The sequence below is a fragment of the Diadema antillarum genome, unplaced genomic scaffold (genome assembly GCF_040938485.1).
Source record: "Diadema antillarum isolate AM-2024a unplaced genomic scaffold, OU_Dant_1.0 scf00000032, whole genome shotgun sequence".
Classification (NCBI taxonomy): domain Eukaryota; kingdom Metazoa; phylum Echinodermata; class Echinoidea; order Diadematoida; family Diadematidae; genus Diadema; species Diadema antillarum.
The window spans coordinates 1,484,329-1,556,417 of record NW_027270921.1 but is presented as its reverse complement, the minus strand read 5'-3'; the positions used below and the strand labels follow the sequence as shown (position 1 = coordinate 1,556,417).

The following is a 72,089-nucleotide window of genomic DNA, read 5'->3' as shown; positions in this document are numbered from 1 at the left end:
TTGATTCGCGCTTTTTGAAGTCAGGCACCTAAACAAAAAAAAAAAGGGGAATACGTTGAGTACAATGAATACGATAAGCGACAATAGGGTAATAAACTGCCGTATGCGCTTAATGTAATGCGTTTCCGCGTTATGCTACTAATAGATACACATATTTTCTATGATAATTTGTCACCATAGGTACATTTCATGCAAATTTAACTTTGCGTCATTATCAAACTCAACGTCGAATGAAAATCAAATAGACAACTCGTGAACATGATATCTTTTAGTGTGGAACAAAGTGAAATGGAATCATACTTTTGTGCCGACAGATTAACGTCGAAATAATGTATTTTGGCCCACTGACCCAAACTTGAGTGTTCCAATAAGTAGAACGATATAAAAACACTGATCTTGGAAGATGAAAACACAATGGCAAATAGAAGCAAAACAAGCAAACAAACTCACCAAGCAATAGCCAAGCAATATACTACAACCCATGAACACATGCAGTATTTCATCTAAATAAGCATTCTCTTAAAGGAATGAGGCATACCATATTGATGATGATTATTTACCTTTGCCTTTGCCGATGAAAGATACATTGACCGACAATCGTGAGAGCGAGGACTAAGCATATGGCTGTCAAAATGGCGGTCGCATTTTCCTCAAAGAAGCCCTGATGTTCTGCTCCTGGTTTGGTTAAATCTTTACGAAAAAAGATAACGATAAAGCAAATTACATATAGTCACTCAGTGACAGTATATCTGAAATCAATTTGTCTGTATCATATCACAGTGAGCATTGTTTAAGTGGTTTACACCATTGAAAAAACCCATAAAAACCACCAGCCAAACAATAATTACAACTGACTGTAAAAGAAATGAATTGTTCTGAGAACGGAACCGGAAAGGAACCATATCAAACGTGTGGAATCTACCCTTGTCGGTGTTGTAAGTTTAAAGCATTAATGTTGAATGCAGCAGTTTCTGGTGTTTTTTTTTTTAAATCTACGTGTGTGTGTATGCGTGTGTGTGTGTGTGTGTGTGTGTTTGATTCAATCGTCTTCGAAGTTTTCGAAATCCTTGGCAATGCCATTTAAAGGCATAATTCACCATTTGCAGATGAAACAAAAACCCAGTATTAGTGCTTCAAAATAGTTCTAAAATGTGATTTAGGGATAGAAACAATGCAAAAATTTGAACCAGTATAATCGATGTTAAGTATCGTTAAATATACAAAATGTGAACAATAGTTGTAATAAAAATGCTTCCAGACTAAACCGTCAACAGTTATGGTTTAATGAGAAAAACGCTGATATCTCCTTATCATTCTTAGGATTTATTGCAGAAATTTTATATGGTAGGATGTTTTGTGATACAACTGATCTACACATATGCATCAAAAGTGATATCTTGGACATTTTTAAATCACTGCTCCAAAAGGTAAACAGGACCTTTAAGTATGAAATATAGTCCGCACATAAGTACATAGCTAGTGTGTCAACAACTGCTTTGTAAGCATGCAGTGAAATAGTTCATACTCGATAAGATACCCTTTCAAGCTTAGACAAAACAAATTCCGATGAAATATAAAATTACACAAACCTGACGAAAAAAAAGAAGTGTCACAAGGGTAAGGATAAAATCATCGAACTATTGTTTTCAGAACAATGTCCAGACAGCCATATTATGTTGAAAGTGCGGTGTGAACTATATTTCAGTATCAATGTACACTTGGTTTGCCTAAAGCTAAGTGCTTAAGTTACATGTTTAATATTTCCGATTGAGAACCGCTTTCAATGCCTACAAAAGTACAATTAAGCTTTTATCGCATATCACTTTTCACAGTGACTTAGAAGTCGCACTGAAACCCATGACTTAATGTAACACGACCGAATCAGGTATAAAGGCATGTATAGGGGCCTATATGCATTTGTTCAACGGGCCTGACCGAAAAAAAAAACAATATCAAAAAAGTTCAAATAGACAAACGCAGTTTCCTCGTGTATAATAGTTTTGTCAAAAGCGAACATTTTTTTTTTTTCAAATCAATGATTTCTGTGTTGAGATGTTTAATTGCATTATAATAAATATTCTGGTTGGGATTCTAGTGGATATGATACCTAGCAATCGTGGGTTGGAATTCCACTTGAGTATGTATGCCCATGATTTTTATCATGACTCAAACTCAAAACACTGGGTAATAGATGCTACCATGGGGCCGAGTACTATCACAGGCTATCGCGCGGAAGCACGGAAGTCGCGTGGATATGACGCCTATATCTACTAAGCAGGAAGTTATAGGTTCGAATCCCTCCTGTATATTTTTATGCCAATAATTTTCACTGCTATAGCTAAAAAATATGAATTACCGGTGTTTGATTAGTTGCAATAAAAAGCATTTTCTTGTCATATGAAAACAATAAGAAACGAGAAGCTCATTTTCACCACGAACGAGGTATGGGGTGTGTGTGTGTGTGTGTGTGTGTGTGTGTGTGTGTGTGTGTGTGTGTGTTTGTTTGATTGTTGGTGGTGGTGGTGGTTGGTTTTTGTTTTTTGTTTTTGTCTATTAATTGCGACTGAGCACCACAGTCCCGTAGCATCAATTCTTACTCAATTCGCAGTTGGTGCCCGCAAAGCCAGGTTGGCAAGTACATGTATAGTAATCTGTTTTGTCACTACATGTTCCACCGTTCCTACACGGATTGGATGAGCACTCGTTAATATCTGTTGGCAACAAGAAAAACAAATTTGATTATTCACGATAATAGCTCTAAATTTCTATACTGAGATACACCCTACACCAGTACTCAATTGTTGATATGATGATAATGGTCGCAGTAACGGCAGTATTAATGGCTACAGATTGTTATTCCGAAGGTTCGTAATACCGAAAATGAAATAAGGTTCGTTATTCCGAAGGTTCGTAATACCGAAAATGAAATAAGGTTCGCTATTCCATATAACGGTTAAAGCTGATCCGAATATGGAATAAGGTTTCTTTATCCGAAGGTTCGTCAAAGCGAAAACGCAACAAGCTGCATAATTACGAAAGTTCGTTAATGCGCAGCATCTGCTTTTTTCATTTTTGGATTAACGAATTTTATTTCATTTTTCATTTCCTCTATTTCTAAATTCTCATTACAATGCAAAAAAAAAATCAGACTTACGAACTTTCGGAATAATGAATCTTCGGAAAAACGTCACAAAATTAATGTTAAGATTAATGAACCCTATTTCACATATCGGATAAACGATCATGAGTATACGTAATTTGTGCGTTCGGAATAACGTACCTTTAATAGGAATAAAGAAAGTTATTTCATTTTCAGATTACCTACATTTTGGATTACAACGAACTTAATTTCTTTTTCAGATTAACGAACCTTCGGAATAACGTACATCATCCGTATGAATAAAACAGGAAATGATTACGAAATCATAACAATTATATCGTAAATGTACTATAGCAATGCAATTCTTGTACAGTTTTTTAAATCATTAGCATAACCATCAACCTTTTTTATCATCGCTATCAGAGGTGAAATTATGAAAATTGCTATAACGACTGCTGAATGATTCGGAACTTACTCGTTTCACAGTGTGTTCCCTGGAAGCCTGGTAGACACGTACAGTTATAATGATCAAACCCAGACCGACACCATCCGTTCTCACCACAAGGCGAACTTAAGCATTCGTCAATGTCTGTGAAAACAATTCAGAAGTTTTTATGAACTAATCGTCAACAAACATCGTAAAGATGGTCTCTCATCCGTATAATAAAAAAAAGAATAGAAATTACTGATCACAATATTTTGATTTTGATTTAGGCAGTGACGGTCTGACTTGGAAATTGGAGAACAAGGCGATAGATAGATTTTACATAGTGGTTAAGTAATAGAGCTATTTAGATTTTGTAGATTACATTGAATGACAGCTGTAAATTTGCATAACAACAATATAAAAAATTCTCTCATGTGGTATTTTGAACGAAATATTGGACAATTACCAGAAAAAAAACAACACTATCCGCTTTGACTATCACTCCCGCCACCTAACAATAACAATAGTAGGGCTTAATGAAATAATAGCAATGATAATAATGATAATAATGAAAATTAATATCATATAAACATATATACATATATATACCATAACCACCCCCCCCCCCAAAAAAAAAGAAGAATATATATATATATATATATATATATATATATATATACGGTACCCTTCGCAACAATAGCTTTAAAAATTGTGAATCAATCCAAATACAAATTCAGGGTATGAAACTATAACTCATTGCCCACATCTTACAGAAAACCCCATTCGATTTGCGTCAGTAGTCAAAGAGAAATTAAGAATTTTCCGGAGCATGTCAGAAATCTCTTCCCTCCAAGTTCTGTCTATTGTGTTCACACATTAATATGCATTTCCAAGAGCATCCAGTGCTATGAAACTTGGAAGAATCAGACTCATGACATGCTTTACAACAATCCACATTTCTCTTTGACTGCTTAACCAAATTGAATAAGGTTTTCTTCAAAATAGAGCTGAGATGTTATATTTTAAGACCCTGAAGTAGCATTTACAAGGTTTAATCATATTGGGTTTTATCAATGCGAAAAGTGGATTGTGATTTTTGGAGGGACATACTATATATATTTATATATATATATATATATATATATATATATATATATATATATATATGTATGATTCATATACATATATATATATATATTCAGTTGAACACAAAGAGTATAAAGAGAGCAAAAGTTTTACTTCAAGACATTGCATATTTCACATTTTAGATGTCTCATGTCTTCTATAGGTGATGATAGACATTGCGTCTGAATGACTACTTTACAAAAGTTGAAGAATGCCAATAACAAACAAATTTACTGCCTACCTTCATAGCAGGACGCTCTGAATGTAATATTTCCGGTGATTACGAGTTTTCTACCAGTCATGAAAAGTTTCAAGTTATTTCCCCGCGTTAGGAAAGAGAAGTCCGTAGAATTCCTCAGTCTCACATAGTGGCTCGTACTTATAACGGTGTCAGTGCTTTCCACCAGTTCAATGTTCAAATCGTCTCTGTTAATAGAACGAACAGATAAACGTATCCGCCAGCGGTAGGGTACAAAGATTTTAAAACTAATTTCGCTGACACGTCTTCCTTCACCCGCCATAACCTCACGGGAGAACGATCCAAACGGACAGTGCAGTGTATGGTCTGAAATAATGAACAAAAACATTGCAAAGTCTGAACAAAAACAGCCCAGCATTGGTTCTAAGATATAATGAGAAGACAACCGGGTATAGAATCGATAAAGTTAGATATCTTCTTTTTTTTCCACTGAAGTCAACATTTTTGCCTTTCAAGCAAAGCAAAAGTCATTAACATCCTATAAGGCAGAGCCCTCTGGAAGAACAGTGAGTACACCGGACAGACGTAAGCAAAATATTATTGATAGCATTATCATCATTTAATTCAATTCAAACTTTATTTAATTTTTTCGAAAAGAACATAAAAATTTTCACTTTCATTTTTACTATCATTTTGAACATTATAATAATCCATATTGCTTTTCATTGTTTTGGTTAAGTTATTACCATTATTAGCATTAGTAGTGTTAACATTATGCACAGTAGTTATCAGTCTTTCTGCAGTTATTGTTATTGCATAATTATCATTGTCATTATCGTCATTATTATTGTCATTATCATCACAACCGCAACAATATTGTCATTCTACAGACTGTACTCTAAGGGAATGTATTCATGTAAATTTCAAACGAAAAAAAAAGAAAAAAGAACTGCGCAATTCCATGCGCAAAATATGCAGATAAAATCAACCCCACGCAATTAGAACCGTTACAGTTCGTTATTCCGAAGGATCTTTATTCCGAAGGTTCGTTATTTCAAAGGTTCAGTAATACGAAAATGAAATGAGGTGTGTTGTTCCGAAGGTTCATTGATCCGAAAATGAAATAAGGTTCATTATTCCGAAGGTTCCTTAATCCGAAATGAAATAAGGCTGCTTATTCCGAAGGTTCGTTACGGACCCTATTTCATTTTCGCATCAACGAACCTCGGAATAACGCACCCTATTTTATTTTCTTATTAACGAACCTTCTTAATAGCGCCACAAATGTTCGGATTAACGAACCCTTTTTCATTTTCGGATTAACGAACCTCTAGGTATAGGGAATTTGTGTTTCGGATTAACGAACCTTCAGAATAACAAACCTTCGAAATAACGAACAGCATCCATTAGGACAACTAGATTTGAGTTGTTCAAAGTGATGAATTCTTGCGTCGAATTGTTTCTGTCGCAGCTGATTGACAAATTGCCTTTCATTGAGGTAAATAAGCAAAGAATATAACAGTGCTGTAGTAATAACCATGATAACAAAATTATCATGGGCATGGCATACATACGCAGGCTGGATTCGAATCAACCAACGATTCCTGATCACCGAGAGGTGCTGTATCCATTATAGACTATCGAGCTTCCTCCCAACAGTCATTGCTGGTTCTATTCCTTATAACATTCAGTGAGTTCTGCGTCTTTATTCAGATTAATTATTTCTTGCATCGAGTTGTCGTTGGAACTGTTTGACTTTTTTTTTTTGGTAATCATGACTATCCCACTACATTGAATAATCTATGCCTATATTGCGTGGACGAAGGGCAGTTTGTTAACCATGCAGTTGCAATGATTTGAGTTATCATTGGATGATTGGACAGATAACTTGCTGGTCGTTCATGCAGCCACTATACTTTTGGAAATGAAGAATAGTACTATCTAATTTTCTCCTTTTCTCAAAATTACGTTATCAATTGTAACATTGTTTCACTAAATCAAAATGAACGTGAGATTAATTTTTTTTTTTTTAAATGTTGACTGCTATAACCAAAGTATGAATTTCCATGTAGGCCTATACAGTTTGCTATACAATATACAATACAAAGACACACACACAATAGACAAGATATACTCACTGGTTGTCACGCATGACGTCACAATGAGATGGTGTAAAACGCATGTCAATATCATGTATTTGTTCAAGTTTGTCATGACGATGGAAGTCAAGGACTCAAGAGGCTCTTCCTCACCTTCCGGGCTCACCGCACGAGCTATGCATGAACTCTTATCAGAAGATAACTGTCCTGCGAAAGTAACCGCAATCACCGATCTCTCCGTAGGCGTCCAATCTATTATGAGTCAGTTATGTCTTGTGTCGATACCAACATCGTCAAATTATAGCTCATTTATTATGACACTGTCCTCGGATTGCGTTCGATGCTGCAGTCCCGGGCTTTACAGCAAAGGAGGGGGAGGGGATGTATCTCACCACCCCCGTATTTTGAGATGTATGGTTTATCCTGTATTTATAATACACACGCACGCACACACACACACACACACATACACACACATTCATGTATATTATATATAAGTAGAGGAAAAACTCTCTCGGGCCAATATACATGATATAGGCTGTATAATGTGTGTGTGTATCCGGTATAGGTCCTAGTTGTCGTTTAGATGAATGATTTCTCTTGGATCCTTCGATTCTTGTGCTCAAAAATGACCTTGCTCGAATTTCAAAAGTAATTCTGTGGCCGTTTGCCTCTTTTGTTTGTATTCTTTGGTGGCCGGAAAAGGGCATGTCAGTAACCTGATTCGAGATACTTTATCATTACTTTAGTTTTGATTCAGAGCAATCTTCTTATCATAAATTACTTTCCCTTCGTATGATAGAGAAAATATGAATGAATAAGGAAGAAAAGATGTGTGGTTTATAAGTAGACACATAAAAACTAAGTTCGACATTTCTTTCCTGCTTGTTTTCGACTCGTCACTTGAATGATTTACTTGAATATGGGGTATGGGGTATTGGGGTTTAGATGCCTTTATTAACTATACTCAATGAGGTCGGTTTGTGCTTTTAGAAGGAAGAGAATTATTCAAATCACGACGTGAAGGGGTTCTTCCCTTCAATATCTCTGCTCATTGATCGGATCACCATTTACTCGATTCAGTGCGTGAATTTGCGGCAAGTTAATCACGTCCTGCAGAAATCGAAACCTTAGACATGACAGATGACACGAGTGTTCTTGAATGAAATGCAGTGTGTGATGTGATAATACAGATCCCGTGTGCCAACACCACTCTGAAGTGGGTACAGCAGAAGCGACAGTGGTAAATACCAGGGATGATGACGCCATCGCGCTGTAATCATGTCGGTGAATATTGATAGAGGTGCAGTGATAACAGTGACACTTGTACGATGCATAAACATTTCTCAATTTTTAATCTCTCCCGATCAATCAATTATTCAACTGATCGCCCATTCAATTCATCTTCACGTATCTGTTTGAGTTGAGTTGAGCTTGCTACTTACCAGCTTTAAGCTGTATTTCAGCAAGGCCGTCTGTCTATCTATAGTGTACATCTGAATATATGTGCCCATCTATTCATTTATCTACATGTATACACACACACACACACACACACACACACACACACCTATATATGCTTTTCATCAAAAACAAAACAATTCACTCTTTCTCAAGTGTCGTTATTGCTCTCTCAGTATCACACTTGAGAAACAGCGAATCGCTCGAAAATTTGTGTGCCGAAATATACTGTTGGTGAATACAGCATGAACTTTGTTTTTGATGATATATCACGCCAACATGTGGACAACTTATTCAATAAATATATACATGTATATGTATGTATATATATATAATATATGCCTGAAGAGGACAGTTGAGGTGAGAGAGTATTATGTACAATGTATTAGCAAATAGATGTAGACACACGCATACATAAACACATACATACAAACATACAAACATGCATACACACTTATATGCATACATAAGTACATTCATACATAAAATCATGTTGTTCGTAAATACATGTATTTATGCAGGACTTAAGTTTTTATGTATGTACTCAGTACCCGCTGCTATAAGAGATTAGAACAATCACTGGCTACTGTATCGGGCAGAAGCTGGGCAGTCTAGTGGATATTACTGTAGAAATCAGCAGGTCATTGATTCAAGTCTCAGTGTCCATTACTGTCCGACCCGAGTATGTTTGCCAAAGAGTTTTATCACGGCTATTACTAAAACAATGAAAAATTGGTTTTTATTAACGTTTATGTTGGGCAATTTTTCAGTCAATAAAAAAAAACTCGATGCATTTGATCACTCTTTGAATTATGCATACATAAGTTGCTAACACATTCATTCATAATACACTGTACATGTACATTGATTGCTTCAAGGATATGACTGAATGTTGCCGTATATCGCTTTGAAAACTGACTATGTATCATCTCTTAGATGGAAAAACACATTCAGCACTAGAAGCAAGCAAGCAAGCAAGCAAGCAAACAAACAAACAAACACAAACAGGAGTCAAAAACTAAACAAAGGAAGCATGAAAATTATGTTGGGACAGACCCCCTTTTTTCAACTACAAAATGAGGGAGATCCTTGTTTTATTGTTGCTAGAATCTCTAAACTGTAAATGAAAATTTGAATAATAGCAGTGATGCATGTTTAAAGCCCTACTGTTATCCTGGGGCACTATACCATGAGTCCTCACAGTCAAAATGTCTGACTTTCCGACACGCAAGTGTTGGAGATGAGTTTGTTAAAACATTGTTATTCAGCATAACATAGAAAGGTTCACTCTGGAAGACAAAGTATCGATATGACATTATGTATACAATAGTATTCATACTGCTGATAAGGTGGAACATGACAAATCTTAAAATAAATGATGTGGCATTTAACGCTATTTTTTGTCATTGCTACATTTTAAACCACAACACTGAGTACATTTTTGCATATTTTCTTCTTGCTTGCCACATCTCACAGAGTGAGGAGAAATGAAACATACATTAGTTGGTAACTTGGTGGCTGTTTGGAATTGGAAACAGAAGTATGAGGAACAGTGTCTACGTCGGCAATTGTGAAATAGACCACCTGTACAGATGCGTAATGAGAGTTGTTTATGACAGCCACAGCTCAAGCCAGAGTCTTGTCCAACATAGCAATAAGTACAACATGCAAATTGAATTCAAAATATATGTACTTAAATGTTCAAATAGAGTAAGAGTGAATGAAACGAGTACGTTATTTATCATTTTGAACACAACGCAAAATATATACATATGGAGTACCGAGTTACAAAGAAGCAGTGAACAGACCTATTGATGCATGTACATAAGAAAGATACACAATTTATATTTCTACATACATTATTTATTGATTAAAAAAATGACACGTATGCAAAATGTGCGATATGGCATGCTGGAAAAAATTTCAAGTTCTAAATTCCTAAGAAAGCTTAAAATAAGCTATTTTTTATGCCTAGATATTCTTTATAGTAATACAAATGAATTTACGTGAAAAAAATGAGGAATTGAAATTGTTTTCTTATGTATTTTATTGGTTTGAGAATTTCTTATGTATTTCTTTGTTTGAATTCATTACTTTTTTGTTATTATCGTTTTTCATCGTTTCTATTAATCCCGGGTATTAATCTAGAAAGATTTATAGTAACCCAAATTAATATTATCTGAGAATAAACAGGTAAAAACATTCATCTGACCAAAGAAAATCTTTGGATACTGCCATTTTCGGTGGCATTGGTCACAAAAATGTGTTCAGTAAGTGTAACTCCGATTTTTACGAATAGGGTCTCAAAATGTGCTCAAGATATGTAAGAAAATAGAAAAAAAAAAGAATTAAGCACTTTAAAATTAAGGCGAAAATGTCAAGAGGATCCTTGTTTAGCCACCGCCACCCCAGTTACAATTAAAAGACTTCAAACATTAAGTAATAATAAGAGCTGAATTTTTACTTCACCTAAATTTCGCAATTTGTCACAACTGTCTCATGTTCGTTGTAACGGAACCATCCTTTATCTGATATGAGAACGACATCTCCATAATCTCAAACAAATCGTTAGACAGGGGATCCCCTGTATTACTGGAGTGATATTGTTTATCTATGTTCATATAATTGAGTATGACGCACTACATAATATAATGATTGTATCAAGATTGACCTTTAAGTGCAGTAATAACTGTTATGTGTACTTAATCTTTAGGAAAGAAGTTTTGTCCCTCTCCATTGAAGATGGTCATTGAACAACTTAGTCTGAGTATATTCTCTCGCTAGTACGTGTGCTCCTATCCTTGCCTCTCTACGTTGACAGTGAATGTCTATGTATCCATCCCCTTCAACTTGCCTCTCTGATTGTTTGTAGGCGCTCTCAAAAGAAGGCGTCTAATCTTGTTAGTTCCGCCTACTGAGATGGTTGTGAGAAATCGCTGCAGCGGCTTTTAGGAAATCCACGTGACGCTGATTCATGCTTTCTTTCTCTCTAAAACTCGAGATGATCTAGTCGTTCGATGTCATTTTGGTAGACACAGCTCGAAGCAATGTCGACTTCTTCGTAATTAGATTCGTTCGAAGACCTGATTGGCACAACCTCGAGGCTGGTGGTCGTGTCGTTCGCTGTGACGGGGGTCTCCGGCGAACTCGAGTTCTTCGGGGAGAAGACACCCATGGATGTCATGTATTCATGTTCGCTGGAAGCACTAGAATCTTGTTGATTCTCGCTTCTTGAAGTCGGGCATCAAAACAAGGAAATGGAAAAATACGTTTTGTAGAAAATGCGAGACGAGAAGATCTCAAAATACGCCATAAATTATGAAACGAGTTCCCGCTTTAAAGCAGTCATAAGTCATGGTAGTAAAAAATGAATATATATTTAATGATAAATACATCATTATGGACATCTTTCATACAACTTTAGCTTTGTGTCGTTCTCCAATTCTACATCGAATGAAAATAAGAAAAATCGCGTTAATTATGTGATGTCTTGCTGTGTGGAACGAAGAAAATAAATTAATGCCAACATGATAGGCCTGTTGGGGTCCACGGACCCAAACTTGAGTGTTCCAATAAGTACAACCAAAAAAACATACACGTTGGAAGATGAGAAACACACAAAGAGAAGCAAAATAAACAAACTCAAAATGCAAGACTCATATACTACCACTTATGAATATAAAGTATTTCATCTAAATTAGCATTCTCTTAAAGGAATAAGGCATACCATGTAATGATTATTTACCTTTGCCTGTGCCGATGAAAGATACACTGACCGATAATCGTAAGAGCGAGGACTAAGCATATGGCTGTCAAGATGACTGTCGTATTTTCCACAAAGAATCCCTGACGTTCTGCTCCTGGTACGGCTTAATCAGTGCAGAATAAAATAGACAAATAAATATCGGATGAATATTAACATATAAATCCTCCCCTTGGAAATTTTCAAACCCTCGACAATCATTTGACTCGCATTTCAGATTATCAGATAACTTGATCGGTGAATGAGAAAATCACGCAGTGATTAAAGAAAAATGGATATTTATTTTTGTGTTGTGTTTTTGCTAATTATATTTCTCGTTATCCTTGTGTGGAAAAAACAGAATACTATATTGATATCTGTCACCACTCCATTCACTGTTGTTTATTTTGCCATAGCTCGTGAGCGCCAAACCCCTCCATAACACCTGAATTCTCTCGTGTTGGAGTTGGAGGGGAGTACCCCCTCCTTACATCACCCCTCTCGCTCGCTGCGCGGAGACTCCCTGCGAAATTTTGAATTTCAAAATTTCGCAGGGAGTCGATCGCCACGGATGCAGACTTGATACGCAAGTAACAATTAGTAGCTTCGGGACACAGACCATCCAGGAACATTTTTGAAGGCCCTGTCACACCTTTCCAGGCAAGCTGCAGGAATTTCCAACACGCAGGATAATTTTCTGAGAGGAATTGGGCGAGTTTCTTGCGCGTTTTACCTGCTGGACTTGTGCTACTAACGTTCTACTTACGTTCCAGTAACGGCCGACATACGGGCACTGCGAAGTACGTGCGTAACAACTGTGTGTTACCGGCTTGGAAGTTGCCTGCGAGGTGCTGCCGCTACGGACCTCGTAATGGCGTTCTGCGTGGACCTCTGCGAGCAATCCCCGCGATTCATCTGGAACAGGTTTTGAGCACTCTCAAGGGCCTGGGACATCTTTCGCGGCAAGTCTTGCTTGTGACTTGCGGGGGATAACTTTTACTACCCGGAGGTCCCCCATAAATGGCCCGCACCTGACAGTACCTAGCACGTAGTCGCCCGTAGTTTCCCGGAGGTGCCCAGCCAAGCTTTATGAGCCAGCTCAAAGATTTGTTCCGGGTGAGTCGCGGTGATTGCTAGCAAAGGGTTCACGAAGAACACCAGTAGGAGGCCGTATAGCTTCCGCTTGAAGTATACGTAGTTTGCCTCTGGATCTGTGCCCTTGCGCCGGACACTCGTTTAATCTGCAGGCATTCTACGATTATAATACGGGTGTTTAGTACTGGCAAGGAACGGTGTCAATACTGCCAACATCAGCGTACTTGCTCAGTTTTGCGGGCGTGGAGCGAGATAACTACGAGTAAAACTATTGCTTGCATGCTGAGGGTCTTACTGCATGAACCTCTGCTGGCAATCCCCGCGACTAACCCGGAACAAGTTTTGAACATGCTCAAAACTTGGCTGCGGACATCGGACTTGCGTGCGCACGGGCGACTACGGGCGACTACGGGCGACTACGTGCAAGATAATATCACTGTCTGTGAGGACCGCCGGGTAGCAAATATAATTGTTCCCCGGAAGTCACAAGCAAGGCTTGCCGGGAAGCGTTTTTTTTTTTTAAAGACGGCACAGATTGGGGCATGGCGCGTGTTAAACCTATGGGAAAAACGTCGGGTTAGGGTTTTTGGTTAGGGTTAGGGTTAGGGTTAGGGATTGATGGTTAGGGTTAGGATTAGGATTAGGGTTAGGTTTAGGGATAGGGTCCCCAATAGATTTTTAGGGTCCCCAATCTGCGCCGTCTAAAAAAAAAAAAACACGCTGCCGGGAAAGATATGACGGGCCCTTGAGCATGGCCAAAATTGTTCCCGATGAATCGCTGGGATTGCCCGCAGAGGTCCACGCAGAACACCAGTAGAAGGGCCATAGCGGCAGCACGTAGCAGGCAACTCCCGCTCAACTTGAGTAAATGAAAATAGCACACGTCCGTCAGGTAAGACGCACGCGAAACTCGCCCAAATCCTTATCCGCCAGCAAAAAATTATCCTGCGTGATGGAAAATCCATGCACGCAACAAGCCCTCGATCATACCTTGCCCCGAAAGGTATGACCGGGCTTTTGCACCAGAAAACATCACCAAAATAATTACAACTGACCATGAAAAAAAGTACTACTTTCCTACCGCGGAAGAACCCAGTCAAACGTCTGGAATACCATCGTTGTTTTGAAGCATTTGCGTTCGACTTTTTTAATGCCATTTGTGCAAGTGTATGTATCTGTGCGTACTAATATTCGATTAAGCTTAATATGTCGCTTGTGGTAACCATCTTTATACAGTTTTCGAAAGTGTTGTGCAATGGCTTTTCAACATGGTGCTTATATCTAACAGTTTTGATAAGTAATTCTGAAAGAAGACCGCTTCCATTGCCAATCAAAAGTCACTTCTCACAATGAGTGGTTTAAAAATACGAGTCAAAACTTATAGCTGCAACATTACACGACGCAATCACGGATTCGAAGACAAACACATTTCTCCCACCCCCCCCCCCCAAAAAAAAAAACACTTACAATTAATAACCCCGTCACGGGCAGAGCTAATGACTTGTGTGGAAGAAAATTTGTTCGCATGGCAACGACTGAAGACGTCATTTACCAAAAAAAAAAAAAAGGCAACAGGTGGATTCGTGTTCATCACCCTCCAAAATAGGGGAAAAAAACAACTCAAAAATGCAAAGAAAAATTAGTAACTCGCCGTTGACTAAACCACGAAGAGTTCGGTCTACATAATTTCTACATCGAAACAAAACTTCAATAACTGCAATAAATGTTGTTCGGATTCGTATACAACTCAGCACCACCAACCCGCCCCCCCCCCCCCCTTGAACATTAAAAAAAGAAAAAAAAATCTTCAGAAAATTGAGAAAAAAATTAACTCGCCGTATACACACGCAGGCTATTAAAGCCGAATAGAAACAACGGTCTACATGTGCCTAACGCCAACTAATGTAGAAATTTTCTACATTTGTGGTTGATGTTTGAATTTTGTTCGTGGGCGTTTTCTACAGTAGTGGGCACTGTTCGTTTCTACACTTGTTGGCAATGTTTTCTACATTTATGGGTAATTTCTACATAAGTGGGCGTTTCTACATTATGTTGTGGGCCTTTTTTACATTTGTGCGTTCAACAATCCTACATCAATTTTCAGCTGATGATGATACTAATGGTAATGATGAACGGTTATAATGATAATGATAATAGTAAGTAGTAAATGATAACGATGACAATAGTGATAGTCATGCGATACTTATCAGTTTCGTAATTGTCAATGTTTTCTACATTTATGGGCAATTTCTACATAAGTGGGCGTTTCTACATTATGTTGTGGGCCTTTTTTACATTTGTGCGTTCAACAATCCTACATCAATTTTCAGCTGATGATGATACTAATGGTAATGATGAACGGTTATAATGATAATGATAATAGTAAGTAGTAAATGATAACGATGACAATAGTGATAGTCATGCGATACTTATCAGTTTCGTAATTGTCAATGTTTTCTACATTTATGGGCAATTTCTACATAAGTGGGCGTTTCTACATTATGTTGTGGGCCTTTTTTACATTTGTGCGTTCAACAATCCTACATCAATGTTCAGCTGATGATGATACTAATGATAATGATGAACAGTTATACAGTTATAATGATAATGATAATAGTAAGTAGTAAATGATAACGATGACAATAGTATAAGTACTATAGTCATGCGATACTTATCAGTTTCGTAATTGTCATAATTGTCATAATTTTCATCATTATTTTAGAAGTGGAATTGTGAGAACTGCTACTTCAATTACTGAATGTTTTTGAACTTACTCTTTTCACAGTGAGTTCCTTGGAAGCCTGGTAGACACGTACAGTTATAGTGATCAAACCCAGACCGACACCATCCGTTCTCACCACAAGGCGAACTTAGGCATTCGTCGACGTCTGTGAAAACAATTCAAAAGTTTTTACGAAGTTAGATGTTCTCTCATCCGTATAATGAAAAACACAAGAAACTACTGATTGCAATAATCATTTTGATTTTGATTTAGGCAGTGACGGTCTGACTTGGATATTGGAGAACGAGGCGATAGATAGATTTTTCATAGTGGTTAAGTAATAGAGCTATCTAGATTTTGTAAAATACATTGAATGACAGCTGTAAATTTGCATAACAACAATATAAAAACATTCTATCATGTAGTATTTTAAACGAAGTATTGGGCAATTACCAGGAAAAAAAAACACTATCCACTTTTAACTAACACTCCCGCCAAATAATAACAATAATAGGGCTTAATAAAATAATATTATTAATGATATTGATAATAAAAAATAATATCATATATGCATATATATATATATATATATATATATACCATATCCCCCCCCCCAAAAAAAAATAATAATAATACAGCGATAACCTCCGCAAAAAAAAAAATTGTGAATCAATCCAAATACAATTTCAGGGTGTGAAACTATAACTCATTGCCCACATCTAATACAGAAAACCCCATTCGATTTGCTTCAGTGGTCAAAGAGAAATTTGGAATTTTGTAGAGCATGTCAGAAATCCCTTCCCTCCAAGTTCTGTCTATTGTGTTCACACATTAATATGCATTTCCAAGAGCATCCAAGTGCTAAACTTGGAAGAATCAGACTCATGACATGCTTTACAACAATTTTAAGCGGTCACATTTCTCTGTGACCGCTTAACCAAATTGACTGCTTTACCAAATTGAATGAGGTTTTCTTCAAAATAGAGCTAAGATGTTATATTTTAAGACCCTGACTGTCTGAAGTAGCATTAACACGGTTAAATCATTATTGGGTTTAATCAATGCGAAAAGTGGATTGTAATTTTTGGGGACATACTGTATATATATACAGTGTACATTCAGTAGAATACAAAGAGTAGAGAGCAAAGTTTTACTTCAAGACATTGCATATTTCACATTTCAGATGTCTCATGTCTTCTACAGGTGATGATAGACATTGCGTCTGAATGACTACTTTACAAAAGTTGAAGAATGCCAATAACAAATAAATTTACTACCTACCTTCATAGCAGGACGCTCTGAATGTAATATTTCCGGTGATTACGAGTATTCTACCACTTATGAAAAACTTCAAGTTATTTCCCCGCGTTAGGAAAGAGAAGTCCGTAAAATTCCTCAGTCTCACATAGTGGTTCGTACTTATAACGGTGTCAGTGCTTTCCACCAGTTCAATGTTCAAGTCGTCTCTGTTAATAGAACGAACAGATAAACGTATCCGCCAGCTGTAGGGTACAAATATTTTAAAACTAATTTCGCCCACGCGTCTTCCTTCATCCGCCATAACCTCACGGGAGAACGATCCAAACGGACAGTGCAGTGTATGGTCTGAAATAATGAACAAAAACATTGCAAAGTCTGAACAAAACAGCCCAGCATTTGTTCTAAGATATAATGAGAAGACAACTGAATATAGAATCGATGAAGTTAGATATCTTCTTTTTTTCACTTGAAGTTTTTAAGTAAACATGTTTGCCTTTCAAGCAAAGCAAAAGTCATTAACATTCTATAAGGCAGAACCCTCTGGAAGAACAGTGAGAACACCAGAGAGACGTAAACAAAATATTCAATTCAATTATAGTTTATTTCCAATCAACGAAAATCAGAAACATAGTACAAAGTATACATGTCATGAAATAATATTGTTCAAACGTTTGCAAAAGATTCATGTGGTATACAAGATAAATTTCAGAACAACATATAATATATACAAAATAAACAAAATATCATTATTGACAGCATTATTATCATTTAATTCAATTCAAACTTTATTTCATATTTTCGAAAAGAACATAAAATTTTTCACTTTCATTGTCATTATCATTGTGAACGTTATAGGCCCTAATAATCCATATTGCTTCTCATTATTTTTGTTGAATCATTAGCATAAGTAGTGTTAACATTATGTACAGTAAATATCATTCTTACTGCAGTCATTGTTATTGCATAATTATAATTGTTATTATCGTCATTATCATTGTCATTATCATCACAACCGTAGCAATACACTGTAATGTCATTCTACATATAGTGTACTCTAAAGGAATGTATTTATGTCAATTTCAAAAAGTGAACATATTGAAAAAAAAAGTACTGCGCAATCCCATGCGCAGAATACGCAGATAAAGTCAAACCCACGCAATGAGGATCGTTACAGTTCGTCATTCCGAAGGTTCGTTATTCCGAAGATTCGTTATTTCAAAGGTTACGAAAAATGAAAAAATGAAATAAGTTTTGTTATTCCGAAGGTTCATTAAACCGAAAATGAAATAAGGTTCATTATTCTGAAGGTTCGTTGATCCGAAAATGAAATAAGGCTGGTTATTCAGAAGGTTCGTTACGGACCCCATTTCATTTTCGGATCAACGAACCTTCGGAATAACGAACCTTCGGAATAACACCACAAATGTTCGCATCAACGAACCCTTTTTTCGTTTTCGGAGTAACGAACCTCTAGGTATAGGGAATTTGTGTTTCGGATTAACGAACCTTCAGAATAACGAACCTTCGGAATAACGAACAGCACCCATGCATTAAGACAACTAAATTTTAGTTGTTCAAAGTGATGAATTCTTGCGTCGAATTGCTTCTGTCGCAGCTGACTGACAAATTGCCCTTCATTGACGTAAATAATCAAAGAATATTACAGTGCTGTAGTAATAACCATGATACCAAAATAATAATGGGCATGGCATACATACTCAGGCTGGATCCGAACCAACGATTCCTGATCACCGAGAGGCGTTGTATCCACTAGGCTATCGAGCTTCCCTCAACAATCATTGCTGGTTCTATTCCTTATAACATTCAGTGGGTCCTGCGTATTTATTCAGATTGATCTATTTTTGCATCGAGTTGTTGTTGGAACTGTTTTGACTCTTTCTTTTTGTTGTTGTTGTAATCATGACTATCCCAGTACAACATTGAATAATATTTGCCTATTTTACGTTGATGAAGGGCAATTTGTCAATCTTGCAGTTGCAATGATTTCAGTTATCATTGGAGGATGGGACGTATTACTTACTGATCATTCATGCAGCCACTATACTTTCGGAAATTATAAATTTAGATAGACTATCCAATTCTTCTCAAATTTCAGTAATGCTGCTTGCTATGACCAAAGTATAAATTTCCATGTATACAGTTAATTCGTTGTACAATTATATAAAAGAAAAAAGAAATACAGTAGAATATACTCACTTGTTGTCGCGCATGACGTCACAATGAGATGGTGTAAAACGCATGCCGACAATATCATGTATTTGTTCAAGTTTGTCATGATGATGGAAGTCGAGGATTTCGCATTTCTCTCCTACTTATATTCGACTTCCCTACTGATGGATAATCTACTTCAGAACGGGTGTTGAGGTTTAGATGCCTTTATGAACTGCTCAAGAGGTGGAGAAGAGGTCAGTCTGTGCCTTTGAAAGGAAGAAAAAATTATTCAAATCACGAACTGAAGAGGTTCTTCTCCTCAATAGCCCTCCTCATTGATTACTCAATTCAGTGTGGATTTTTAAAGGCACTTCGTGTATCACTTGTGTATAAACCGAAACCATCGACATGACACAATTGTTCTTCAGTGAAATGCAGTGTGATGTGATAATAGAGATCCCGGGTGTCCCCAGCACCATTCTACCATGGGAACAGCAGGAGCAACAGTGGTAAATACCAGGGATATTACATGTCATCTCGCTTTAATCACGTTATTGAATATTGATAGAGGTGCAGTGATGGCAATGATAATGTGTATACACATTTCTCTAATTCCTAGTTCTCCAAATCAATCAATCATTCATCATCAGATTAATCCATCTGTATGTTCAGACTATAACTGTTTAAGTTGAGTCGAGTTGAGCTTGCTAATCAGCTGTATTTCAGCAAGGCAGTCTGTCTGTCTGTCTACAATGTACAACTGTATCTATCTGCCGATCTATCATTTAGAGTGAATCTTTCAACCTCGTATGGTCCACGTGACCTGAAGAGGATAGGTGAGGTGAGGGTGTATTTTGTACAATGTATTAGTAAATAGAGATGTCGACACACACATACATCAACACATATACATGTATACAAACATACAAACATACATACCTGTACATGCATACACACTTATATGCATACATAAAAACATAAGTCATGCATAAACACATGTATTTATGCACGACTTAAATGTTTATGTATGTACTTAGTACCCGCTGCTATAAGATATTAGAACCATCACTGGCTACTGTATCGGGCAGAAGCTCGGCAGTCTAGTGGATATTACTCCCATCTATAGCAATCAGCAGGTCATTGATTCAAATCTCAGTGTCCATTACTGTCCAACCCAAGTATGTTTGCCCAAGAGTGTTATCATGGTTATTTACTAAAACACTAAAAGATTGGCGTTTATTTACGTCTATGTTAGGCAATTTTCAATCAATCGAAGAAAAAAAACAACTCGATGCATTTAATCATTATTTGAATGCATAAATAAGTTGTTGATACATCCATTCATAATGCATGTACATTAATTTGTGTGCTTCACAGATATGACTGAATGTTGCAGTATATTGCTTTGGAAACTGACTATGTATCATCTCTTAGATGGCAAAACACATTCAGCACTGGAAGCAAGCAAGCAAACAAACAAACAAACAAACACAAACAGGAGTCAAAAACTAAACGAAGGAAACATGACAATTATGTTGGGACAGACCCCCTTTTTTCAAATACAAAATGAGGGAGATCTTTGTTTTATTGTTGCTAGAATCACTACACTGTAAATGAAAACTTGCAGAATAGCAGCAATGCATGTTAAAAGCCCTACACTTATCCTGGGGCACTATATCCAGAGTCCTTACAACCTTATAATTCAGCATAACATTATAGAAAGGTTCGCTCTGGAAGACAAAGTATTGATATGACATTATGTGTACAATAGTATTCGTGCTGCTGATAAGGTGGAACATGACAAATCTAAAAACTAATGGCGTGGTATTTAGTTGCTGCTTTTGACTAGTGCTACACGATACGCCAACACACTGAGTACATTAATTTTTTGCCCTTTTTTCTTGCTTGGCATATCACACAGAGAGAGATCAGTATAAAAGATGTACTCGTCATAAGTCACAACGACGTCCGTTTTGCAAAGGAACCACAATGTGCCTGCTCTAACAAGGACATTTCAGTGGTCCCAAACAGCTTTTTATTCAAGGGATCCCCTGTATCACTGGAAATGATCTATCACCATATGATTTAGTGAAGTACTTTACATAATTTTATTATGATACCGTAATTACAGTCAGCCTTACTTAAGTCAATCTTGCGTAAATTGAATATTCGCCCAGGTCAAAGGTCTTTTCAAATCCTCTTCTTTTTATCCATATTCTACTGATTTCAATCCCTCATAAATCAAATTTTTTCTAAGTCGGAGCCATTTCTTCAGTCAAAATAGATTCGACTTAGGCAAGGTTGACTGTATATCAAGATTGACTTTGATATGTAACAAATTTTACGTGTAATTAATTTTCTGGAGCAAAGTTTTGTTGCCCCACATTGAAGATATCATGTACACTTTGCACAGTAGCATGAATGCTCATGAACTTTGTGTAGGCTTTACAATCATCTCTGTCAGAAAAACAAAACCCCAACAAATAATAATGCAGTTTCACTTCCATTGTTTGCAAGACTGTACACTTCAAGCAGAAAATAAGAGTAAGAGTTTAGTCACCTATGATGAAAAGTGCGGTCAAATTACTTGTGGCGGGGGTGGCAAAGAAATTGGTTTCATGGTTTAACATGGACAGTATCACAAACATTTACAACAGCTTAAAGGGATGGTATGAGTTTGACTAAGATGGGCTTCAGGTTTCCAACTTTTTTTTGGTGAGATAATTAGAAAAATCCTGTGAAACATGAAGAAGCATACAATTCTAACTAGAATTATCAATGAAGGTGATTAACACCCCCGTCCCTAGTGTTGCTTTATAGTATGTGATGTCATGAAGGTAATGACGTTAATACCAAGTTTGCGCATTTGTCGAATTGGAAACAAAATAATTTTAGTTTACTGTACAATTACAGAGTTGACATCGAGTATAAAACTTACAGCAAATGGAAACATGCTTTCCCCCAGTGTCACTACACTTAAAGACCATCATACACACCAAATTTGACCTTCATAGCTTGAATGGTTTATTTTGATACAAAAATGAGTGGTTACCATGGCAACACATTTTCCTTAAACTAACACATTGGTGTCTTGCAAAATTACACTTATAAATCATGATACATACTAAGTTTGACTTTAATTGCTTGAATGATGGAAAAGTTATTTGATCTGCAAGATTTTGGTAAAATTGGGGCTACCATGGCAACGGTTTGTGTGACAAACACAAAAATTATGTGTTCCACATCTATACCTCAGGGCCATAATGCCTACCAAATTTGGTTTCAATTGCTTGAAAAATGTGGAAGAAGTTCACTCCACAGGATAAAACAAACAAACCATGCGGTTACCGTGGCAACGCATTGTCCGATACAAAAACTACACTTAAAGAGCATCATACACACCAAATTTCACCTTCATAGATTGAATGGTTCAATTTGATACAAAAATGAGTGGTTACCATGGCAACACATTTTTCTTATATTATCACATTGGTGTCTTGCATAACTACACCTCCCGATCATACCTACTAAATTTGACCTTAATTGCTTGAATGATGTGGAAGGTATTCAATCCACAAGGTTTTGGTAAAATTATGGTTACCATGGCAATGCTTTGTCCGACAAACACAAAAATTATGTGTTCCACATCTATGCCTCAAAGCCATAATGCCTACCAAATTTGATTTCAATTGCTTCGAAACTGTGAAAGTTGTTCACTCCACAAGATTTCGAAGAAAACATGCGGTTACCATGGCAACGCTTTGTCAAGTACAAACACAAAGAGTGTCTTGCATAACTACACTTATAGATCATCATAGATACCAATTTTGAAATTGATTTCTTAAATACTATAGAAGCTATTCAATCCACAAGGTTTTGGTAAAATTATGGTTACCATGGCAACGCATTGTCCAACAAACACAAAAAACACATCTATACCTCATTATCATCATTTACCCTAAGTTTCATTTAAATTGCTTCAAAACTGTAGGAGGAGTTCGCGACGCAAGATTTTGCAACAGACAGACCGACTGACCAACATCACGGTGATTCCTATATACCCCTTCACACTATGTGTGGCGGGGGTATAATAAAGAGAAATTCAAAGTTTATTTGACAAACATTGGTTTGAAATAGCTGAGATATCCAAAAACAAAGAGATCCTAATGAAAGGTGGGATCCCACCCTTTATTAGGAGCACTTTGTTTTACTTTGTTTTTGGATATCTCACTCACTTAAAAGCCGATTTTCATCTAATAAAGTTTGAATTCCTCTTAGAATTGTATGCTCTTTAACATTATACAAGTGATTGCTAATCATTTCGCAAAGCGTTGAAATCTCAATCCCCATCTCAATGAAAACTATACAATCCCTTTGAATAGGATGTATTTTGGCACTACTGACATTAAAAAGAGAACAAAAACCATATGCCCAGTATATGTTCAAACATAAATGCTTAATTAGTCCTTACAAACAGGAACAAAAAAATAAAAAATTATAGATCACATAAATCACGGGACAATATCTGGTGCAAATTGCTTGATATTTCAGTTACAAATGCAGTAAGTGGCATAAATTTTCAAGAGATCTTTCACCATAACACTGAACTGACAAAGGAAAACTGAATTTGCTTTCACCATGAAAATAACGTTTTGTGTTGGACTTCTCAATAGAACATGTCCAACCCTTCTGTAGACAACTTGATGTGTGCATGAGGATCAGACTGATTTTTTTTACAAGTACTTTTTCACATGATCTGTCAAAAAAGTTAGGTCCTACTAAATCACTCGCATAAAATCCATGTTCCCTGATCACAGAAGAGTATAAACCTATACAACCATGGAAATATACACAGCTTGGGTTTTTGATACTGTATAACACATACATGATAATGTAAAACGAGGAATGTTCGCGTGCATCTTAATTTCGCAAATTTCGCGAGAGCCAAGATTTGTGAAATTAAAATGCATGTGAAAGTTCTTGTCTACACGATATCCATTGAATGCTAAAGGCAGTTCGCGAAAATTTCATGCCGCAAAAAAGACCGTCGGCTCCAATTCGTGAAAATTTCATGCCGCGAAAATATTGTGTTATTGACTATTTGCCAAGGAAACCTTGTAGAACTTGTACAACATCTAACAAATCAGATGATCTGGTACAGACCAGGTCTACATGCAATCCTCTATCAGGACCTCATTATTTTCTTCATCACATTACCAGACATCAGTGTTTCTTTTCATTTGCTCATTGTTAAAGGCCGTGTCACACCTTTCCGGGCAAGCCTTGCGTGCGACTTGCAAAGAACAATTTTTACTACCTGGAGGTCCCCGGAATGAGCCGCACATGACAGCACATAGCATGTATTTCACCCGTAGTCACCCGGAGGTGTGCACGCAAATCTTTTTACCCGCAACCATGTTTAGGCCCTGTTACACCTTTCCGGGCAAGCTACACATCGATATATCCCATGGTGTAATAGTACAGTGTCATCATAGACACCATGTAGTGTCATCACACAGAACCGTTGGATTGAATAACATTATTGTCTGTCACACAAATACGTTTGCTCCAGTTGGTGGCAATATCTACATTATACACAGGTATGTGTAAAACTAATGAAGACACAGTGTAATCAGTACATCACTGCTCATCAGTGGCAGAACTGAGACACCTGTCGATCGTGTTGCAGAGTGACTAATGAGCACACAACATGTACACGTGTATATCTCCAAGGTTCCAGTGCTGTCTTTGCCATGATGGATAAAGTAGAGTTTTCACTTCTGCAGCTTCATCTTTAGCTTGAGGGCAATCAACTGGAGTTTTTCGCTGCTTCCATCGATGCAGAGAGCCTGCAAGAAAGCCCTCAGGGCACCTTCCATGTTACCCTCAGCCAACTTTGACCTGGAAGTGCATCACATGTGAGAAAAAAGGTTTGGATTAACTAATGTATATTTAAACAGACAGACACTTGTTGTGTGTTGCATGTGACATGGAATATACAATACAGTATTGGGCAATATGTTAATGCCACACTATCATCAACAATGCTTTAAAAACTTTGACTACTATAACTCCAACACTGTAAAGTACAAGCATTTGTCAATCAATGATTGCAATTCACTTCTGAAAAATCAAATGTAGCTGTAAAGTATTACACCAGCAATGTCCCTATACAATGTTAGCAACTGCGTGATGTCGTAAAACTCTGTTAGTTCTCATGTTCATCCAAAGCTTTGTTATTCCTAGTATGTGAGTTATACACCAAATTTTTCCTTAATCATCAGTGAGGCACAGTTCATGTTTCACTGCATCAAAAAAAGAAAACAAACAAACAAAAAACCCCAACAAAACAAAACAAAAACAAAAACAAACAAGATCAAAATAATTTCCTAAGATTGAAATCATCTATTGGCATATGGACAAAATAAGTTCATAACAAATCTTCATCCACTCAGAATTGCTATAACTATCACCAGCCAGAATCTCTAAAATGGTACGATGAAATAAATTTAAGTGAGGTATTGAGAAAGAATTCGTAACCCTTAGCTGTCTCTCGAACGACTACTTATAAAGTTTTTATTTTTGCAAACGTTTCATTTTCACAAATTTCACGAATGACTGTTGGGCCGCAAATTTCGCATCACGCGAAAATATTGTGAACAGACAGACATTAGAGCACTTGCTGTCAAATTGCGAAAACAACATCTTGTGAAATTGTCTGTAACCCCCTATTCGCAAAAATATCTGTACCCGAATATAGCGGCTTTAACTGAAGGCTGCACATAAAACTTTCCAAATCATACTGCTACATTACTATGCAGGTCCTTTTGTTTACAATCAGATGACCTTATGGTCAAACAAGCAATGACATGACACTTATCCATCATGCATGTTGTTTCACAAAAAAATTAGAAATAAATCAAAGCTCAATAAATGGAGAATAATGTTAGTCTGCAAGACTACATCTTTGGTAACTCTGCTGCTCTACGATAGGTCAAGGCTTTTAAAGCATAAATCTTTGCCTGCACACAATGTCAAAGTTTCAATCATGTTGCCATTATGCAGTGGAGAAATGAAAAGCCTAACTTTAACTTTTGGTCTGTATGTCTGCAATTCATTAGTCTTTTGAAATGATTCTTTGTTTTTGGGTCTTGTGGCTTGCAATAATATTTCATTCAGCATTAAAAATTGAGACTTAAGACTGACACTATCTGAAAACCAGAAAAGACAGCAGTACGTACTTTCCCTTATAAACAAGCTCCTTGTACTTCTCCCTCATCTCATCATCCAATTCATCCTCATCTTCATCGTCATCGTCGCATTCGTCACTCTCCCCATCAAGTTCCTCCTCCTCCTCGTCTTCCTCTTCATCATCCTCATCTGTTCCTGAATGCCCCATTGCTGCTGCCCTTCTGTCATGTTTTTGTCTGACCATCCCTGAAGGTTCATCATCTCCTCCAGCTCCCTCCTCCAGCTCTCCATTGCTGTCATCATCTTCCACCTCATCATCGCCATCGTCATCTATCCCATGATGCCCCTGCCATGACTGCTTCTTCATTTCCTCCATACTTGGGCTATCTCCAACATCTTCCCTATCATCACTGTCTTCGGCATCATCTTCGCTGTCCTCGTCTGAATCATGCATCACCAGTCTCCTGGTTTTCTTTTTACCGCCAAGCTGATGGTGTCTTCCGAGGTCCTCCTCTTCTTCCGCGCTCACCCTGTTCTCGCTTCTCCCTCCCTCATCACCTTCCTCATCATAGCTGGATATCTGCTTCCTTTGCCTCTGCTGTCTCCCTCTTGCCCCATGGCATTCTCCCATCTCTGATGTGTCCAACCCAGCATCCTCGGCCAGAGAGTTCTCTTCTTCCTCAACTGATTCCCCATAGCTCTGGTCCACTGAGCTGTTCATCACTGTCAGTGTATGAATCATGACAGATAATTATGAGTGATTTCCTGACATAGAGTGGTTGAGTTCATGAAAGAGAGTAGTAAATCAGAACAAACTCCAGGTTTAATTGGCTTGGAAGAAAACGAAATGAAACTAAATGAAAACATTTCCCTTGGATGATTATGAGTGATTTCATAAAGCACAGCAGTAAATTGGAGTAAACTCTGGGTTTGTTTAGGGAAAGAAATGAAACTGAATATTTTTTTTTCTTGACTACACCTGCACTGTGTTCATTAAATTGGATGCTTACTAGTACTAGAGAGGACCATTTCAATCATTCTGTATTGTTGCTATGGATACTGGCATGCAATTGCATTGTTTTTTTCTTTATTCATAATTGACAACTTTAATGAAGTAGGAAAATACACAATATGATGAAATCTGATTCTATTACGTAATACTCGTATAAGTCTTCAGAGGTTAGCATTTCCCAGGTGTTTAAGGCAGTGAAGTCACATAATGAAATTCAAAGTAGGTAAAAATTCCAGGCAGTCCCAGTTGGCTATAAATACCCGTGTCAGTGAGCAGTAAGCATCTTTTTCAAGTGTGACGGCAGTGAATTATGCCAGGGAGGTGAGACACCTCCCTGATTATACATCTCAAACTCCAATGTCTAGTGATCAGGAAGACGACGCTACCTCTCAGCCCCCATCCCTGCGGGGAGATCAGGGCATGGAAGGCCGCCTTGAAGCTCAACTAGAGAGACTTCGATACTCTCCCGCTTCATGGATAGGGCGGCAGCACACCGTGGTAATGACAAACGGCATGCGAGCCATGCCAGCTGGTGCAGGAGAGCTTCTCCTTCCGGCGATTAGTCCAGACATGCAAGCCATGTCCGCGGGGACAGGGGCGCTGCCCCGCCCATCGAAGACTTCAAGCGAGCTAGCCATCCCCATCGGCAGCTCATCAGACGACGATATTCTCATGTCAGCCTCCTTCCCGACAAAACTGAATGCGTTGCCCTGTATGGGTGGCCTTGACTCTGCCCTTGTGGTTATGGTCATTTTGACAACCGAATTGATCCGGATGCCATGCCCTTACAGCCAAACTCTTTCAAAGCCTGGTACCAAATTTGATTTTAACTTAAATTCTGATCTCATTTGGGCCAAATTTAAAAATTGGCTGATTTGCTAACGAAGGCAGTCACACTGCCACATCAGAAGGTAAGTCTCTATAAAATCGCGAAGCAAATGCTCGATTGCCATCGAATGCCCAAGCAGTTCTCACACCAAAAATCGAGAGCAAAATTTGGGCGATCCTCCTTCAGGAGGCCTTGGGTCTTGTGAGCTCCCAACTTCTACAACAAAATGTAGTGAGGGGACTTCTACCACATAGATAAATCCTTTCTGAAATTCACAGATCATGCACGGATAATCATACATGCAATTGACACAACGAGAATTTTAACAACTCATGTCACCATCGATGGCCTGACACTCCCGGGCTTTGCCTATCGTATGATCTGAGCATGCACCATCGAGGTATCTTGAAAACCTTTCTCAACAACACTTGCGCAGCAAGTCGATACCACTTGGTAGAAAGTTGTTCAGAAAGACATCTGAGAAAAATTGACAAGTGTCACATAAGCATACATCTTGTGTCATGAATGTTCTACGCAAGCCAGCAAAAAAAAAAAAAAAAAGGATGAGTACTGTCCAAAAACCGTTCAGTGCTGGAAATCTCAAGCTTTCCAAAGATGACTGGTCAAAATAATTCGCGAGCCTTGGATATTGGCCACAATATTTGGCTATGAAACCAATAATTTCATTTCAACCCCATACCAATAAATTTTTCCTCTACAAAGCGTACTACCGAGGAGGAAAAGGCAACCCATGAAGAATTGTCTCCGAAGATTCTCGCAAAGCAAGCTATTAGAGAGATTCCTCACATGGAGTATCTACTCTATTCTAGCGCTACCAAAGACTGGCGGTCTAAGTCCAATCATAAATTTGAAAAACTTGAACAAATTATGTAAGATATACGAACACTTCAGAGTGGAACAGTTTCGCTTGATTACGGCCTTAATTTTGCCCCTCCGTTAAGGGTGCATATTTATCGGTATCCGTTCACCTTGTTCATCAAGCATAGTCTTTCGAATATAAATAGTATTTTTACTGCATTCCTTCAGTGCCTTCATCTGGCCTTAATTCGACCCCACAGAATTTCCTTAAAGTTATGAAACCTGTCTTTGCCTCGGTGAGTAGTGGCATTAGAACAATCACCTATTTCGATGATATCCATATTCTTTCTCACACCAGAGAAGAGTGTCTTGACAAAGCCAATTTTATGATCAACTTGTCACCCTTAAAGAGTTTCAGTAAGGATTTCGACAAATCCAGTTTCAACCCAAAGCATGTCGAGACCTTCCTTGGTTCTCATATTAATTCCCAGCAAATGATTTTCAGTTTTTTCCTCAGAACAAGATTGACAAGGTTTCTGCCCTTGGAAATTCAATCTTGAATGGCAACGAAACCAAATTTCGGGATTTTAATGCCTTCCACAAAGAAATTTACATTCTCGTCACTTGGGACTAGAAAAAATAAATCAACTAATGCTCTGTGTAAAGCAGAAGATGACTTCGACACGAAGTTTGGTTTCGTTATCTAGTCATGCGATACAAAACATTCTTTGGTGGTGGCTGTCTTGCAAGACAAAGAATTATTTTCCATCTTCATTTGCATGATAATTTCAAGCGATGCTTGCATCTCAGTATGGAGATTAGTTAATTCTGAACAATGACAATTCCTTTGCTCAGAGAGTCTGGAGTGCCAAACAGAATTCCCAGCATAGCAATGTGTGTGAACCTCTTGCAATTCAGAACGGTCTTGAAGCCCTGTGTGGCTCGTGTACAAAAAATGTGCTTATTCATAATTCGGTCAGACATTTCTACAGCTAGTAGCATACCTGACCTGAACGAATTCACGGCCAACATTGGAATTGGTGTCTAGCAATTGGATATCAGCTTCACATTCAACAGATGTAGATAATTCTGAAGTTTTCTGCTTGTCTCGCAGAGACATGAACAACTAATTACTATTTTACATGTTTTTCACCACATAATCCACAAACTCTACATATCTATAGACTAGCAATGCTCCTCATGTCAAATGGAAGCCAAGTTTTATTGCCCTGAATTTTGATGCCTTTTTCCTTACCCCAGAACGTTTTCAGTCCTCCACAAGCTTCAACTGAACAAGGTGACCTGAGCAATCCTCACTGCCCCAATGGTGGTGGCAGCCATGGGTCTCATTATCGCTCGACATATGCGAATAGCCCCACCTCTATTACTCCACGAGAAAATTCTTGCCCCACACCCTCACCCACCGACGAGCCTCCAGCTAGCCGCCTGCATGGGTGCTCTCTGCTAGCGATGACAAGTGGCAGACACATCGCAGCACATTGCAAAGCTCCTTTCATCATCATGGCGAGACAATACCAATAAACAAAACAAATGAGGGTGCTTGAAGACAGTAGCAATGTCTGTATTCTGAACAATCTTGTGATCCCTTTTAACCATCTACAGAACACGTTGTCAGCATTCTAAGCCTATAGCATAGCTTTTCAACAAAGCCCATTCCACGATTAACTCATAGACCTGCTCGGTCTTCCATACTAACTGAAACCGAGAGCTATGACATAGGAAAACAGCCCCTATAGTCAGACTTATGAAGGGCGTTTCTAACTCCGACCCTCGCAAGCCTAAATACAACAAGACTTGGGATGTTTCAATTGTTTTGAATCACTTTTTATCGATTCAAGGTACCTATGAACTACATGTATAGATTCCTTCAGTGCCTTGAGCCAAAAACAATTTTCCTAGCTCGTTTCGGCAAAACGTACACAAATGCTGAGACATCTAGTTCTTATGACATTACCGGAAGATGAGGCCACGTTTGCACATTAGAGATATGAAAGGTATCTCTAACCAGGTAATTAAAGTGCCTTCTTTTACCTCCAACCCTAAACTCCAATCAATGTTCCAATCAACTCTTCACGAGTATATTAAATGCACAGAACATCTCCAACGAGCAAGTTCAGAAAGCAAACTCATAATTTCTCCGAAACATCCCAACAAATCGGTGACGACAAGCATCTTGGAGCGGAGGCTGAAAGCCAGTCCCTCGCAGCTGCTTGTATAAACACTTAAAATATAACTAATATACTGTCAATATAGCTGTACGTATACATCCCTGTACACTGTACTGACTGCTGCATACAATTAGGTATGAATGTATTGTTGCTATGGGAACATGTACCGAGTTTGTTCTGTCTTCGAGATCAGTATGGAAGGGTACCACAGGACGTACCTCGTGTTCACATACATAAGGATTTGGGAGCACAGTCATCCCGCGTTCATCCCAGACTCTGGTCTGGTAAGACATCCAAGGATGCTAATATGAAAGGGGTATCACATTCTCAGCTCATAGCTACAGAAGCGCCGCAACTTCTAAACTTTCGCGCATGGAGTATAAAGGTCTTAACGAAATCTTGTCCACAACTGACTGGACGAACGCTGGTACATTTTGAACCTTCTACCTTCTAACAATTGATTCCACATTAGTTCAACAATTCTCAGTTCTGCTGAGTCAGAAAGATACATGTAAATTGTGATAGTATTTGTATACCTGTATATTAGTATCTCAATTAAGAACAATGCCCTAATACGAGTCAGATAAGACACAAGACCATAAATCACGTTACGTTGTGCATTGGAAAATGGCGACACATTACTCGGCCACTCGTTTAGGAGATTCGGTCCACCAAACTGATGAATTAAAACTCTAATATCAACCCAAAATGCAATGGACTTGCCTCTAATTATTGCTGCAATATTACTATGCCGAGTATGAACACTGGTTAATGTCTAATTCTTCCTTCAAATGTACATGAATTAAGGAACATGACTATGATTATGTCTTGATTGGAAAATCGGTACAAGAGGTCCATTGTATTTGATTTTGTCTGTGCGCTATCATGCTTAATCCTGCTCCAGTTAAAGCACGCAAGGTATCAAAATGATATCATACTCAAAACCTATGCCTTGCACCTTATACTAGTAGGTTCTCAAGCAAACTTTGCTCAAGTTTTTCTCCTGTTTGCGACAATGTGTGTCACCATAGATAGACACCCTCTATGCATGAGGAGTCATGACCAAAGTTTCAACCTTGTTGTGAAAACTGTCCATCATCCTTCATGTCCTCTTGCCCTCACTCATGTCACTAGACTGACTTCTGTACGGAACTTTGAACATGCTAACCTCTGAAGACTTATACGAGTATTACGTAATAGAATTCCTAAATTATACAAGTAATAAGAAGTATAATTAGAATTCTATTAGTAATAATGAAGTATAAGTCGAAGAGGTTCCCACCCAGCATCTCATTTAATCGACACTCTTCAGTTCTGTACCCTCCCTTTCCAACACTGTACAGAAGTCAAAACTGGTGGGCCCTACTGTCTGCTGATGTTCTGCTTAATTGCTTGACATGAGATGACCATATGTATAAGAATGCTCCGTGCCTTTGGAACAGCAATGATTGTGCTTTATTTATTGCTTGTCTGTATGATGAGAAGGACCAGTGAGCTATTATTGTCTGCATTGCACCCAATACTGCATGGTGTTGCTGGTCTGTCCATTTAAAGCCGTATTCTCTTTGAAAAGATGCTTACTGCTCACTGACACGGGTATTTATAGCCAACTGGGACTGCCTGGAATTTTTACCTACTTTGAATTTCATTATGTGACTTCACTGCCTTAAACACCTGGGAAATGCTAACCTCTTCGACTTATACTTCATTATTACTAATAGAATTCTAATTATACTTCTTATTACTTGTATAATTTAGGAATTTTGAGGACCACAAAGCCTACTTTTATTCACAGTTAGTGACCTCAACAAGTAAATCTACCAGCAAATCTCCTAGCATTAGAATGAAATATGTTAATCCAATGCAAATCTTCTTGCAAAATTTGGGTGTATGCTACAATTAGAATGAGGAAAGACATTGAGAATCACTGGTATTCATTCCCTGTTTTTCCTGATAAAATTTCAGAAGCATAGTTCAATACACTAGCTTAAGTCTGCATGACCTGCTAAAAGCACATCTAAAGACCGCTGACATGGGTACAATAGCAACATGAATTTATGTGCAAAATGAACTTAACTCTGAAAGGAGGTACACAGATTTTATTTCTTCTTTAGCAGTTACTTTACTTTTCTGTCCTTACTACGTTTTACTGGGTCATGCTGCAGAACTGCTAATACAATTAATGTATACTGTACAGCAAAACATTTTCACGACACAGAATTTGCATTTACTTGATCCAGTGGCTTTCTTTGTTGCATGAAATTTTCTTGAATTGCCACTGGAATTCAATGCATATAGTGTAGACAAGTACTTTTGAATGCATTTTAATTTCGCAAATCTCGGCTCTTGCCAATTCGGCGAGTTTAAAATGCATGTGAAAATTTCTGGTTTCACAGCATGTCTAATAGGACGTGACATGCATTAGTAAAATGAACATAACAAAACATACCCGCTACTGACTGATCTTCTGCATTTGAAAATGACATGTCAGAATCTTGCACTATGAAGTCAGCCATGCTGTCTGTGAATGAGACACAAATGAGAAAAATAATGCCTTTGTGTTAGTGCAGAACATTGTAATCTAGTGAAAGGAAATGTCTAAAAATGCTACAAGAGAGAGAGAGAGAGAGAGAGAGAGAGGGAGAGGGGAGAGCAAACTGGTCCCACATGATGTGACCCATTAGGGAAAGGCGTCATAAAGTTGTCTAGGAACAGTACAGTGAAGCTAGTGAAATTCTTTCATGAAAAAAGGAACAGTTACCAATCATGATTGAAGTTTGCAAGAGGCATGACAGCCTTGAGTACTAATGTATCATCTTACAGGAAATATGCACACAAATTGAAGAAAGGATCTGTTTTTCTCAGACCAGTGAAGACAGCATGCCCTAAATGGTCCAACATGCTTATATTCTATGATTCTGTTTTCTTCACTAAAGATTTTCACGACATACCTGTAATGTACGGCTTTCATGCAAAAGATAACAATAAAGACAAAAGACTGCACATTTACTTTGATGATACCAGAGACTCCAACCCAAAGCACCTTCTGATCTGGAGATTCTCCCACTTGAAACCCCTAGCAAATGGGAGACTCCAAGTTGATGGGTGCGAAGCGCGAAGTTCGTAGGGTTCGAGATGCTCTCTGGTGCTATTTAAGGCTTATTTTCTTCAACACACAATAGAAATAAGTAAGAAATCCTTTCCAATGGGAGACAAAGAGCAAGGGCGGGAGAAATTAAATCTTAAGCGGGAGAACGGGAGATTTTGCAAAAATGGGTTTTCGGCGGGAGATCTCCCATCGAAAACGGGAGAGTTGGAGTCTCTGTGATATCATGAAGACTGCAGAAAGATCTCAAGCAAGAAAGATAATGAAACACAAAACTTAAAAGAAGCAGAGAAAAAAAATCACTAAGGAAGACAACAGGAATGAAGGGTGAGGTTACAGAAAATGGGAATGATTCATACCTTCGAGAGCACTGTTTAGTCTAGAGTCCTTGCATCCTGTGGATGAAGAAGCCCTTTCACCATCATCTTCCTCCATTTCATCCTCACTGTTACCAACCAGGACGTTGGAAGCGGTTCTCTTGCGATTCCTATCTGTGTTTGGCACAGACACCTTCCCCTCACTCTGTTCTTCCTCCTCCTCCTCGTCTTCATCATCTGAAACCAGTCTCCTCCTGGTCCCGCGTATCCTAGCAACCACTGGTGATGATGTGTCGACAAATGGGCTGTCATCTGAAGTCAGACCAAGAAGTCTTGATGTTGCATTGAGATCAATGTCTGGCATGGATGGCTTCTCTCTAGGATCACCTTCTCTTGGCGACTTTTCTCTCTGATTCTTGGCTTCTTCCACACCTGATAGCCTCCTGCTATTTCCCAGCTCTTGTTGAAGATTGCTTCCTGACATGTCAAATGAAGAAAGCCATCCCTTGTGCACATCCCTATCTTTTGGCTCCTGATCATGTCTATCATGCAAGGGAGATGAAGAGCAGTCATTCATGCTGGTATCCAGTGGCTCGGCTTGCACACAGAAGCTGGCAACAGACACAGCCACATAGCTCTCCTCGGCACTTGCCTCACATTCCTCCACGGACTCATCGCGACCTCTGCCTTCACCGTCACCAATGGAGCCAGGACTTCTTGAAGCATCTGCCTCCATGGGTGCATCTGCTCCACCGTCGTCCTCAGTCCCGCTGAGGCAGGCATCATCAGATACACTATCTACATCATCCTGAGCCTGGCAGCAAAAACTTGCAATGGAGACCTCCACCATCTCCTCACAGCTACTCCCATCTGCATCAGCATTATCCAACGTCTCATATCCTCTCCCTTCTGACTCTTCAAACTCTCCGTCACAATTCTCGAACGATGCCTGACTCTGGAGTCTCAATTCACAATCACTCATCCGTCCTTTAGATCCTTCTCCATCTTCCCACTCAATGGTGTGCCCTCTGGAATTGGCGTCACTGCTCCTGCTCTCGGCACGACTGAGAGTCAACGACTTGGACTCTTCCAGGGAAAGCTGTCTTGTTGCATCAAAGTAGGGAACATCTGACTGTCGTCCACTGGCCAACTCAGTCATGCCATAACTGTCTGTATCAGAAGGCATCTGATGCTTAGATGGTCTACTAGAACTGTCGGCAAATGCACTCCCCGATGTGAGGACTATATTGGATGTTGCCATGTCTAGAGGACAAGGATCTGAGCCTTCTCCTGTGAGTAGCGAACCCGTTGAGCCCTCTGTGAGGTGCTTGGGAGGGCTCATCCCCACTACAAGCTCATAGCTATCATCATTATCATCATCCATCTCGCGTGGTCCTTCCACCATCTCGGAAGGAGACTTGGGCGAGCCTTGATCGAAGTCCAGATCAAAGTTGACATCGGCATCATTCTGACATGATTTACTCTGTCCATCCTCGTCACCATCAACATGTCGAGCTGACAGGTTGTCATGTTCTCCTCCTTCCCACTCATCCACACTCCTCATTGACAGGTTAGAATCCTCCTCAATGAATGCCCTGTCCCCGACGCAACTACCTGGACGGGAGTTGTCCTCAACGACAAAGACACTTGGTGGCCTCTTCACATCATCTCCAACTGGATCTAGACCATTCTCAAAGTCTTCTTCATTGGACATGAGTGAAGTGTCAATTATCACCAGATCCTCATCTTCCTCTCTGCCACTCCTACCAGTCCCAAGCCCATCATCTTCATGGCAATCCTCAATTTTGACTGAGAGTTCCTGTTGGTCGTCCCGGAAACAGTCATCATCATCGTCTCCACCATCTGTAGCCCTGGTTCCTCTTGTATCATCAAGAGTAAGGTCTTCCATGGTGCGGTCTAAATCCTGGACTGCATCATCAACCCTTGGAAGTCTTGGTGGGGGTCTATCCTCTATATTGTGGAAAGGAAAGGAGCACGTATACTGTATTAACAATTCTGTGATGATGGTACAAGAAGTTTGAAGAATGGAAGTCTAGTAAGAGCAATGCATTACATACTGATTTGCCTTCTAGTTTCCATGCAAGAACATGACAAAATACTTTGCCTCAGAAGTTACACAGGAGAGTCCATGCATTTTTCGTGTGTGTTTCTGCTTCAATTCACTGGATGAAACAATTTGTCAGGCACAATTTGACGCATAGCATCAATATATTGTTAATCATATATTCACACATATATTCACATATTATTGACAGACTGTGTAAAATTTGATAATTACAAAGGACTTCATCAGTCTAGCACTACAAAGCATCCAACCTCAAGTTTTCTTTGCTTCTCTATTCTTGTGAGAGAGAGTGAAAAAAAAATGCTTTTACATGTAATACCGGAAGTTGTTGCACACAAAAACGTAATTGATGAGAGAAAGCACATTTCATGTAAATCATTATGTTAAAGGGAAATGTGCTGTCCAACAAAACTTTAAAAACTTACAGAAACTAGGTGCAGATTGAAATGTACATGCAGTATTTGCAGACAAAGATCAGACATGTAGGGCTAGTCTATGTAATCAAGCTCCTTATTCTAGGCTGTTGGGTTGTTGTACAATTGCTTTTGTTTTTCGACTTTATCTCTATCTGGGCTTCAAATATCAGTAATTCCATGACCAAAAATGTAATCCATCAGGTGTTTTCTCTGACTGGAAATTAATCATAGTCACATTACATCCACACTAAATATGCCATTAAACCTGTCTACAGTGGCCCCCTATCTATAAAAGCCACTTTTCGTGTGTGTGTGCCCCTTGAGCGGCTGCAATGTGTACATTTGTATGTTTGCACTTATAGCGACAGTTACCCAACTTTGGCTCTTGACTTACCCGGTCTGTAATATTTGGGAATGTCCTCAAGAGGAGGTTTGAGGGCGCCCTCCCCACTCTTCTCCATCCACTCACTCTGCAGCCTCTCACGATTGATGTTCATGGAGTAGCGCTTCTTGAGGGCCGACCCGGGCCCTTCGGTCCCACGCTGAATGTGGTCGTTCAGCTTGCGGGTCAGGTCGGACTCTGCAGCCACAAGCTCCTGTGCCCTCTGGACCTGTTCATGTACAACAAAATGCACACACAACAATTGCTTACTATGGGGAGTCTAGCATAAATCATGCTGACTGTACCTAAGTGGCATTACTTGTGAAGATGACCAAAACTACAAAATCACTTCAATTGACATTATAACATGCCATAATGCAGTTTCAAGATTATGACTACATAACAAGCTGCCATGAATTTTTGAGAAGATGGTCATACTGGTAAACTCAAATATAATGCTAAAAAGCAGTTGAAGATCTTGTCTGTGCACATGTATTTGTTTGCTGGTTTCTTTGTGTTTTTTCTCTTCTAATGCAAACTCTTACTGTTGACATCACCCGTATTACATCTATGTTAGTAAGATTACAGTACAGTTGTGTAACACATGATTAGATAGTCTTCCAAACCAAAGCAAAAGCCTCATAAAGTACAGCTGCGGTAACTTCGAGCAAAATTTCATGAATGCTCAAGTGTTGCTCCTAAGATCCCGACATCCCAAACTCCACACTAAGCCATCCTCACCCTCTGCTGAATGTAGTGGTTCCCTTCCTCTTCGTACTCGTGGTTTTGCTCTGCCTGCGCCTCTTGAGAGAACATGAGATCATGGTCGCTGATGCCAAAGATATCTAATGCAAGAAAATGAGAAGGGAAGCATTGGAAAGTCAACAAGTTCTCATGAGCAGAACTTTACCTCTACAAGATTTCCACCTACATGATTGGCAGCATTTGATATCAGATGCAGACTCACCGTGGATAAAGTGAGGGCAGGATCAGTCTATACAGATGTGGAGGTCACTCACTTAACCCTTTAATGTGCCCATACCAGTCACTTCACTTTCCGTAAAAAAGGACCTTCAGTTGATTGGGATGTAAATGCATGTTCAGTTAACTTGATTTATGAGTCAATCCACATCAAATCAACAACTGCTTGTAACCCGACCACCTTCACTTTTCTTTAAACTCGCACCAGATGTTCCCCCAAGTGTCTGACAGAAGATTCTGAAATATTTTGCCCAAAGGTCAAACAGTTGTTATAAAATGGGCTTTAGAATCTCTGTAATCTGATTGGTCAATTGTCATGCATTGATTTTTTACTGATCCACACTGAGCCATGCATCTGGTAAAATCTGAACGCATGGCTCAAGTCTTGTATAGTGTTGTAGGTGTAACGGACGCATGATGGAGAAAATATTTGTATTTCATGAATTTACGGGCCAATTTTATAACACAAATTATGCACAGGCCTATTTTGTGGATCAGTGAGAATTGGATGCTCTCATTTAACTTTGGAACAGTCTAAAACCCACTCGCTGCGCTCATGGGATTAAACACTTCCAAAATTAAACTTGTGCATCCAATTCTCACCGATCCACTCTGTCCTGTGCATCATTTGTATACTGATATACAGCTTCCCTTAGCAACCAACATGTCGTCAAACAACAGAGGTTGAATAAAATTTGCCACAAACTGTACTATCTAATGAAAGGGTGTACAAAGTAAATGGGAATAAAAGGGCTATGGAAATTAGCCTGCAAAATAAAAGGGCATACAAAGCAGCTGGGAATAAAAGGGTTATAGAACTGGCCTGCAAAATAAAAGGGTGCACAAAGTAGCTGGGAATAAAAGGGTTATAGAACTGGCCAGCAAAATGAAACGGCGTACAAAGCAGATGGGAATAAAAGGGTTATAGAAACTGTCCTGCCAAGTGAAGGGGTATACAAAGTAGATGGGAATAAAAGGGTTATAGAAACTGTCCTGCCAAATGAAAGGGTAAACAAAATAGCTGGGAATAAAAGGGTTATAGAAACTGGCCTGCCAAAATGAAAGGGTGTACAGAGCAGATGGGAATAAAAGGGTTATAGAAACTGGCTTGCCAAATGAAAGGGTGTACAGAGTAGACAGGGATAAAGGGTTATAGAAACTGGCCCGCCAAACGAAAGGGTGTACAAAGCATATGGGAATAAAGGGTTATAGAAAGGGTATACAAAGTAGCTGGGAATAAAAGGGATATAGAAACTGTCCTGCAAAATGAAAGGGCGTACAAAGCAGGTGGGAATAAAAGGGTTATAGAAACTGGCCTGGCAAATGAAAGGGTGTACAAAGTTGCTGGGAATAAAGGGTTATAGAAACTTGCTTGCCAAATGAAAGGGTGTACAGAGCAGATGGGAATAAAAGGGTTATAGAAACTGGCCAAGAAATTGAAAGGGCATACAAAGCAGCTGGGAATAAATGGGTTATAGAAACTGGCCGGCCGATTGAAAGGGTATACAAAGTAGCTGGGAATAAAAGGGTTATAGAAACTGGCCGGCCAAATGAAAGGGTGTATAAAGGAGATGGGAATAAAAGGGTTATAGAAACTGGCGTGTCAAATGAAAGGGTATACAAAGTAGCTGGGAATAAAAGGGTTATAGAAACTGGCTTGCAAAATGAAACTGCCTTGCAAAGTAGCTGGGATTAAAAGGGTTATAGAAACTGTCCTGCGAAATGAAAGGGTGTACAAAGTAGCTGGGAATAAAAGGGTTATAGAAACTGTCCTGCGAAATGAAAGGGTGTACAAAGTAGCTGGGAATAAAAGGGTTATATACACTGTCCTGGCAAATGAAAGGGTGTAAAAATTAGCTGGGTTTAAAGGGTTATAGAAACAGGCCTGGCAAATGAAAGGGTATACAAAGTAGCTGGGAATAAAAGGGTTATAGAAACTGGCCGGCCAAATGAAAGGGTGTATAAAGGAGATGGGAATAAAAGGGTTATAGAAACTGGCGTGTCAAATGACGGGTATACAAAGTAGCTGGGAATAAAAGGGTTATACAAACTGGCTTGCAAAATGAAACTGCCTTGCAAAGTAGCTGGGATTAAAAGGGTTATAGAAACTGGCCTGCCAAATGAAAGGGTGTACAGAGGAGATGGGAATAAAAGGGTTATAAAAACTGTCCTGCAAAATGAAAGGGGGTACAGAGCAGATGGGAATAAAAGGGTTATGTAATTGGCTTGCAATATGAAAGGGTGCACAAAGCAGCTGGGAATAAACAGGTTATAGAACTAGCCTACAAAATGAAAGGGTGCACAAAGAAGCTGGGAATAAAAGGGTTATAGAAACTGTCCTGCAAAATGAAAGGTGGTACAAGGTAGATGGGAATAAAAGGGTTATAAACACTGTCCTGGCAAATGAAAGGGTGTATAAATTAACTGGGAATAAGGGCTATGGAAATTAGCCTGCAAAATAAAAGGGCATACAAAGCAGCTGGGAATAAAAGGGTTATAGAACTGGCCTGCAAAATAAAAGGGTGCACAAAGTAGCTGGGAATAAAAGGGTTATAGAACTGGCCAGCAAAATGAAACGGCGTACAAAGCAGATGGGAATAAAAGGGTTATAGAAACTGTCCTGCCAAGTGAAGGGGTATACAAAGTAGATGGGAATAAAAGGGTTATAGAAACTGTCCTGCCAAATGAAAGGGTAAACAAAATAGCTGGGAATAAAAGGGTTATAGAAACTGGCCTGCCAAAATGAAAGGGTGTACAGAGCAGATGGGAATAAAAGGGTTATAGAAACTGGCTTGCCAAATGAAAGGGTGTACAGAGTAGACAGGGATAAAGGGTTATAGAAACTGGCCCGCCAAACGAAAGGGTGTACAAAGCATATGGGAATAAAGGGTTATAGAAAGGGTATACAAAGTAGCTGGGAATAAAAGGGATATAGAAACTGTCCTGCAAAATGAAAGGGCGTACAAAGCAGATGGGAATAAAAGGGTTATAGAAACTGGCCTGGCAAATGAAAGGGTGTACAAAGTTGCTGGGAATAAAGGGTTATAGAAACTTGCTTGCCAAATGAAAGGGTGTACAGAGCAGATGGGAATAAAAGGGTTATAGAAACTGGCCAAGAAATTGAAAGGGCATACAAAGCAGCTGGGAATAAATGGGTTATAGAAACTGGCCGGCCGATTGAAAGGGTATACAAAGTAGCTGGGAATAAAAGGGTTATAGAAACTGGCCGGCCAAATGAAAGGGTGTATAAAGGAGATGGGAATAAAAGGGTTATAGAAACTGGCGTGTCAAATGAAAGGGTATACAAAGTAGCTGGGAATAAAAGGGTTATAGAAACTGGCTTGCAAAATGAAACTGCCTTGCAAAGTAGCTGGGATTAAAAGGGTTATAGAAACTGTCCTGCGAAATGAAAGGGTGTACAAAGTAGCTGGGAATAAAAGGGTTATAGAAACTGTCCTGCGAAATGAAAGGGTGTACAAAGTAGCTGGGAATAAAAGGGTTATAGAAACTGGCCTGCAAAATGAAAGGGTGTACAGAGGAGATGGGAATAAAATGGTTATAGAAACTGTCCTGCAAAATGAAAGGGGGTACAGAGCAGATGGGAATAAAAGGGTTATGTAATTGGCTTCCAATATGAAAGGGTGCACAAAGCAGCTGGGAATAAAAGGGTTATAGAAACTGGCGTGTCAAATGAAAGGGTATACAAAGTAGCTGGGAATAAAAGGGTTATAGAAACTGGCTTGCAAAATGAAACTGCCTTGCAAAGTAGCTGGGATTAAAAGGGTTATAGAAACTGTCCTGCGAAATGAAAGGGTGTACAAAGTAGCTGGGAATAAAAGGGTTATAGAACTAGCCTACAAAATGAAAGGGTGCACAAAGAAGCTGGGAATAAAAGGGTTATAGAAACTGTCCTGCAAAATGAAAGGTGGTACAAGGTAGATGGGAATAAAAGGGTTATAGAACTGGCATGCAAAATGAAAGGGTGTACAGAGGAGATGGGAATAAAATGGTTATAGAAACTGTCCTGCAAAATGAAAGGGGGTACAGAGCAGATGGGAATAAAAGGGTTATGTAATTGGCTTGCAATATGAAAGGGTGCACAAAGCAGCTGGGAATAAACAGGTTATAGAACTAGCCTACAAAATGAAAGGGTGCACAAAGAAGCTGGGAATAATAGGGTTATAGAAACTGTCCTGCAAAATGAAAGGTGGTACAAGGTAGATGGGAATAAAAGGGTTATAGAACTGGCATGCAAAATGAAAGGGGGTACAAGGCAGCTGGAAATAAAAGGGTTATATACACTGTCCTGGCAAATGAAAGGGTGTATAAATTAACTGGGAATAAAAGGGTTATAGAAACTGTCCTGGCAAATGAAAGGGTGTAAAAATTAGCTGGGTTTAAAGGGTTATAGAAACAGGCCTGGCAAATGAAAGGGTATACAAAGTAGCTGGGAATAAAAGGGTTATAGAAACTGGCCGGCCAAATGAAAGGGTGTATAAAGGAGATGGGAATAAAAGGGTTATAGAAACTGGCGTGTCAAATGAAAGGGTATACAAAGTAGCTGGGAATAAAAGGGTTATAGAAACTGGCTTGCAAAATGAAACTGCCTTGCAAAGTAGCTGGGATTAAAAGGGTTATAGAAACTGTCCTGCGAAATGAAAGGGTATACAAAGTAGCTGGGAATAAAAGGGTTATAGAAACTGGCCGGCCAAATTGAAGGGTGTATAAAGGAGATGGGAATAAAAGGGTTATAGAAACTGGCGTGTCAAATGAAAGGGTATACAAAGTAGCTGGGAATAAAAGGGTTATAGAAACTGGCTTGCAAAATGAAACTGCCTTGCAAAGTAGCTGGGATTAAAAGGGTTATAGAAACTGTCCTGCGAAATGAAAGGGTGTACAAAGTAGCTGGGAATAAAAGGGTTATAGAAACTGTCCTGCGAAATGAAAGGGTGTACAAAGTAGCTGGGAATAAAAGGGTTATAGAAACTGGCCTGCCAAATGAAAGGGTGTACAGAGGAGATGGGAATAAAAGGGTTACAGAAACTGTCCTGCAAAATGAAAGGGGGTACAGAGCAGATGGGAATAAAAGGGTTATGTAATTGGCTTGCAATATGAAAGGGTGCACAAAGCAGCTGGGAATAAACAGGTTATAGAACTAGCCTACAAAATGAAAGGGTGCACAAAGAAGCTGGGAATAAAAGGGTTATAGAAACTGTCCTGCAAAATGAAAGATGGTACAAGGTAGATGGGAATAAAAGGGTTATAGAACTGGCATGCAAAATGAAAGGGGGTACAAGGCAGCTGGAAATAAAAGGGTTATATACACTGTCCTGGCAAATGAAAGGGTGTAAAAATTAGCTGGGTTTAAAGGGTTATAGAAACAGGCCTGGCAAATGAAAGGGTATACAAAGTAGCTGGGAATAAAAGGGTTATAGAAACTGGCCGGCCAAATGAAAGGGTGTATAAAGGAGATGGGAATAAAAGGGTTATAGAAACTGGCGTGTCAAATGACGGGTATACAAAGTAGCTGGGAATAAAAGGGTTATACAAACTGGCTTGCAAAATGAAACTGCCTTGCAAAGTAGCTGGGATTAAAAGGGTTATAGAAGCTGGCCTGCCAAATGAAAGGGTGTACAGAGGAGATGGGAATAAAAGGGTTATAAAAACTGTCCTGCAAAATGAAAGGGGGTACAGAGCAGATGGGAATAAAAGGGTTATGTAATTGGCTTGCAATATGAAAGGGTGCACAAAGCAGCTGGGAATAAACAGGTTATAGAACTAGCCTACAAAATGAAAGGGTGCACAAAGAAGCTGGGAATAAAAGGGTTATAGAAACTGTCCTGCAAAATGAAAGGTGGTACAAGGTAGATGGGAATAAAAGGGTTATAAACACTGTCCTGGCAAATGAAAGGGTGTATAAATTAACTGGGAATAAAAGGGTTATAGAAACTGTCCTGGCAAATGAAAGGGTGTAAAAATTAGCTGGGAATAAAAGGGTTATAGAAACAGGCCTGGCAAATGAAAGGGTATACAAAGTAGCTGGGATTAAAAGGGTTATAGAAACTGTCCTGCAAAATGAAAGGGTGTACAAAGTAGTTGGGAATAAAAGGATTATAGAAACTGTCCTGCCAAATGAAAGGGGGTACAGAGTAGATGGGAATAAAAGGGATATAGAAACTGTCCTGGCAAATGAAAGGGGGTACAGAGTAGATGGGAATAAAAGGGTTATAGAAACTGGCCGGCCAGTTGAAAGGGCGTACAAAGCAGCTAGGAATAAAAGGATTATAGACCTGGTGTGCCAAATGAAAGGGTGTATAAAGGAGATGGGAATAAATGGGCTATAGAAACTGGCCTGCCAAATGAAAGGGTATACAAAGTAGCTCAGAATAAAAGGGTTATAGAAAATGTCCTGCAAAATGAAAGGGTGTACAAAGTAGATGGGAATAAAAGGGTTATAGAAACTGTCCTGCCAAATGAAAGGGTGTACGAAGCATATGGGAATAAAAGGGTTATAGAAACTGGCCTGCCAAATGAAAGGGTGTACAAAGCAGATGGGAATAAAAGGGTTATAGAAATTGGCCTGCCAAATGAAAGGGTGTACAGAGCAGATGGGAATAAAAGGGTTATAGAAACTGGCCTGCCAAATGAAAGGGTATATAAAGGAGATAGGAATAAAAGGGTTATATAAAATGGCATGCCAAATGAAAGGGTATACAAAGTAGCTGGGAATAAAAGGGTTATTGAAACTGTCCTGCAAAATGAAAGGGTGTACAAAGTATCTGGGAATAAAAGGGTTATAGAAACTCGCCTGCCAAATGAAAGGATATACAGAGGAGATGGGAATAAAAAGGGTTATAGAAACTGTCCTGCGAAATGAAAGGGTGTACAAAGTAGCTGGGAATAAAAGGGTTATAGAAACTCGCCTGGCACATGAAAGGGTGTACAGAGTAGCTTAGCATAAAAGGGTTATAGAAACTGTCCTGGTAAATGAAAGGGTGTACAAAGCAGATGGGAATAAAAGGGTTATAGAAACTGTCCTGGCAAATGAAAGGATGTACAAACTAGCTGGTAATAAAAGGGATATAGAAACTGTCCTCCAAAATAAAAGGGCATACAAAGCAGCTGGGAATAAAAGGGTTATAGAACTGGCCTGCAAAATGAAAGGGTATACAAAGTATATGGGAATAAAAGGGTTATAGAAACTGTCCTCCAAAATAAAAGGGCATACAAAGCAGCTGGGAATAAAAGGGTTATAGAACTGGCCTGCAAAATAAAAGGGTATACAAAGTAGCTGAGAATAAAAGGGTTATAGAAACTGTCCTGTGAAATGAAAGGGTGTACAAAGTAGCTGGGAATAAAAGGGTTATAGAAACTGTCCTGCGAAATGAAAGGGCATACAAAGCAGCTGGGAATAAAAGGGTTATAGAACTGGCCTGCAAAATAAAAGGGTATACAAAGTAGCTGAGAATAAAAGGGTTATAGAAACTGGCCTGCGAAATGAAAGGGTGTACAAAGTAGCTGGGAATAAAAGGGTTATAGAAACTGTCCTGCGAAATGAAATGGTATACAAAGTATCTGGGAATAAAAGGGTTATAGATACTGTCCTGGCAAATGAAAGGGTGTACAATGTAGCTGGGAATAAAAGGGTTATAGAACTAGCCTACAAAATGAAAGGGTGCACCAAGAAGCTGGGAATAAAAGGGTTATAGAAACTGTCCTGCAAAATGAAAGGTGGTACAAGGTAGATGGGAATAAAAGGGTTATAGAACTGGCATGCAAAATGAAAGGGTATACGAAGTAGCTGGGAATAAAAGGGTTATATACACTGTCATGGCAAATGAAAGGGTGTACAAATTAGCTGGGAATAAAAGAGTTATAGAAACAGACCTGCCAAATGAAAGGGTATACAAAGTAGCTGGGAATAAAAGGGTTATAGAAACTGTCCTGCAAAATGAAAGGGTGTACAAAGTAGTTGGGAATAAAAGGGTTATAGAAACTGGCCTGCCAAATGAAAGGGTGTACAAAGCAGATGGGAATAAAGGGGTTATAGGAACTGGCCTTGCAAATGAAAGGGTGTACAAAGTAGCTGGGAATAAAAGGGTTATAGAAACTGGCCAGCGAAATGAAAGGGTGTACGAAGCATATGGGAATAAAAGGGTTATAGAAACTGGCCGGCCAGTTGAAAGGGCGTACAAAGCAGCTAGGAATAAAAGGATTATAGACCTGGTGTGCCAAATGAAAGGGTGTATAAAGGAGATGGGAATAAATGGGCTATAGAAACTGGCCTGCCAAATGAAAGGGTATACAAAGTAGCTCAGAATAAAAGAGTTATAGAAAATGTCCTGCAAAATGAAAGGGTGTACAAAGTAGATGGGAATAAAAGGGTTATAGAAACTGTCCTGGCAAATGAAAGGGTGTACAAAGCATATGGGAATAAAAGGGTTATAAACACTGTCCTGCACAATGAAAGGGTGTACATAGTATCTGGGAATAAAAGGGTTATAGAAACTGGCCTGCCAAATGAAAGGGTATATAAAGGAGATGGGAATAAATGGGTTATATAAAATGGCATGCCAAATGAAAGGGTATACAAAGTAGCTGGGAATAAAAGGGTTATTGAAACTGTCCTGCAAAATGAAAGGGTGTACAAAGTATCTGGGAATAAAAGGGTTATAGAAACTCGCCTGGCACATGAAAGGGTGTACAGAGTAGCTGGGAATAAAAGGGTTATAGAAACTGTCCTGCCAAATGAAAGGATATACAGAGGAGATGGAATAAAAGGGTTATAGAAACTGTCCTGCGAAATGAAAGGGTATACAAAGTAGCTGGGAATAAAAGGGTTATAGAAACTGTCCTGCGAAATGAAAGGGTGTACAAAGTAGCTGGGAATAAAAGGGTTATAGAAACTGTCCTGCGAAATGAAAGGGTGTATTAAGGAGATGGGAATAAAAGGGTTATAGAAACTGTCCTGCCAAATGAAAGGGTGTACAAAGTAGCTGGGAATAAAAGGGTTATAGAACTAGCCAACAAAATGAAAGGGTGCACAAAGAAGCTGGGAATAAAAGGGTTATAGAAACTGTCCTGCAAAATGAAAGGGTGTACAAAGCAGAAGGGAATAAAAGGGTTATAAACACTGTCCTGCACAATGAAAGGGTGTACAAAGTATCTGGGAATAAAAGGGTTATAGAAACTCGCCTGGCACATGAAAGGGTGTACAGAGTAGCTGGGAATAAAAGGGTTATAGAAACTGTCCTGCAAAATGAAAGGGTGTACAAAGTAGCTGAGAATAAAAGGGTTATAGAAACTGTCCTGCGAAATGAAAGGGTGTATAAAGGAGATGGGAATAAAAGGGTTATAGAAACTGGCCTGCCAAATAAAAGGGTGTACAAAGTATCTGGGAATAAAAGGGTTATACAAACTGTCCTGCGAAATGAAAGGGTGTAAAAAGGAGATGGGAATAAAAGGGTTATAGAAACTGGCCTGCCAAATGAAAGGGTATACAGAGGAGATGGGAATAAAAGGGTTATAGAAACTGTCCTGCAAAATGAAAGGGTGTACAAAGCATATGGGAATAAAAGGGTTATAGAAATTGGGCGGCCAATTGAAAGGGTATACAATGTAGCTGGGAATAAAAGGGATATAGAAACTGTCCTGCAAAATGAAAGGGGGTACAAGGTAGATGGGAATCAAAGGGTTATAGAACTGGCATGCAAAATGAAAGGGGGTACAAGGCAGCTGGAAATAAAAGGGTTATATACACTGTCATGGCAAATGAAAGGGTGTACAAATTAGCTGGGAATAAAAGAGTTATAGAAACAGACCTGCCAAATGAAAGGGTATACAAAGTAGCTGGGAATAAAAGGGTTATAGAAACTGTCCTGCAAAATGAAAGGGTGTACAAAGTAGTTGGGAATAAAAGGGTTATAGAAACTGGCCTGCCAAATGAAAGGGTGTACAAAGCAGATGGGAATAAAGGGGTTATAGGAACTGGCCTTGCAAATGAAAGGGTGTACAAAGTAGCTGGGAATAAAAGGGTTATAGAAACTGGCCAGCGAAATGAAAGGGTGTACGAAGCATATGGGAATAAAAGGGTTATAGAAACTGGCCGGCCAGTTGAAAGGGCATACAAAGCAGCTAGGAATAAAAGGATTATAGACCTGGTGTGCCAAATGAAAGGGTGTATAAAGGAGATGGGAATAAATGGGCTATAGAAACTGGCCTGCCAAATGAAAGGGTATACAAAGTAGCTCAGAATAAAAGAGTTATAGAAAATGTCCTGCAAAATGAAAGGGTGTACAAAGTAGATGGGAATAAAAGGGTTATAGAAACTGTCCTGGCAAATGAAAGGGTGTACAAAGCATATGGGAATAAAAGGGTTATAAACACTGTCCTGCACAATGAAAGGGTGTACATAGTATCTGGGAATAAAAGGGTTATAGAAACTGGCCTGCCAAATGAAAGGGTATATAAAGGAGATGGGAATAAATGGGTTATATAAAATGGCATGCCAAATGAAAGGGTATACAAAGTAGCTGGGAATAAAAGGGTTATTGAAACTGTCCTGCAAAATGAAAGGGTGTACAAAGTATCTGGGAATAAAAGGGTTATAGAAACTCGCCTGGCACATGAAAGGGTGTACAGAGTAGCTGGGAATAAAAGGGTTATAGAAACTGTCCTGCCAAATGAAAGGATATACAGAGGAGATGGAATAAAAGGGTTATAGAAACTGTCCTGTGAAATGAAAGGGTATACAAAGTAGCTGGGAATTAAAGGGTTATAGAAACTGTCCTGCGAAATGAAAGGGTGTACAAAGTAGCTGGGAATAAAAGGGTTATAGAAACTGTCCTGCGAAATGAAAGGGTGTATTAAGGAGATGGGAATAAAAGGGTTATAGAAACTGTCCTGCCAAATGAAAGGGTGTACAAAGTAGCTGGGAATAAAAGGGTTATAGAACTAGCCAACAAAATGAAAGGGTGCACAAAGAAGCTGGGAATAAAAGGGTTATAGAAACTGTCCTGCAAAATGAAAGGGTGTACAAAGCAGAAGGGAATAAAAGGGTTATAAACACTGTCCTGCACAATGAAAGGGTGTACAAAGTATCTGGGAATAAAAGGGTTATAGAAACTCGCCTGGCACATGAAAGGGTGTACAGAGTAGCTGGGAATAAAAGGGTTATAGAAACTGTCCTGCAAAATGAAAGGGTGTACAAAGTAGCTGAGAATAAAAGGGTTATAGAAACTGTCCTGCGAAATGAAAGGGTGTATAAAGGAGATGGGAATAAAAGGGTTATAGAAACTGGCCTGCCAAATGAAAGGGTATACAGAGGAGATGGGAATAAAAGGGTTATAGAAACTGTCCTGCAAAATGAAAGGGTGTACAAAGCATATGGGAATAAAAGGGTTATAGAAATTGGGCGGCCAATTGAAAGGGTATACAATGTAGCTGGGAATAAAAGGGATATAGAAACTGTCCTGCAAAATGAAAGGGGGTACAAGGTAGATGGGAATCAAAGGGTTATAGAACTGGCATGCAAAATGAAAGGGGGTACAAGGCAGCTGGAAATAAAAGGGTTATATACACTGTCCTGGCAAATGAAAGGGTATACAAAGTAGATGGGAATAAAAGGGTTATAGAAACTGGCCTGCCAAATGAAAGGGTATACAAAGTAGCTGGGAATAAAAGGGTTATAGAAACTAACTGTCCTGGTAAATGAAAGGGGGTACAAAGCATATGGGAATAAAAGGGTTATAGAAACTGGCCTGGCAAATGAAAGGGTGTACAAAGTAGCTGGGAATAAAAGGGTTATAAAAACTGGCATGGCAAATGAAAGGGTGTACAAAGTAGCTGGGAATAAAAGGGTTATAGAAACTGGCCTGCCAAATGAAAGGGTGTACAAAGCATATGGGAATAACAGGGTTATAGAAACTGGCCTGCAAAATGAAAGGGTGTACAAAGCATATGGGAATAAAAGGGTTATAGAAACTGGCCTGCAAAATGAAAGGGTGTACAAAGCATATGGGAATAAAAGGGTTATAGAAACTGGCCTGCGAAATGAAAGGGTGTATAAAGGAGATGGGAATAAAAGGGTTATAGAAACTGGCCTGCCAAATAAAAGGGTGTACAAAGTATCTGGGAATAAAAGGGTTATACAAACTGTCCTGCGAAATGAAAGGGTGTAAAAAGGAGATGGGAATAAAAGGGTTATAGAAACTGGCCTGCCAAATGAAAGGGTATACAGAGGAGATGGGAATAAAAGGGTTATAGAAACTGTCCTGCAAAATGAAAGGGTGTACAAAGCATATGGGAATAAAAGGGTTATAGAAATTGGGCGGCCAATTGAAAGGGTATACAATGTAGCTGGGAATAAAAGGGATATAGAAACTGTCCTGCAAAATGAAAGGGGGTACAAGGTAGATGGGAATCAAAGGGTTATAGAACTGGCATGCAAAATGAAAGGGGGTACAAGGCAGCTGGAAATAAAAGGGTTATATACACTGTCCTGGCAAATGAAAGGGTATACAAAGTAGATGGGAATAAAAGGGTTATAGAAACTGGCCTGCCAAATGAAAGGGTATACAAAGTAGCTGGGAATAAAAGGGTTATAGAAACTAACTGTCCTGGTAAATGAAAGGGGGTACAAAGCATATGGGAATAAAAGGGTTATAGAAACTGGCCTGGCAAATGAAAGGGTGTACAAAGTAGCTGGGAATAAAAGGGTTAAAAAAACTGGCATGGCAAATGAAAGGGTGTACAAAGTAGCTGGGAATAAAAGGGTTATAGAAACTGGCCTGCCAAATGAAAGGGTGTACAAAGCATATGGGAATAACAGGGTTATAGAAACTGGCCTGCAAAATGAAAGGGTGTACAAAGCATATGGGAATAAAAGGGTTATAGAAACTGGCCTGCAAAATGAAAGGGTGTACAAAGCATATGGGAATAAAAGGGTTATAGAAACTGGCCTGGCAAATGAAAGGGTGTACAAAGTAGCTGGGAATAAAAGGGTTATAGAAACTGGCCTGCCAAATGAAAGGGTGTACAAAGCATATGGGAATAAAAGGGTTATAGAAATTGGCCGGCCAGTTGAAAGAGTGTACAAAGCAGCTGGGAATAAAAGGATTATAGTCCTGGCCTGCCAAATGAAAGGGTGTATAAAGGAGATGGGAATAAAAGGGTTATAGAAACTGGCCTGCAAAATGAAATGTTGTATAGAGCAGCTGGGAATAAAAGGGTTATGGAAGCTGGGCTGCCACATGTAAGGGTGTAGAAGGTAGCTGAGAATAAAAGGATTATAGAAACTAGCCTGGCAAATGAAAAGGTCTTTCAAGTAGCCAGTAATGAAAGGAATATAGAAAAAGCTCTGCTAAATGAAAGGATGTACAGGGGAATTGAGTTCCGGGTACAAAAGGATTATCTAAGGGGTACTGCCAAATCAAAGGGTCTATGAAAGAGCTGGGAACTATAGGGTTATGGAAACCATTCTGCTCAGCGAAAGATTTTCTAGAGCACATGTAAAAGATCCCACTTTATTCAGTCATTGCACGCAAAGAGCTAGGGTTCATATCTTACATCCATTCAGTTGGAACTTACCAAGCGAGTATAGAAATGCAATGTGTGCATCCAGCTCGGTGTCTGTCTTCCGCTGGGCCGCATGCATCTCTTCCAGCTGCATCTGGGTCCTGGATGACTTGGGGTCGTCCAAGACAAAGAGCTCCCGTAGCTCTTGGCGGGTGAAGTACCTGCGGAGTTAGGAACGCTCAGAGACTGGTCACCTCTTGCAAAATGTGTCTTATTTCCAATATTTTTTTCATTATCCTAATGTTATTTTTAGAGAGAATTATATTGTTTTAGGTTTGGCAGAAAGGACAAATGTATCATTTCTTGAGAAAGGCAAGATCCTCAAAATGGTAAAGTGTAGGTCATGTAGTACACTGTATCAACAATACCTGCCTTCAGTTCACCATGGCTGTTATTCCCCATGTCCAAGTCGGGACAAAAAACAATACACATTGGGATAGAAAGATAGTATGCTCTACTACTGCTAATCTTCTCCCGGACTATCTGACATCATTCTAATATCATTCTCAAAGTATGAGAAAATGTGAAATCACAGTACATGTAACATTATGATAGCACTATAATAATTTCTTTATACATAACTAACCGGGGGGCCAAAAGCTGAAAACAGAGGTCGAGTTGCACTCTCTCTACAAACTAAGTAGACCATGCTTATTTTCAAGTTTTTATTGTAACAAACAACATTCCACTGGTCTACCTCAAAAAATTTGTTGCGAAAGCCTCCAAATCCAAGATGGCGTCCAAGATGGCCGCCATATTCACTGAATTTGTTATTTGAAAGATAGAATTTGATAAAAACATCAAATTTCAACAAATGTGATATCATATGAAAGAGAATAAGATTTTCTACAAGTTGATACCATTTTTGTGGGTTATTGTGACAACTGGATTGAGATTTTAAGGAAAAAACACTCATTTTTTGATATTTTTCTGAAAAAAGGAAAATCATGAAAATGCTTGATTCAGCATAAATCAGAGAAAGACTGAAGGATTATCTTGAAACATCTCAAGAATTTTGTTTGACATATAATTAATATTTGGAGAAAATTAGGGGTCAGTACCATTTTTGGTTCAGGAGTTATAATGTCTCAAACTTAAAAACTCACTACGTAAGAATGGCCATTTTAGTTGTGACCAAGACCTTGTTGGTCATAAAAAAGTCTGCGCGTGCCAAGACTACTACACGCACCACTGGCACTGGCGCTGGTAGCAGCGCCAGTAGTGCGTGTAGTAGTCTTGGCAAATGCAGACTTTTTCTTTGACAAACAAGGGTTTGTGCCTGCAAACTAACTTTTCATATCAAGTGGTAGCTCAGGTGATACTGATCGCTATTATTTCAAAGTAGATTATTCTGAAGCAGATGAGATGAAGCAAACAAAATTTCAAATAGAGGTAATAGCTTGAAACTGGGCACCAATCTTGTTATAGATAGTTTAAGACACAATTTAGATCAACCGCTCAAAAAAAAAATCAAGATGACAGCCATCAAAGTTGACATAGATCTAGTGTATTGCGCCAAAGTAAATGTATTATTTCGATTTTGATACAATTTTGTCTGTTGTGATATCTTAAACCATCTTAGGTTTTTATGGACACATTTTTAAAAGCAGTGATATTCTACTCTCTGAAAAAGAAAAAAACAAATCGAGTGGAAGTTTTTACTTTTGATGTGAGGAGTGAATAACAGAAAACGGTGAATTTAGAGTGAAATTGGAGTGACTTTTGAGTGAAAATGTTCATTTTCACTCATTTTAGAGTGACCTTAGGCAGGGCTCCACACTAACTTTTATTTTTGGTGGCCCAAAGGCAAATATCTGACCTTTTTTGGTGGCCCGATCAGGCCACCAAATTCTTCATTTCTGACATTTTGGTGGCCCAACATGCGTTTTTGGTGGCCCCGGGCCACCGGACCAACGTTAGTGTCGAGCCCTGCCTTTGAATAGGGATCACTCGTCACTCTTCGAGTGATCCCCGAGGTCACTCTGAAATAAATGAAAATGAATATTTTCACTCTCGAGTGATCCTGATATCTAATATGGGAAAGCATCTACCAATGGCATAAGTTCAGATCAATTGTGACACTATAACCCACATGAAGTCAGCCCAAAAACAATGTAAGAAAAATCTGATAACAGTAAATACAGTTTCAGCATGCTTATTTGTAAATGTGAATATACAGCACGAGTAATCAATTTGGAAAATTGTATTCGAACAATATACTGAAAAGTAATTTCGCACAACACATTTAAGAGCAAAGTAGAGAAATTGCCGCCATGTCGGATTTGTTTTTTTTTTTTTTTGGGGGGGGGGAGGGGGGTTCGGATCAGAAGGGCTTTCAAGGACATCTACGGATCAGACATTATTACACATATACTATCATCATTCACGTTTCTACAACAGCAGAGTAACATACAAGTAAAAAAGCATATAGTATCTTTGATACAGAAGCATTTCTTTTTTTTTATCAAAGATTGGGCCTTACCCAAACACTGGAATGAGCTCCACCCCCCCCCCCCCCCCCAAAAAAAAGACCCTTAATATGGTTTACACTAGTACAATATCGTTCGGATGTATAGAAACATGTAATAGACAGAAAGATAAGAAGATTAAAAATATATATCAAATTATAAGTTATAAGTTGAGATTTAACTTTGACGCAACACACTTAAGGTATTTTTTTGCCATTGGGAGAGATATCACATTCGATTTATATGTGCAGGTTAGTTGTATTACAAAACATTCTACTATGTAAAAAAATCATAATAAAGCCTAAAACATACGGAGATATCACCATTTCTTTTCAAGAAACCATAACCATGATAACTGTTAACAATTTAGTATTTGAATTTGAATTTGAATTTGAATTTGAATTATATAAAAAAAAACATTCTTATCAGATCTATTTAGTACATCTAACAATATTTAGCATTAAATATACTGATTTAAGTTTGTACATTAGTTGTTCTATCCCTAACTCACAGTTTAGAACTAGTTTGAGGAGTTAATTAAAGCTGGCTTTTCGTTTTACGTGCACTAATGGTAAATAATGCCTTGAAAGACAACGTCGATTAATTACCGCCATCTTGAATTTTATGTTGATACTGTTTTTATCGCTAATTATTACACATTGGAAAAATTTGTGCCAAATTCCAAGCTCCTATCTCTTTTTGGAAAATTCTGTTCAATCTTATCTGCCTCAGAACAATCTACTATAATGAAATGCTACAGTAATAGCGACCAGCGTCACCTACCACTTGGCATGAAAAGTTAGTTTGCATGCAGGTACTTGCAAGTCACTAGACCATTACAGTATTATATGTGACCATCAGGTAAACACATTGTATGCAAAATTTATAATGCATGAATATATTTTTTTCAAGTTTTAGATGTTAACTTGTCAACAGTGTATGATATTGCCTGTAATTCCAGAAATATGAATTATGTCTCGATCTCAGTAAATCTCAATCTCAATCGCAGGTTTCAAAATAATTCTTCAGTTCTTCTTTGATAAATACTAAATCATGCATTTTTACATTTCTTCCTTTCTTCAAAAGAATATTAAAGTATGGATTCCCCCCCCCCCAAAAAAAAAGAGAGAAGCAAACAACCCCCCCCCCCCCCCCCCCCCCAATTTATCACAATACACAGCTAAAGTGGTATCAACATTTAGGAAGATTTGCTCTCCTTCATATGACATCAAATTTGTTGCAATCCAATGTCTCTATCAAATTTTATGTTTGAAATGTTAAATTCAATAAAAATGGCGGCCCTATTGCACCGCATCTGTACTTTGGAGGTTTTTGCAACAAATCTACTGAGGTGTACTTACGGAACATTGCTTAGTATGCTTAATATTATGTATGGTTTTGTTTATAGAGAGAGTTGAACTCGAAAAGTAAGCACGATCTTGGATTTGACCCTCTGTGACGTCTTTGGGAACAGATGCGTGCAAATACATATTATGTAAAATGGGATTTCAAGTTTGAGACATTATAATTCCTGAACCAAATACAATACTGACCTCCAAATATTGATTATATGGGAAAGATTTTGATTTCTGCATGGTTTTCATAAACATTTTTAATTTAATCTTTTGTAACTTTTTAGAGAAATATTCATGGTGCATTCTGAAAAATGTCTCCATAAAAACCTAAGATGGTTTGAAATAGCATTAAAATGTTCAGAATATATAAAAGCCATATAAATATACACCAAAACAGACAAAATTGTATAAAAATCGAAATGATACATTTACTTTGGCGCAATACACTATGTCAGCTTTGATGACCTGCAATCTTGATTTTTTTGAGTGATTGATCCAAATTTTGTTTTAAACTTTCTATAGCAAGGTTATTTCAAGCTTCTACCTCTACTTGAAAGATATTTTTTGCTTCATCTCATCTGCTTCAGAACAATCTACTTTGAAATAATAGCAATCAGCGTCACCTGAGCTACCACTTGGTATGAAAAGTTAGTTTGCAGGCACAAACCCTTGTTTGTCAAAGAAAAAGTCTGCATTTGCCAAGACTACTACACGCACCACTGGCACTGCTACAACCGCCAGTGCCAGTGGTGCGTGTAGTAGTCTTGGCGCGCGCAGGCTTTTTTTACGACCAACGAAGTCTTGTCACAACTAAAGTGGCCATTTTTACATAGTGAGTTTTCAAGTTTGAGACATTATAACTCCTGAACCAAAAATGGTACTGACCCCTTATTTTCTCCAAGTATTAATTATATGTCAAACAAAATTCTTAAGATGTTTCAAGATAATCCTTCAGTGTTTATTTGATTTATGATGAATCAAGCATTTTCATGATTTTCCTTTTTTCAGAAAAATATCAAAAAATGAGTGTTTTTTCCTTAAAATCTCAATCCAGTTATCACAATAACCCACAAAAATGGTATCAACTTGTAGAAAATCTTATTCTCTTTCATATGACATCAAATTTGTTGAAATCTGATGTTTCAATCAAATTCTATCTTTCAAATAACAAATTCAGTAAATATGGCGGCCATCTTGGACGCCATCTTGGATTTGGAGGCTTTCGCAACAAATTTTTTGAGGTAGACCAGTGGAATGTTTTTTGTTACAATAAAAACTTGAAAATAAGCATGGTCTACTTAGTTTGTAGAGAGAGTGCAACTCACTCGTTAAGTAAGCGACTTTTGGGGGTTTGGCCCTCCGGTTAAACACTAGAAATACTATCTAGAGTAAAAAATATGAAATGACTCAATTTGCTCATCAGGTTTTAAGCAAAGTTCACTTGTTATAATCATACAGCTTATCAACAGTCTCTCAAGGTGTGGTAATCCTCGTAGCGCCAATGCAAAGCATACAAGTTCCGGCAACTGCTTAACACAGAAAACGAGTTTATAACCATGCTCAAAAGAAAAGACCTCCAAGGAGAGACTCCTATACATGGCAGAAATCACACCACCTTCATTTTTACAGTGAACAATCAAGTGCTACAGCCAGAGACAAACCTGTAAGGGTTCTTGGAACTTCCCGTGGTCTGCTTGGTGAGGGACTCCTTGAAGATCTGCCTCCGATAGATCTTCTCCTCCACCGTCCCGCATGTGATGAGCCGGTAGATGACCACCGAGCGTGTCTGACCGATGCGGTAGGCCCTGTCCACTGCCTGGTTGTCCGTCGCAGGGTTCCAGCTGGGGTCAACTGTGGGTCGAGGTTTGAAGGAACCATGTACAATACTGTAAGGAAAATGTAACTGTGAGTTCCCACCTATGCTTTGAACCGTAATACATAAACCTTCCAATCTTGTCTAGTTCACCACATGCTGGTGACATTCAATATCCCACAGTTTCATTTGAAAATCTGATTCATCCCTACCATGGGCCTGAACAACATATTAATATGACTTGTGCAAGTTCAACATTTGTAGTGGTACCGAGATTGCAACTTAAAAATTCTTACTGGGCATACAGACCCTTTCTTACACTACACCCAAGCCTGTTGGTCTCTGAAGAGCAAAGAACACTGATGCACAGTAAAATCAAGGTTTAGAAATTACGCCACATATATATTTTGGTTAATAAAAATGTGACAATTTGTGAAAGCAGCCCTGTTCAATCACTTCAGTCAGGGTACAGGATCAAAGTACAGGATGAATGATAGATTTATGTTTATTAAGGCAATACTTATCAAGTTAAAACAAAATATTTTTCCTTTGCAATCTTCCATCATCATCACATTACTCACTGATAACGACTCTGTCAGCTCCTGTCAGAGTCAGACCAACCCCGCCCACCTGGGTGGTGAGGAGGAAGACACTGTAGGATTTGTCGCCTTGGAAACGGCTGATGATGTCCTCCCTCTCGGCTAGCTTGGTGATGGTTCCATCCAGTCTCATCAGTTTGAAGTGCTATGACATCATGGTATGGAAAAGGAACACAAAGTTGATATCTTTACAGTTTCTACACTTTTTGCAGTTCAAACTAAATGTGATCATCACACACAAAGAGAACAAAACGAGCGGAAATCTATAACTCCCCATCCTTATTCCCACACACTAAGAGAATGTCTATGTAGTCCTGGCTACAGTATATGGTTTGGACTTCATGCGTACATATATGTAAGACATACTAATAAGCATGAACAAAGCGAACTGATGATGGGCACTAATTGCACATTTTGATAATGCAATCAATGAATAGTGTCTCAGTTAGTACAGTATTTAGCTTTGTGAAATCATCATGAAATGTGTTTGAAAAGTTCAGCATTTCAATCACCATTATATTGAGGGAGACATCATGAAAGTGCAAGAGCAGATAAGACTTGGAGACTTCAAGACCAACATTATTATTATTATTATCATTATTATATTTGCCAACAAATCATTTGCACTTTATTTGCACTACATGCTAACAAAGTATGACACCATAAAAACGACATAATCGTGTGTCTTAATACTGGATATTTTTGGTTTTGGTGGATGCCAGCAAGTTTTTAATATTATGTGAAGGATTCAGGTTCATACCATGGATCGCATATCCTAGAACATTCAGAGTTAGCCACTTTCAAATGTTAAAAAAACTTTCAATAATGAAATTCCACAATGGTTTTAAATACTTTTGTGAGACAATGTCATTTAGCACCAGGGAGTATTTGCAGGCAATCTGCATTGATTGTCAGTACTCTTAAACGGGAGCAGTATCCTCCTCTCTTTGACATTATCCCAAGAGGTGATGTGGGAGGGAGGAGTTGTCATGACAACAGGACACCTACCCGAGCCCTGAGCACCTTCTGCACAATGTCCAGCATCTTGCGGGACTGGCTGAAGACCAGGCACCGGTGACCCTCGCCCCGGAGGTTGGTCAGCAGGTGGACCAGGAACTGGAGCTTGCCGGACTCCATGAGGAGCACCTGGTCATCGATGGTGTGGATGTTGGTGGCTGCACTCTCCATCTCATTGGAATGTGGGTCACTATTCTCATCATGTCTTTCGAAGAAGAGGGGATAAAAAAAAAATGAAAGTATTGACAACACTAACAGTATTAATCAATGAACACTCATGCAACTTTCAACAATCAACATCAATCAATCACTCAGGCCTTTCTTCATCGTTGCTGGTTAGCTGCAGTCCTATATTGCCTCGTCTTTGGACACATTGCACAGATCTACATGGTGGGATGATTGAAGATCCAGCATAATCAAGATGCTGTCTGGTACTTAACCCGTTGGGGACAAGTCTCGAGCATACCTGGGCAAGTATCTATGGGAAGTGCGTGTTGTAGCGAAATCGGCTTGTCCTCAACGAGTTAACCGTCAAGTTCTTTCACGGTGCCCTTCAACCCTTTCTGTGTTTTGTTCTTTGTTTGGCATGCATACTGGAGAGTTTTCTTTGCTAATTTGCACAGATGTCTGGAAAGTAGTTGTCAATGAATAGAGATTGCCTCATCCTTCTAGTCCCTATTGTGTCACCATGGCTGTCCTGCAGGATTTTGGCTTCACCTGAATGGACTTGCTAACATTACACCTGGGCAGGTTAGGATGGATCACTGAATACTGAAGAAAAGGCTTGGCAAGACAAGCTTTGTGTATTTCTTTTTTTTTTATGATCATTCAACTTTGGCTTAATCTGTCATCAGGAAACCAGGAGTTTTCACTACTTTCATTACAACATTGTCAATTTTGTTCAAGAGTAACACCAGATTTTTCTCCAGGTATGCTACAACTATGGCTCCATCTCTCACGAGTCAAACTACAGTGGTCATGTCTTACCCTTCTTCAGACATCTCAAGGCCAAGCTGCCTGCAGGCTCTCTTGGACAGAAGGCGTGGGTGGTCGCACAGTTTCTTCAGGATGGTCAGTTCGGCCAGTGGAGAGCGCTTGGTCATGAGCAGCTGAGAAGGAAAATGGCAGGAAGACAAGCAATCAAAAACTTTCCACACAATGGCCATTGGGTGACTTCAAGTTTGGTGCTAGTGTGCGGGGCATTTCATGAAGTGTTTTCTCAGATATTTTTTCCGACAAACTGTCATAAGCTACTGAAATCCTTGCATCTGAGTGACTGAGAGCAAACTTGTCCAACAAATCTGTCAAACAAAACACTTCATGAAAGTAAAGGGTTATCACATACCTCTTTGACCCTATCCAGGCTGATGAAGTCTTGGTAGATCTGGACCTGCGTTTCAGTCAGCGACAACCACACAATCAAGTCATTCTTACGGGTCAAAGATGGGATGACATTCCTGTATATAAATATCAAATTGATACAACATGTCACAATCTTCTCAATTTTCAGCAAATTCTACTGAGACCTCCAAGCAACCTTGACAATCCCTGAGCATTTGTTGGAAAAACCAACAAGACTATAAGAGATCACTCAGAGCTCATCTGACAGTCCAATGGAGATCCCCGAAAGACCAACTGAGATCTCTGAGAGACTGACCAAGATCTATGTGAGACCTCTAAAGAACCATGATCTTTGAGAGACCAGGTGCAACCAACAGGAGTTCATGACAATTTATTGAGATACCTTGAGAGATCATTAAAGGACAAGTTCACCTTCATAAACATAAGGATTGAGAGAATGTAGCAATATTAGTAGAACACATCATTGAAAGTTTGAGGAAAATCAGACAATCCGTTCAAAAGTTATGAAGTTTTGAAGTTTTTGTGCAGTACCCGCTGGATGAGAAGACTACTGCAGTGTATGAATAACTTAGATGTCACATGCGTACAACAATATAAGGAAAATATAAAGAGAATTTCACAAAATTCCATCTTTTGAAAAAAGTACACATTCCCCTGACTCATTACCGATAAATGTTACGGGTAATATTATTCCCCCTGCCTTTAGAAAGAGGCAAGTCAAGTGCTCTTTTATTATGCGAAAAAAGTCAAAATATGTTGAATTTTCTTTTATATCTTCTTTATACTGTTGTACGCATATGACTCACAAGCTGTAGTAGTCTCCTCATCCAGCGGTTCCAACACAAAAATCTAAAAAATTCATAACTTTTGCATCGATTGTCCAATTTTCCTCAAACTTTCACTGATGTGTTCTACTAATATTGTTGCATTTTCTCAATCCTTATGTTTATGAAGGTGAACTTGTCCTTTAAAAGACTAATGAGATTGTTCAGTGATTGTGAGAGATCGCTGAAAGACTGCTGAAAGACCACCGAAAGATGGCTTCCCTAAGGGACCGCTGTAAGGCTATTTCAAACCAGTTCAAATTAACTGGAGACCATGGGGACCAGAGAGTTCACTGAAAGATCATTGAGAGATCATGTAAGCTAGACCTTGAAGAGCCTTGAAAGTTCACTAAAAAATTGGTGAGAGATCTGTCAATTTTGAGGGGGTCCCTCTTTGGTCTTTCAACAGTCTCATCCGTTGTGGGATGTGGGTATAAGCCAAAACAAATATCAATGAGAAGACAAAGAGCACCTCTTTAACTTACTGTGGGGACAATGATCTGCCATCTCTTGTGGAGCCGCTTGTGACGCTGTCCGTCTCATCATTGTCATCCACCCTCTCCGCTCCCCGTTCCTCATCCCCCTTGTTCTCCAGGACGTCTGCCTTGGTCCTCCGCAGGAAGTACGGCGCTATCAGGAGCCGGAGGCTCTCTGCCATCTCGTTGCCTAACAACTTCTCACTGGCAGTGGCATCTTTCTCCCTGGCCTGGGAAAGTGAGATGTCAGGCGCATAATACCATCAAGCACTTGTTCATATTTCTTGCTATTATCAGCCACAGAGAGGAAGTCAGCTTCACTGAGCCCATTTGGTATGAGCTCTACAGATTATCTTCTATTCAATCATTCAAGTCATGGCATTCTACTGTGTGGGAAAAAAAAAAATTATTGTTTGTACATTTGCAACAGATTGAATGGGAGATTCTACACGGAATAGTTTTCTTTCAAAAAAATGCAAATATAACTGAACAGCAGGTTTACAATCTGCCACACTGTCTGCAGTTTGCTTATATATTTTCAACCTTGCACAGAATAACAAAGGAAAAACCCCGAGATCATATGGACTAAAAGTGAAATAGCTTACTAGCAGTACATCCATATACTCATTAATATTAATTATTCATAAACATCGGCATTGAGTGCCAAACAAAGAATGTCAGAGGTGTAAAGAGTTGCTCAGTTCTCTCACCCGTGTGATGGGGTTGTCATACTCTGCCTTGAATGTCTGCTGTGTGCCAAGTAGGGTACCATGGGTCACAAAGTTGAAGAGAGACCACAGCTCCTGGAAAACAAGGAAATAAAGCAAGGAAAAACACACACCATTTCAAAGACTACCCTTTCTGGTGTCATTGCAAGCTCTCCATCTTTTGTTTCAATTGTTTTCCAGTATACTACAAACAATTCCTTTTCCTGATCAGGAGAGTAACTTGTCAAAAACTAAATGCCACCTTGATGAGTCTCTTGCCCCTCCTCCGACCACTAGTCCCTTCTCCCTGGAAAAAAACTAAAACACAAGAAAGACAATGTTTAAGACATAAATATAACTAATGTTGTTGTGTAAGGAGAACTTAAAAAGACAACGGACACAACTGAAATAATGTGACTATCCTTTAATAGTAATTCATGTATACCTTGGTCAACATGAATGGGGATGTTGTTGAAAACATCAGAAGAGTGTCCAAAATTTTGGGAACTCCCTGTACTTAACTGCTCTTGCCACAATTTCCAAGATACATTTATGAAATTTGTGTGACCTTTGACACCAACTGACCTTGAGATTGTTCTGGATGGGTGTGCCAGTGAGGATGAACCTGTGGGTGGCGGAGATGGCATGGACGGCCTTGGTCGTCTTGTTGGGATTCTTGATCTTGTGTCCCTCATCCAAGATCACATAATCCTACATGAGACGAAAGTGGATATGATGTCACTGTTGTCTTACATTCCTCGATCATTTTCTTGTTATTGAGTACATCTTTTGCACTATTGGCTATAGTGTATGGCAGCTATTACAGCATCAAATGAAAGTGAGAGCATGGTACATTTAAAGATAAAAGATTTACCAGGGAGTGTGTGTTTTGTTCTTGGGTTTTAATAAACAAAATCTGTATCATTTCTGTTGGCTGAACATTGTGCTGTCATATTATTACTCTATGAAAGGTAATGACAAAAGCAAGCCTCACAGGATTTACATTACAAAACTGTCTTCATCAAACTGAGGATGGCAAAGATAAAAACACTTTCTATGTGCCTTGCTTCAAGCTTATCACAATTTGATGGCAATCCAAATGTCACATGAGCCCAAGTAGTTTGGTTTGTGCATGTAACTTCTGTTTATCAAGACTAGGCAAGATACTGTAAAACATGATATATTTGCGGCACGAAATTTTCGCGATTTGGAGCCGACGGCCTTTTTCGTGGCAAGAAATTTTCGCGAATTGCCTCTTGCGTTCAACGCATATAGTGTAGATAAGAGGTTTCGCGTGCATTTTAATTTCACGAATCTTGGCGCTCGCGAAATTCGCGAAATTAAAATGCACGCGAATATTTCTCGTTTTACAGTAATCCCCTCTCATCAATACACACTCTGCCATGTGGTGCTTGCCGAATCTTAACAATGTGTACATCAAAATGATACTAGTCTTCTTTCAAGACTAGACAAAGATAGGAGCCACCTCTCACCCATACAAACTCTGCCCCGTGGTGGTGGTTGATCTGCTCCCAGCACGTCATGACCAGGCCGTAGCTGACCATCAGGACCCCGCCCCTTCGTTGCACTCTCTCCAGCAGCCTCTCCCGCTCCTTCTTGCTGGCACCATGGAAGGCGTACACACCGATGCCTGGGGCCCTGGTCACAAGGGTGAGATGGGACAGTCAATCCTACTTATTTTGATCGATGCATCCAAACCATTAATCCCATCTAAAGTCATCATCTAGCCTCCAGCTTCTAAATAAGCACATGTCACCCCTTTTCATAATTTTCTTAATATGAATATGCCATATCCCGAGAGGGAACAGTATGAGAAGCATTTTTCCTGGGGAGCACAGATCATTGATTGGGTTTTCTGTCTGAAAGCGAAAGTGGGGTGACATACTAAGGGATAGTAGCAGTGGTGGGAAGACAGTTATAATACCCACCAAACTTCAATCACACATCAAAATTTACAATTACATAGATAAATTCAGGCAAACATTTTCAAATTTGAATGAAACCAGTCTTTTCATCAAAGAATAGGATTGCAGACAATTAAGGGATTGGCAAATGAGAAATAGAACCTATAAAATTTTAACGAGAAAAATTTATATATAATTCTAATGACAAATAGTACTCTAATACATTTCTGAAACTGATACATCATAAGTTGCAGTTGATCAAAACTCAAGAAATGAATGTGTTATCTGGAACAGCAATTATTATTGCTGTCTCTGGTTATTATAATTTTAACATTCAAGTAGCAGCTATTTCTTGATGTATGCAAAAGGAAGCGCTCGCTCGTGACCTAATGAAGGCCAAGCATGTGCAGGAATAATACATTTTTGCATATAATATTCATTTGAAAAAGGAACAGCTTCCCCATCTACAAATGGCACAGCACAAAAAACAAAAAAAAAATCTTCTAGTTATCACTGCAATCAATGTTCTTCGAGAAAAAGAAACACTGGTGAAAAGTTACCAATTCTGGAATTCTCGTTGCCAGTTGATGACTAGAGCCACTGGTACCACAATGAGAACACTGCTCACTTGTTCCATATCAAACAAGCCACTCAGGAAGGCAACAACCTGCACAGTCTTTCCCAGGCTGTACAAATATAAAATGCAGAACAGCGCACTCTCATTGTAATGAACATGATCATGCCAAAATTTTGTTACAATGAAGGGAGGAATTCAGGTCTCAAAATCTTATCTGTGAATCTTTATATAGTATACCTTATTTTTTCAGCTATAATGAAATTTTGACATATCGGTAACGCAAGAAAACATTCAGCCCGTGGATTTTGTTACAATGCATAACAGGAGTAGCATGTACCATGGAGATACAATTCTGATGTTTTGGTGACATTCTACTTTCTTTCTTTTTTTCATTGGAAAGTTATAATAAACTTATTCTGCTGGAATGTCAAGGATTTATCAATTTGTGAATTACTGGCACAAACATACAACCAATGATAACAACACAAAAATGTTACAATTACAATTGTAAGCCAGTGTTTCAGTGCTATTGTCATAAAAATTGTGAGTGTTGAGCGTCGAAAGTACCAAAAGTTGAATCTGTGGTAGAGGTACAGTATCATACCTGGATATTCGATACTTATCCTCAGCGTCAATATCCCAGCCTCCTTTCACGTTTCCTATAATGTAGAGTTTTGGCTTGTTTGGGTGTATGTTTTTGATTTATTTTTATACACATTTTTTTTTTTTGCTGGTTCAAATGATTCCCTAATAAGTAGACAATATAATTTGTGTGTGTAAAGTCCTATCATTTTGATAATCATCATTACACAAGAGAAGTTTGCTTTCATTTGAAGAAATTGCAGGCCAGCCACCAATTACATACACATCAAGCTTTGGGAGATATCCAAGTGTTACATGCGTCCCAGAGAACAAAACTAGATCACAAATCTGGCAAGCTGCTATATTTTCTTGTCAGAACATGGTGGAAAAAAAAGGTAAAACCCTTCATGTTCTCTCAGACACAATCAGATAGACTTGGTTGGCTCTGAGATTGCGTACTTTGTAGTCAATGATGAAAGCTGCTGACAGAGATACTGTGATTGAGATTTTCCCGAAATAAAAATTTGAAACAAAGAATAATCCTAAAGTCTCTCCTCAGGACGCTTTCTCAAACTCACCCCATGTCGTCACCCAGTATGCCTCCCTTCTGCTTGCGGTGGAGTCTCCAGAACCAGAGCAGGGAGTCCCTCTGGTAGTCGTAGAGCTTGTCATAGAGGTCCTTGTAGACGTAGAACCCCTTGCCCACGTGAACCATGTTATCATCCTCTTCCTCATCGTCCTCAGACCCATTCTCAGCCAGGTAGGCCTTGGCAAAAGATGAAAAGATTGCATGGTTCATTTTGAGGCTAGTTTACCTCTAATTCTGGGGCCAAATCTCAGCGAATTTTGATTACTGCTCCTCCACGTAACATTTGTCTGCACTCAATCAATCAAGGAATACATGCGACTCCCATAATAACAGAGTCTCCAGGACTGGTACTTTTTTTTCATTGGATTTTAATTTTGTTATAGCCAAAGAGATAAAGTAATAAAGATATATGGATCATTTTGGGATCTGAGTTTTCATTTCATTGTAACAAAATTTGTTATAGCTGTGTTCGCTATAATGGGAGTGCACCGTAGTATCCATTGGACCACATTTTGACAACCATTCATTGCAAACTGAAGTAAGTAATGAACTCCCATTCTTAAACAGAATGGACCAGCCTAAGCAGTAAATGATATCAAGAACAGACACAAATTTCTAGCAGAAAATTGCGCCCACCTCCAGTTTTGCTATCCTCTTCTGAACCTTCTCAGTTGGCTGAATATTGGCAGCCTGCTGAAGAATCTCCAGAGCAGCCCTGGGATGTCCCTCTTCCACTGCTTTCCGGGCCTTCTTCATCAAGACGGCCACTTTGGCCAGGTCCTCCTCTGAGCCCTGTCCAGCATGGCTGCCGCAGTTCTCATGTTGGATTTCTTGTGACAACAGAAGAGATGAAAGCAGAAGAGTGTAAGTTTCAGTGCTAGGTGAGTACTGTGCTGGAGATTGGCTGAATTCTTAATGGCTGAATGAGCAAATTTATCAGTTTATTTGCAGAATTGGAATGAAATTACTAAAGGTTCAGGGAACTGTGTAAGTTACATCATTATAATGAAATTTGTGGCAAATTTGTCTTTGAAAACTTGCTTATTAACATGAAGAAATTAGATCTCTGAAGAGAGATTTGAGAGCATTACTTTGTCAAACTGTCATTTCTGTAAACATGGTAACATGTCTTCTTCTATTTTATCAGGACTATGAAATCTTGAATACCAATAGACAACAATTCTGTAAATGTTTGGAAAACAATACTTATGGCACAATTATAGTAATGCATCTTCCTCTGAATCTTGAGCTGAAATTTGTAGCAATAATTTTACATAGATTTCATCCCTGCTCTAAAAAGCTCTTCATAACATGACTTCATTTATTCCCATTTCAGGCAGAAATACTGACCTGTCTTGGTAAAGGATACCCTTGGAAATTTGAATAATTTCATATTTCAAAACAAGTTCTGACACCAGATTTTTGACATAGAGTATTTGAAATATGAAAACTTGATTTTAAACAAATCAAAAATTTTCTACTTTCTCCCAAATCACTTAATTTTGAAATTTCTAAACATTTGCATCTGTGATGAGTGGTGACACTTAACTGACAGATCACAAATAATAGCAATACCCACTGTACTGAATCCCATGTGCATTGTCATTTTGCCAAAGTGAGAGCAAGAGAGAGAAAGAGAGAGAGAGAGAGAGAGAGAGAGAGAGAGAGGGAGAGAGAGAGAGAGAGCATGTGTGTGTCTTCTCTATATCTCACTATGGCAGGACCATAATTATTATTTATACAGATAAATCAAAATGTTTCATCTCTTCTTTGTAGATTGAAAGGTCTTTGGGCACCATGGCATGGTGGGACTACAGAACTGTACTTTATGTGTGTGTCTTTCTCTATATCTCACTATTGCAGGACCATAATTATTATTTGTGACCCTGCAATACAAAACAAACAAAAAGTCACCAGACATGAATTTTTAGTCAAGACCATATTCTAAAAGAACAGACTTTTAGCTTTAAAATGATGTATAACTCAAATCAAATGGACTCTCCTAACCTATCTAAATATTGGAAAGAAAGCACAAACTCAAGAAAAGAGTGAACTGAGAAAAGAGGCTCTGAAGTACAGTGTCTATTCAAGCACCTAATCTTTACCAAATCATGCTGGCTGTGTGATGAATGAGACAAAAACAGGAAGTAAACCACCCGAGTAACAGCAATGAAGGGATTATCAGATTAAACTGAAATTAAGCATGCCTCATTAACACATTCTGTCCATAATTAATGCCAGCTTTCAAAGCAGTAGCACTATCCTTTCAAAAGTTATTAGAGTTGAAAGTGAAGAGTGTGTACAAGGTTTTTCTGAAATGAAAAAGGGACTCTAAAGACACACCTAATAACTCTATTCTAGCAAAAATGTTCGAGATAAACTGCTAAAAAAAACACTTTCCCACCCGTTTTATGACCCCAAATTTTAGCATAATGTAAAGGAAGACTTACTCTTTCAGAAAATATGAAAAAGTCAAGATCGGCTAGGTTGACCCATTTCACTTATTTTCAGTCCTCACGCAAAATCAGTGTGTGCGACTTTTTGTTCGTTTTGTGATGCACGGTCACATTTATACAGATAAATCAAAATGCTTCGTCTCTTCTTTGTAGATTGAAAGGTCTTTGGGCACCATGGCATGGTGGGACTACAGAACTGTACTTAGATGAACAAAATGATGTCTCATTTTTGTTGTTGTAAATATAAGCACACAAACATATAAACATACTTTGTGCCCAATAAATCTGAAAATGAAGGAAAACATCTGTGTATGGGACTAGCTTTTAAAGCTTCTAGGGCATGTTAGGCATCAAAAAATGTCCACGAACCATCTAGATCTACCTTTCAAGGGTTGTTTGTGTTCTCCAGTGAGAGAGATTCCCTCGAAGTTCTTCTCTAGGTCAACGTCCATGATTTGCTCACAAATCCTACACCCTTGTTCACTGGTTACTCTGCAGGTAGAGATATCATAAATAAGTGTTGCACAGTATGATCCTTCAAAGACGTCAATCTTTGAACTCTTTAATATATTTTACACATATGAGTCCTCTTCCTGTTCACCCACTGCAAGTTGATTGAGCTGGTAAACAGGAAACTGTTAACATTCCATTAGGAAATATTTACAACTTGCAGGTCATACATAGATCTAGAATTTGATGTCAATGCATATTGAATACAGAGATGTGCACTTTCAAAACAAAGATGTTCTATGAATAACATCGATGCAACCATCAGTGACGGTTTGTCAAACCAAGGTCGAAATATGTCTCTTTGGGTTTTCTGTGGAAGTGAAATTCCTAAACTCGAACCGAGTGCAGGTCACCTTGAACCTTGAAAAGATAATCCCTGCAGCAGCTCGTAGAAAGCGACACTGGGATTCTGTATTAGCTTTCTATGAGCTGCTTTAGAAAATATGTAATTGATATATTCACACAAATGAAGTACAATATGTAGAACTCTACTGTACCTAAACCATCCCATAAGATTGTGGAAAAAGACACATCAATGGCAACGCAAGAAGTGCTTTCCTGCATTCATTCAAGAATAGTAATCATCAACTATATATACACAGCCCAGTTGCTGTAAAAATGCGACAGGGCTGTACCAGGATGGTGCACAAAAACAAAGCGAACACGAAGCGAACATGTCGATCGCGTTGAGTTTTGATACTTGACATCATTTTTGTCCCCCCAAACTCATTAAAGACAATCTTCATTAATTAGACTTCATGTCTATGTTATCGATATTGACATACACAATTCACAACTTACCAAAAACGAAGATTATTGATTGTATTGATATGCAGCGTGTGCGAATGGTAGGACATCATCTTTTACTGACGCCTGACGCCCATTTTGAATAATCGGGAGTTCACGCGATCAAAGCTGCTGAAAGTGCAGCTCCGATCGCGTGAACTCCCAGAGTCCCAATTATTACAACAAATTAGCATTAGAATAGCTGGCCATGCACGCACGGCCCAACCAATTTTGTAAATTGAATTTGTAATTTTTTTTTTTTTTAACACACTCAACTCATGTCACTGTGACTTCGGGACTTAGAATCTACAGTGACTAACATGTTAGAGTCTTTGCATTACAGATAGTAGATATCTAGTAATTAGATCCTCTAGATCTAGAACAAGTAGGTCCTCTAACGTTACAGAAACTTTAACCGTTAACGTTAATTGTTAAAGGACAAGTTCACCTTCATAAACATAAGGTTTGAGAGAATGCAACAATATTAGTAGAACACATCAGTGAAAGTTTGAGGAAAATTGGACAATCGATGCAAAAGTTATGAATTTTTAAAATTTTTGTGTTGGAACCGCTGGATGAGGAGACTACTACAGCTTGTGAGTCATATGTGTACAACAGTATAAAGAAAATGTAAAAGAAAATTCAACATATTTTCAATTTTTTCGCATAATATAAGAGCACTTGACTTGCCTCTTTTTAAAGGTAGGGGGAATAATATTACCCATAACATTTGTCAGTAACCAGTCATAGGAATGTGTACTTTTTTCAAAAGATGGAATTTTGTGAAATTCTCTTTATATTTTCCTTATATTGTTGTACGCATGTGACATCTAAGTTATTCAGCCACTGCAGTAGTCTTCTCATCCAGCGGTTACTGCACAAAAACTTCAAAAATTCATAACTTTTGAACGGATTGTCTGATTTTCCTCAAACTTTCAATGATGTGTTCTACTAATATTGCTACATTCTCTCAATCCTTATGTTTATGAAGGTGAACTTGTCCTTTAAAGTGAAAACTAAGTTTCGGTAAGTGCTTGAGAACCCGTCTAGCACCATTTTATTTTTGCTTGCAATATATCGAAAGAGTCCACTAAGAAACTTACCTGGCTGACGCGGTTTGTCGGAATGATGAGTCGGTTTGGAGTATTTTGAGAAAAATAATAATAGTAGGAAAACCGACTTTTATTCCAGAAGGCTCCAGACTAACTCAGTCTCGGGAAAAATTCGACCCTACTTCAGACAATTCACACGCAGTTCGTGATCGCCACATTCTACTGGCCACTACGTAATACCAAATGAGGCCTAACTGAATGGACAGGAAAGTGCGTGCTAACGTAATCCTGTACAAAACAAAACAAAAATAACAGCGCGTGGTCCTCAGTTGCTGAGACGCGCGGTCTTTGGAGTTTTTGTTGTTGTTTATCAAGCGCCTTTGATTGTTTTAGAGGTGCTTGATAGGCGCACACTAATTTTGCATGCGCGCAAAAGAGGTTTTTGATGCGCGCGTTGTAACAACTCGGACCATATACTGCGAGTAGCCAGAACACGAAGCGCTAGTTATACAGGCCGCACGGCTACCATAGGACAACACTGTACAATCAGAGGGACAACCACTACAACTCATCCCGCCGTCAAAGCGAAGCCGAGTTATCCCCGAGTTCGAGTTTAGCCTGACCCCGTTCGGGTAAGTTCTGAGACTGAACCTTTTTGGTTAATATTTCGCATTTTCGTCGTTACC

The 72,089-nt window shown here is 38.8% G+C and overlaps 1 protein-coding gene across 1 annotated transcript; it reads right to left on the bottom strand.

Annotated features, from left to right (window-relative positions):
• Positions 1–25,136: 25,136 nt before the first annotated feature.
• LOC139742266 (uncharacterized) lies at positions 25,137–69,542 on the bottom strand. The gene is made up of 21 exons (XM_071652848.1): positions 69,438–69,542; positions 67,236–67,429; positions 66,589–66,776; positions 65,412–65,537; positions 64,420–64,585; positions 63,512–63,637; positions 62,930–63,022; positions 62,238–62,449; positions 60,903–61,014; positions 60,545–60,666; positions 59,549–59,762; positions 58,523–58,685; positions 57,790–57,979; positions 52,318–52,466; positions 38,491–38,594; positions 37,762–37,978; positions 34,908–36,836; positions 33,903–33,963; positions 28,060–28,340; positions 26,644–27,316; positions 25,137–25,303 (listed from the first exon to the last, which is right to left on the bottom strand). The coding sequence occupies exons 1-21, from the start codon at positions 69,505–69,507 to the stop codon at positions 25,177–25,179; spliced, it is 5,517 nt and encodes a 1,838-aa protein (XP_071508949.1). The 5' UTR covers positions 69,508–69,542; the 3' UTR covers positions 25,137–25,176.
• Between the last annotated feature and the right edge of the window lie 2,547 nt (positions 69,543–72,089).

What these genes read in the sequence shown, in the direction of transcription:
- LOC139742266 (XM_071652848.1), bottom strand. Translation starts at nt 69,507, where the DNA reads ATGGACGTTGACCTAGAGAAGAACTTCGAGGGAATCTCTCTCACTGGA. An exon ending in ATACTGGGTGACGACATGGG is followed by an intron (nt 65,538 to 66,588) that starts GTGAGTTTGAGA and finishes ATATTTGTACAG; the next exon opens with CCTGGGAAAGACTGTGCAGG. An exon ending in AGCTGACAGAGTCGTTATCA is followed by an intron (nt 57,980 to 58,522) that starts GTGAGTAATGTG and finishes CTCGACCCACAG; the next exon opens with TTGACCCCAGCTGGAACCCT.